This window comes from Cornus florida, unplaced genomic scaffold, assembly GCF_030987335.1.
Source record: "Cornus florida cultivar Cherokee Brave unplaced genomic scaffold, ASM3098733v1 CherokeeBrave_3.0.0_Hap2_Chr03, whole genome shotgun sequence".
In the NCBI taxonomy this organism is placed as follows: Eukaryota; Viridiplantae; Streptophyta; class Magnoliopsida; order Cornales; family Cornaceae; genus Cornus; species Cornus florida.
This window is the reverse complement of record NW_026775573.1, coordinates 47,494,250-47,566,338: the sequence shown is the minus strand read 5'-3', so window position 1 is coordinate 47,566,338 and position 72,089 is coordinate 47,494,250. Positions and strand designations below refer to the sequence as shown.

The 72,089-nt window shown below is 34.5% G+C and overlaps 2 protein-coding genes and 1 non-coding gene across 8 annotated transcripts; 1 reads left to right on the top strand and 2 right to left on the bottom strand.

The window, feature by feature from the left end:
• The first annotated feature begins 35,642 nt into the window (after positions 1–35,642).
• Positions 35,643–39,708, top strand: LOC132301570 (ankyrin repeat-containing protein At5g02620-like). Its single transcript, XM_059798812.1, has 3 exons — positions 35,643–36,225; positions 36,513–37,036; positions 38,962–39,708. Exons 1-3 carry the CDS (start codon positions 35,643–35,645, stop codon positions 39,706–39,708), a joined length of 1,854 nt encoding a protein of 617 aa, XP_059654795.1.
• Positions 39,709–44,500: 4,792 nt separating this feature from the next.
• LOC132300429 (kinetochore protein NUF2 homolog) lies at positions 44,501–63,663 on the bottom strand. 6 transcript variants are annotated; one of them, XR_009480424.1, is made up of 13 exons: positions 63,463–63,663; positions 63,154–63,372; positions 61,841–61,931; positions 61,572–61,751; positions 53,039–53,128; positions 50,458–50,565; positions 49,072–49,125; positions 47,483–47,597; positions 47,243–47,400; positions 47,053–47,148; positions 45,428–45,539; positions 45,218–45,309; positions 44,509–45,030 (listed from the first exon to the last, which is right to left on the bottom strand). XR_009480424.1 is itself a non-coding variant. In XM_059797479.1 (12 exons), exons 1-11 carry the CDS (start codon positions 63,621–63,623, stop codon positions 45,453–45,455), a joined length of 1,359 nt encoding a protein of 452 aa, XP_059653462.1. In that variant the 5' UTR covers positions 63,624–63,663; the 3' UTR covers positions 44,501–45,309; positions 45,428–45,452. The 6 variants fall into 6 exon arrangements, 3 of the variants coding, with proteins under 3 accessions (XP_059653462.1, XP_059653463.1, XP_059653464.1); XR_009480425.1 differs by having other exon boundaries at positions 45,218–45,302; XR_009480426.1 differs by having other exon boundaries at positions 44,510–45,030; positions 45,218–45,270.
• Positions 63,664–69,710: 6,047 nt separating this feature from the next.
• Positions 69,711–69,817, bottom strand: LOC132301897 (small nucleolar RNA R71). The gene has a single exon (XR_009480669.1). It is a non-coding gene; the product is annotated as a small nucleolar RNA R71 (small nucleolar RNA).
• Positions 69,818–72,089: the final 2,272 nt, after the last annotated feature.

Genomic DNA, 72,089 nt, shown 5'->3' with positions numbered 1-72,089 from the left:
TCATGATATGTGTTATCGCTCTGGCTGAACAACGATTTATCATATTTGGTATTATTTTCATCCCTGGCGAGAGGAGCTGGCCTCTTCTTGTTCACTCCTTCCTTCCGTTCACTCATGGTGTCTTCAGCGTTGATGTGTTTTTGTGCTCTATCAGCAACTCTATCATGCTGGTGGGAGGTTCTTTTGATAAGGAGAACAAGAATTTGGAGGTTTGGAGTCCTCCTATGAAAGTGGTCAAAGCTACCTTGTCGTCCACCTCTTCTACCTGTAATATCTCTGTGTTGAATCGGATGATGTATTCCCGAATCGACTCTTCCTTTTGTTGCTCCACGGTAAACAGGTAGGTAGCCGGCCTCCTATGCCTCTAACCTGCAATGAAGTGGCTCACAAACTGCTTACTCAGTTCTTCGAAGGTGTTAATGGTTCCTGGTTTCAGCTTGTTGAACCAAACTCTTACTGATCCCTTAAGTGTAGTGGGAAAAGCTCGGCACATGATTTCGTCTGGCACAGCGTGTAAATGCATAAGAGCTTGAAAAGTTTCCAGGTGATCGAGGGGATCTTTGGTCCCATCGAAGCTTTCGAACGAGGGCATCCTGAACTTGTTAGGTAATGGACATTTCATAACGGTGGGGCTGAACGATAAGTTGGTCCTTTGCACCAGGTCATCTATGGCGGCAGGATCTTTCCCTTTCATAGCCTGCATTACATCTTTCCATTCTCCCCTTGAGATCCTCGATCTGCAGGTCAAGATGGGAAACTTTCTTTGTCTTTTCCTTAAGATAGAAGGCTGTGCTTTCAAGAGGTCGGGAACTCCGTGGGAGAGATGGGTGGACCACCTCTCTATGTCGGGTTGCCACCTGGCTTTGTTCCACTTCAGTCACATTTTGAGGGGGATGATTATCCTGCTTTTCAAGATTCCCATTACCTCCATTTGGATTTGAGAGATTTTGTCGTGGCAAGTTTTGTTGAACCGGTGGAACAAGATGTTGCAGTAGCATTGTATTTTGCTGGATCAACTGGTCCATACCTTGACTCAAAGTTTGGACCTGCCGTTCCAACGCTGCAAGCCGTGTCTGGTCGTTTAGGGCGTCCAGGTTTTCACCCGACTCTACCCTTTGACCAAATCCCTGAGACGGTTTTCCTTCAGTAACCATACCGGACTACAAATGTATATACCTAACAGAATAATTAATTGATTCAAAGGAATCGTTCCCACAGACGGCAACTGTTGAGGGTGAAATTCACGCGGTCCAATACGATACCGTTTTCCTATAAGGAAGAGAAGAGAAGATCGATGAACCTTGATGGCATCGGTATGGTGCCGGCCAAGAGCTCTCCGACGGTTAAGTTAGTCACTGGAGGTTTAAAAAGAAGGCAGAAATTTAATAATCATTTTTCGTCGTACCTTATTACCGAGTTATCGTCCTATTTATCGTCTCTTCCCTTATTCTTGATAAGGGAATTTCATAATCCTCATCTCATGGAACTTATCCCATAAAAATCTTATCCTTGATAAGATTTGTCATCATCCCCGTGGAAATCTTATCTTACATAAGATTTGTCATCATTCTTATCCATGGAAATCGTTACCCCTAACTTACTTTATAAATCCATTACTTATTAGAAAATGAATAAGAATAGCACCACGTTCACCCTCTAGTGGTTTGGGCTCACCATCTTTGTTGGTGACGCTTAATAAATAAAGGGCAAATTTTTACGAAACCCTCAATACTATCACTTTTTGTATCAAATACCCCTAACTTACTTTATAAATCCCCAACACTATGAAAATTGATCACATTGCACCATGTATGTGACAAAAGGACGAAAATATCCTTCTGATATACCAAATCAATTTAAAAAGCTAAAATAAGTATTTTACCAATTACTAAAATACCCTTGGTGACAAAACAACTGCCTATTGAGTCATCGTCCATCCTCAATCAACGGGCCAAAGAACCTACAACTATACCTTCTACACCAAATGGCACTGCTTTCAACATACTCGACGTTGGATCAATCATTGTAGGTTTGTTTAGCGTCGCTTTGTAAAAGGAAGAGAAGATGGGGAAAAAGAGATGAGTTGGTTTTCTTTCTGTTGCTTTAATAACCCAGCAATAACATACTTACCAAAAAAAAAAAAATCCAAGCCAATTACTAAAATACCCTTGTTGACAAAACAACTGCCCCTTAAGTCGTCGTCCATCCTCAATCAACGGGCCAAAGAACCTGCTGATCGGTTGATCAACTAAACATCAACCTTCGCAATAGCACGAATCATTGTAAAATAGGGCTATTGGTCGGGTAAGTCGAACCACTGGGACTGCGCTAGTCTATGGCAACCTAAGTGTCTAGAATTGTTCTTAGAATGATAAGGGGTTTATAGAGGGTTTTGTTTGTTTGTCACTTAAACTTAGAACTTAGAATGCATAAAATAGTAATGTGCTAGGAAGTAAAGAGATATAATACAAGTAGAGAAGCCTGAGGAAATGAATCCGCTCCATCCCTAAACACATGCTAGATTAGAGCTAAATTGGGGAAACAACATAAATATGTGACCATGGAATGCTACAACCAAAATTGCTACATTCCTTCAAGAAATTCATGAAATCAATGGCAAGTATAACCTATCAAAGATGCACATGTTTGAACTACCTAAACTAGTGTGTAGCCTTGGACATGCTTACTAAGTTAGAGATTATCAAGCCTTTAATCACATGATAGGAGCACATGAAGTCAAGAGTCAAGAATAGTCCATCAAAGGAGGGTCCTAAGCTATGGAATATCAAGATTCTCATACAACATGCCAAGAAACCCATTTCACAATCTCATTTCCAATGTCACTATAGAAATGCAAGGCATACAATCATGAGAAAATATGATCTAAGACAAGATAATACATTCATCATAATCATTTATAAGAAACTAGGTTCATTACATCAAGTGTAACTCTAGATTGTGAAATAATCACATATATACATCATTTTCCCCAAAATAAACTAAGGCTAGAACATGCTTACTAGAGAGGGTTTCATCACCTCCCTAGAAGAGGGTTTAGTTACCCATGGTGGCCCTAGATTGAAGAAGAAGCTTGATCCTCATCTCCATTTTCGTGCACCCTCCTTGAAGCTTCAAGAACTCCTCCTTCTTGCTCTCTTCTCTCTCCTCTATCTTGTAAAAATGAAGCTTAATGTATTGTGTGGCTCTTATCCCTCTTATCTACCACCAAAAGGCCACCAACCAACATCTCCAACCACTTCATTAAAGAGGAAAACAAAATGAAGAAACCAAGGTGCAAGTGGGCTGAAATGAGCCATTTCCGAAGGGCATTCTGCCCAAAATTTGAGCACTCTAAGCAAGGCCTCGAGCACTCGAATTTAGTGTAAAAAGCTCCATGCTTCACTTGCTCCGCCCAGACCTACTTTGGTTAAACAGCCATAACTTTGCGCTCCAAACTCCGAATGATGAACCGTTTGAAGATTTAGAAATCTAATTCAGAGCTCTAAATATTTCATGTTTTGGTGGAGATCCAAATCTCAAGGATGGTTGGTCGAAAATGAAGATCAAGGCAGAATTTCATTGCTGCCAGGCAGTTCTGCGCACCTCTGGTAACAAGGCCATAACTCTCTGCTCCGAGCTCCGAATGACAAACCGTTTGAAGATTTAGAAAGCTAATTCAGAGCTCTAAATCTTTCATGTTATGAGGGAAGTCCAGTTCTCGAGTTTGGAAGGTCAAAATGGTGATCAAAGTCCAGGTTCTACTGCTGCCAGAATTCAGCATTGGCACCTTTTGTTGCTCAAGATTCCACAAGGCCTTATTCTTGTTCCATTTTGGCCAATGAACCTGAAATTGCATAAAAACATAGAAATGGAGATAATCTACATAAATTAACATACAACGGACTTTACTAATGCAATTTAGGGCGCTTGAATATACAATATTCGGCGCTTATCACCTGCAACTACTGTACCTTCTACACCAAACGGCACTACTTTCAACATACTCGACGTTGGATCAATCATTGTAGGTTTGTTTAGCGTCACTTTATAGAAGGAAGAGAAGATGGGGAAAAAGAGATGAGTTGGTTTTCTTTCTGTTGCTTTAATAACCCAGCAATAATATACTTACCAAAAAGGAAAAAAAAAAATCCAATAGGATGTTTGATTATCTTGTTTGGTGTAGGTTTTCAACTGTTTCAACCACCAGTTTTGCTTGCACTTTGAGGCTTTCCATCTAGGAACGGCACCTGTTTACATGGCCTTCCTGCGCTTTATAGGCAATGATGATGAGGCACAGAAATTCAGTTACAGCTTGGAAGTTGGTAGATTTGGCAGAAAGTTAACATGGCAAGGAGTTCCGAGGAGGATTCGTGACAGTTGTAAGACAGTTCGTGGTGGTCTAGATGGACTGGTTATTCCGAAAAACACGGCACTCTTCTTTTCTGATGGTGATAGGCAGGCACTGAAACTTACCGTGGCTGGTCGCGTATGGCAAGAACAGTTATGATGAAATAAAGATGTGTTGTAAAAAAAATTGGGAATCTATCTATTTTCATTTTTATTTTTAAACATGGTGGAAAATTATTATTCTCTTTTTCTTTTCTTTTTTTGTTCTTCTCTTTTTTGTAACCGAGTTTCGTTAGTTAATTTTCAAGGGAGGTTCACACCGCCGGTCAGATCACAGTTAGCCGGAGCCATTCAAGGCCGAGTCATCCATGGCCTAACCAACCGCCACCAACAGCCGAGCCCACCGCTGTTTCGCGCTCTCTGCTGTGAGCTGTCCTGTCATCTCTAATTGTCGCCGCCGGAAATCCTTTGATGTCGCTCTCTGCCGCCTCTCTGTCGGTGTTCTCAACTTCATCATCACACCATATACATGTAATACCCTAATATTTTAAAGGATTTATTAATTGGAATTAATTACTTTTATTTTATTTTTAAATAATTTATTTGATTCAATTTGAATTAATTGCGTTTATTTTAATTTTTTTAATTGATTTGTTTTATTGAGAGCTTAGATTAATTATTTTATTTTATTTATATTTCGTGAATTATTGATATGGTGATTGTTGTGTGTGTGTTTAATTATTGATTGAATTGTTGGCGTGTTGATTTTATTGGTATGATATGACTTGATTGTAATTTATTGTTTTGTTTATGTATTTAGTGTAATTAGTTTTTTTTAATTTAAGTGCTTATTTAATTATTTGGTTTATCTAAATTAATTAGATTTGGTCTTAAGGGAAGTTGGACCAAAAGATGTGGACTTGGGTTTGTATGAAGCCTTATTGGGTTAATTAATAAAGGCCCATGGTTATTTAATTATTTAAATGATTATTTTTGTATTAATTATAAATATATATATATATATAATTATATATAAATATAATTAATTAATAATTGTTATGGAAAGATATATATATACATATATATTTATTGATATATAGGTATATATGATTTAATTAACCAATGGGTTAATTATAAAAGGTATATATATATATATGTAATATAATATATGTTTATAGATATATATTATTTAAATATTATTATTTTATTTGAGAGTCCTAGTTGGAATAGGAATATGATTTGGATTTTAATGTGTATAAATATACACATAAGGCTTTAGGGTTAAAAGTTTACATGTTAGAAAAATAAGAGAGACAGAGAAAAGGAGAAGGTCAACAAAGAGGAGGCCGAATCTGAGAAGGAGGAAGTTGGGATTGGAAGAGACAATCAAAGCTTGAAGCGTCAATTTCTTTTTGAACCTTCATGCGAGTTTTCTCTAACTTTCCTCTTAGAACTCATAAGGATTTCACCTTGAGTATCAATGCTTTAATTAAATTTATTTATTTAAAAATTATGGTTAGATCGGAATAATTACAAAGTATAAACTATTATATTTGATTTTTAGATTATTGGATTTTAATTGATATATATATATATGTGTTATATGTATATTTTAATTGATTACTGGATTTGTGACCCAAGAGGGTTAATTAGGGTTTCTTTATTTTTTAGAATTGTTCTGTAATTTTCTGAAATTTTTTTGATATTTTTCTATATTTTTAGGAATTTATTAGGATTTATTTTCCTATTATTTGTTAGGAAAATAATTATATATATATATATATATATATATATATATATACTATTTATATATACTACGGCGTATGTGGAGCGGCGGCATAATAAGGAATTGATCCAACGCGGCGCGATGTAGGGTAATAGTGTTTATACGTTAATTAGGGCCATATAATTAATTAAACTTATGTGAATTGATATGGTGCATCACGGCGCATGAAACTTATGTGAATTATTTGATGTATCGCAGACCATAAGAAGATAGTGCACTCGCTGATCTGGACCTTAGATCTATTATAGTTAATAGAAAATAATCCAGTGTGGGCGTGTTTATTTGCGTACTGATTTGTGACCATTGGATGCGGTATAAAGGAAGTGATGGATTCAGTGTGGTGAGCTCACGGCAGCTGAAAGAACTTAGCCAATATCAGCACACAAGGAGGCTTGAATCCAGCGCGTGCAAGTGCATGGTAAGCGCGTGGGCGCGCATGGGAAACTACTGTTGGCCTATTTCAACACTTGAAATTGAAACAGTCATAACTTAGTCATCTTAAATCGAAATTGGGTCATTCTTGATCTCAAATTTAAGAATTTTTCGTCCTCTTTCCAATTGTACCAATTTCATTATCAGATTCTCATCATAGTGGGAGATATTTATGTTTTAGTGAGACGGTGTAGGAAAATTATTTACCGAGATGGAGTATTTATAGGAAACTATTTTTGACGATATTTAGTAGCATTTAATTTGCTACTAATATAGTAAATTAATAATTGGTTATGGAAGGATGATATATATATATATATATATATATATATATATATATATATATATATATATTTATTTATTTATTTATATATGGTCTATTTAATTTATGAGTTGTATGGATAGTTGTACATATATATATATATATAATTATTGATATATATGTATATATCAATAATTATTGATATATATGTATATGTGATTTTATGTGATTTTAAATAATTATATATATATATATATATATATAATTATTGATATATATGTATATATAATTTTAAATAATTAAGGATTATTAAGGAAGGATTATACACGTATATATTATATAATATATGTGTAAATATATGTAAATTAAGATCATTAGTGTTATTATTCTTACTTGATATATCCGGATGGACTGGTTATTAAATTAGTAATATGCTTATATTGCCTTATTTATGTGAATAAAATATATACATAGAAGGTATGGTTGATTTGCCAATGTATAAATAAATATACCTGTGGAAGCATGGTTTAATTGCCAATGTATAAATAAAAATACTTAAGGAGGCATGGTTGAGTTGCCAATATATAAATGAAAATATTTATAATGGCATGATTGATTTTGCCAAAGCGTAATTAAATTGTTATGTGTTAGATGATTAAAATATCATTTATGATTGTTGTATGTATAGATTATATTAGGATTAGATATTCTTAAATTAGAATAATCTAGTACTTACTGGTTAGTATATTATTTTATATTAATAAAATAATATTAGTGGAGACATTGATGATTTGTCAAAGTTTAGATTTTGGATATGTGATTTAAATAATTAAAATCATTATCGGGTTTTGGGATTAAATATAAGATTCCTTGTATTATAACTTATTGTTTAAATGATTAAGCTACTGACTAGGATGGGATTAAGGTTAAATGAGTTTCTTTTTAAAAGAAATGGTGGATTAGTCTTGGTATGATTATTATTTTAATCATTGTTTAATAGGTTTGGAAATTTATTAAATCTATTAATGGATGTGATTAGTGTAGTATATATAATTATTTATATATACGTATATCATGTTATATTAAAGTTAAAACTTTATTAGGTTTGGTTTTGATCAGAGATGATCTGCTTATTGGTTTTCAGAGACCTGGTAGAGAGAGAGCTTGCTCATACAGTTTAACCCACGATTTATTTTTCAGGTTATTAGAAGAAGTTCCAAGTCTAAAGGTTAAGGATCCGCAATTGAAGAACTTATCCATTCTTTCGATTTATTTAAAAGTAGGATATTATTATTATTTCATTTGATGTTAGTATTTAATAATGAACTTCTGGATAATGGATTTTGGTTAAAGGGTCCTTGAGTTACAGGATTCCCGAGTTATAAATTTTGGAGAATTATTAATGAAATTTTTATTTAATAGATTCCCTTTAGCGAGTTCTTTATTCTTTTTATTTCTTTTTGTACTCTGTGCTTGTTTAAATACTTTAATTGTTTTGATATTCTCTGATTTTGTGCACGGATTTGATCAACCCGTGTTTCGAAATTAGGGAATATCACAATACATCACGACATCCTCACCGCCGGTGCAGCCCTCTGATGTCGCTCTCACTACTACCCTCTGCCGCTACTCTCTGTGCATCGTCAACACCACCAAAGCCCATATACGCTACTACCTCCGCCAATTCTCTATCGATCTCAGCTCCTCTCCTTCACCTCTCTGGCCGACGAAGTCATCACATAACCTTTACTTTCTCTCTCTAAAACTATTCTCTCTATATATATATTGCTCTGTCCGCATCAACACACAAAACACGGTCGTTTTGTGCTTTGGTGACTTAAATGTCACCAAGGGTATTTTAGTAATTGGCAAAATACCTATTTTGGCTTTTTTTAATTGATTTGGTATATCAGAAGGGTAGTTTCGTCCTTTTATCACAGACATGGTGCAATGTGATCAATTTTCATAGTGTTGGGGGTTTTATAAAATAGGTTGGAGGTATTTAATACAAAAAGTGATAGTATTGGGGGTTCCGTGAAATTTGCCCATAAATAAAGAACCATACTCCTTTGGCAGTTAAGAGCAGTGTTGGCGAGAGGTAATGTTGATTTATTATTGGCGCGAAGATTAGGCAAGTTTGCGTTCTTGGCTACCATCAACTTGGCTGCCTCCACGTTGCCACTTGTTGCAACGTAGTGCAGAGCCGTCAGATCATCATCAGCAGGTAGAGCCAAATCTTCAGGTGACATGAGCTCCAACACTTTCTTCACAAAATGGTTTCCGCTCACAGATGTCACCGACCTGATTGCTACAATCAGTAGTGTTTCCGAGCATACTGTAATGATGGCCTTGACCGCTTCTGGTTCTTTTTTCAGAAACTTTTAGGCACTCTCCCAGTGACCTCTGATTGCAGCTGTGTACAATGGTATGTATTTCCTTACAATATTATTCTTCACTGCAGCAGCTTCTGTGTTTAGCACTGGATTGATGGAGTATATACATGAAAACTTAATTAGACCTCGCATTTAATATATTTATAAATATATTCATTCACATAAATATGAGGGTAAAATGCAAGAAACCCCTCCGGACTATTGGGGTTTTGCAACTAACCCCCCCGGAGTACAAAAAACCTCCCCTCAACTTTGATTTTGTTGCATATTACCCCATCTCGTCACTGGAAAAGAAAAATGACATATTTGCCCTTACTATTAAACGACACCGTTTGAAGCATTGTAATATTATGTCGCTGACGTGGCAACAAAAATCTTAACCGCCAATGAGAGTTCGACAGCACACCAAAGATATTTTGTAGGTTATCTCTTATACTGTATCACACCTATACCCCATTGCAGCTGAGTCATACGCCAAACATATACATAATATGTGTGTGTATATATATATATATATATATGTATTTACAGATCAATGTTCACCATTTGCAATAACACAGTTGCTTGTTTTACAAAGTCCAATTCTTCTTCGATCATGACTGTAACGAGCACCATACACCTACGGCAGCACCAGAGGAGGAAAGTTAGATTCCGACGGAAGTGGGGTGGTGACAGTGGATTTTTGGGGGTTTCAAGGTGAGTGATTTTAGTAGGAGTTGTTTAATTTTTGAAGACCATGGAGGATGATTGCGGAGCAATTTAGGGTCGCATATGTGGAATTCGATGAAAACGAGAAGTGGGTGATCATCCCGTTTCGGAACGGGGAGGTCGGTGGATAAGGCGAAGCTCGGCCGCTATGCAGTTCAGCCTTAACCAGCCCATCGTCGCGAGTCAACCATGGCCGAACCAGCCCATCACCGTTCAACCCACCTTGCTCGCCGGTCTTCTCTACCATCCGAGCTTGTCCCCTCTACCGTTACTCCATCTGAGCCGCCGCCGAGTCATCCACAACTGAGCCACCGCCGAACTAGCCCGCCGAGCTCACCGCTGCATTTTTTCCCCATCGTCGTTGCCGCCACTTCTTCCTTTTTTTGCACTGTGTGTGGAGTGAATAAAAGGAAGGCTGGTTTAGGGCTGTTTCGTGAATAAAAGGAAGGTTAGTGACGACGATGATGGACAAAATTTTAGAGAGACAATATCACTGCTCAAAACCATATTGATTGAAACACCAGATGATTGTGTTTCATGGCCGTCGCCACTGTGGTTATAGAACTGGGTTTGTGTTCTGCACTGAGCTTGTTAGTTGTTATCTCGTGTTTGCCACGTCAATAGGAATGGGCTTTGGGTCAACGGTTGGAAATTAGGGACATTATTGTCCTTTCATATTTCTATAGGTAATATGGTTATTTAAACTTAACAAACCAATTTTAACGGTTATATATCACCGGACATTGGACGGATGGGGTCATCTGCAATAATCTTGCATAGTCTAAGGGGTTTCTTGCATTTTTGGAAGTCCAGGGGGTTAGTTGCAGATTTCCCAATAGTCCAGAGGGTTTCTTGCATTTTACCCTAAATATGATTTAGAATAGTATTCTGATTAAGAATTAATATGATCCGCCACAGCAGAGTGTGCTTACCAGTTTTAGCGAGCAATGTGAACTCTAACATAGTCCACATATCTTTGGCAATTTCCAAGAGCACTACATGTGGAAAGATATCTTCACTTACCGTCTTTAAAATCCACGTTCGAAGCAGAGCGTCTGATCTTTCCCAAGCCCTGCGATTCGGGTTCTCAATCTCCATTGTTCCGTTGGGGGAACCATAACATGGTACTGTGATAAATTTAGGTGGTACGGCAACCTCACCAGTAATGAAACCAAGTAATCCTTCACTCTCGATCAGACCATGCATCAAAGTCTTCCACTTAAGGAAGTTCTTATCTCCAGAGAGTTTGAAAGAGAAAGTGTCTTTCAATTATCGCCGCTGGGAATGGGTACGTTTGGAAAGACGAACAGATTGAAGAAGCCATTAAAACTTGAAAGAAGCTAGCTGGGTTCAAGCTATAGGTATTAATGTTTTGGATATGTATTCTTTCTTATCTAAAAGTTACATATATACACATAACCCCACCGTTAAACAAGTGTTACATGCTATATATATATATATATATATATATATATATATATATATATATATATATATATATATATATAAAATGTTAGTAATATTTAGCTATGGTTATGACGAAGACTCAAGAGAGTGCCATCCCAACTATCTATCATTATCAAGTCTTTATATATATATTATATATATGTAAGATTATTTATTTAGTTGTGGCCCACATAATTTGGACATGTGACATATTACTTGGTGGCTAAGTAAATAGATATTAATTAATATTATTTATTTATGGTCAACTTATAATTACCTTTTTGGTAATTACTTATTGGAGAAGTGTTTTCCTTTCTTATTCCTTACTTTGATGGAAAGTAGAATTATGTTACTAAAAGAAAAACTGGTCCTCTCTCTGCCTTTATAAAAGTGCATATACTACATCAATTATGGACGATTAACGATACAACACGAGAAAGTTTTATGTGTGCAAAAGGCTAAGAGAGATAAACCAATTTCCACCTTTGCCTGTTGATCAGAGTTGCAGATTAGTTCGTGGTTAAAGGATCTAAACGTTGGATTTAATCTCAACAAGATTTGATATCATGAATCGAGGTATTTATATCTAACTATTTATTTATGCATTATAGATGTGTGAAAATCATGAAGTTCTAAGATATGGGATTCATGTAAATTTGTGATTGATGGTTTCATGAATTATTAAAGTTTACATGTGGTATCAGAGCTTAAGGTTTAGGAACTCATGATTTTCCTTTAAAGTTGCATAAATAAAAAATAAAAATAAATAATTGTATAATTTATTTTTTATGAAATCCGCACACACATATATATTTAATGATTATATAATCTATTCTAATTAGGCTCGTGGGAATAATTGTTTAAAATCTGATTAATCTCTTAGTGGGTTTGTTTTGATCAGTTTGTACAACAAACAATTTATTTACTTGCTACTTTGATTTTCGTGCATGATTGAATTGGATGGAAGGTAATTGATTCATGTACAGATATAATACGAGTGATGCATGCACATGTGACGAAATTTGCATTGATGATTGTTTTTTTTGTCTATATGAATATTTTAAATAAAGTAATTAAAAGTATAATTAATGATATAATTGAATATTAATATTCAACTTATATGTTTATTCTGTTTATACTTATACTGATTGCTTGGTATAGACATTAGCTTAATTAATTACATATTGATGTTACCCGAGAGGTCACTGAATCATATATGTCATGAGAAGTATTTTATTAAGTAATTAAAATAGTATGTGAGTTTAGACATTTGATTTTATTGGACATTCAAATAATTTATTGTTTTATATCTATACATACATACATATTGGAGAATCAATTTTAGATTGATTCAATTATGATCTTCAAGTCTGAAAATAAAAATAACATATTTTATTATGTATATAAAATAAAAGGATATTTTTTATTAAATTTTTGGACTATTAAGTTTATGGGATCAAACTTACCTAAATTTGGATCGATCAGTATGAGTATGTGTGTATAATATTAAATGGGTAAATTAATGATTAATTAGTTAATAACTAATTTAATATTCATATTATGTGAGGGTTAGTAGCTACCAAAGTGACCTAACCATAATGGTCGATGAATATTAATTTTATTAGTAAATATAACTTAATGATGAATTAATCTCTGTCTAATTTAATATTCATATTATGTGAAGATTGGTAGCTACCAAAGTGGTCCAATCATAATGATTGATGAATATTAATTTTTGTAGTAGACATAATTAATCATAAATTAGTTACTATCTAATTTAATATTCATATTATGTAAATGTTGGTAGCTACCAAAGTGGCCCAACCATAATGGTTGATGAATATTAATTTTAGTGGTAGACATAATTGCAATATTTCATGAATTATGATGCTTATGTTTTTTTTTTTTTTTTTTTTTGTGATATTCATGAATATTGGGTTTATTTAATTATGAGAAATAATTTCTCAAATGGAATTGATTTTCAAGTGATTAAATGAACATTAAAGGATTGTATGTATTTTTTAATTAGGTAGATATAGGATATCCAAAGGTAACTTATCTGTTTAATTAAATAATGCATCACCAATAAAAATACACATATAAATACATGTAAGCATCTTTATTAGTATTTTATAGTTGTCACCCAAAGGGGTACTATAGTTATACATTGTATTTATATTTTTAAGTTATACATACGTTTTGTTAACTCAAAGCATTATTTGTTGTGAGTATTTTATTTTATTATGTTTGTTTTATTGTATCCCTTAATTCACATGCTACATCTGTGCTGATTCTTAATAGGAATAAATTCTCATAATGGAATGAGTAAGTTGAATTCAAAATTTATGAGAGATTGAACATATTAAGCATTATGGGTATGCGAATAATTGTTCCCCATAGTGATAGTGCTAAGGAATATTTAACTAAAAGAATATTTTCGTATCATAGATAAATATGTAAAACAAAAATTATTGATTGATATCACTACTATGCATTTTTTTGTTGGTACTCGTACCATGTATGAACATAATTTTATGATGTATGAGTATGTTCTTAAGATAAGTAATGTTGCTACAAAATTGAGAACTTATGGATGATTATGGATGAGAATTTTCTTATTCAATTTATTCTCAATTTTTTGTCTACTCAGTATGGGTCATTTCGAATTAACACTATTAAGACAAGTGAAAAATTAATTAACTGACCATTATGTTAATTTAGGAAGAGACAAGACTTAAGTAGCAAGGTAATCATTATGTTCATCTGATGACTCAAGAAGTTAGTAAGGAATTTGGGAATAAACATGAAAATGCATTAAGTGAGCAAACCCCAAAATTAAAAGATTTAGGTAAATCTACTAAAAGAAAGAAATGTAATAATGTAAAAGTGTCATTCATGTATTGAACACTTTTAGAAAGATTGCATGAAATATAAAGAATGATTCAAAAAAGAATGGTAAGTTTTTGGCTTTTGTATATTTCGAATTACTTATTGAAATTCCTTCTAATACATGATAAGTTGATTTAAGTACTAATGTTTATGTTTTTGATAGATGCAAGAATTTCTTATGGCCTAAACCACAAATTCAAATGAGAATTTCTTTTTTATGAGAATTGGGAAAAAGTTTTGTTGAAACCATTGTGACATTATGCTTAATGTTAGACAGTGTATTTTATTTAAATTATTTTAAAACTTTTTATGTTTATTCAATTTCCCATAATTTGATTTTATTTCAAAACTTTATATTAATGGTTTTTCATTTAAATTTAATAATAATGTTTATTCAAGAAATTCTAATTTGTGAGTTATGGTATTATTGTTGATGATTTCTATAAATTCAAACTTAATAGTTTATTTATTAAAAACCTTTTGATCTTGCATCATAATATTAGAATTAAGCGTAACTCAATTAATAGAAAATTTATCTTTCTTGTGTCATAAAAGACTACGTCAATATCTAGTGAAAAATTAGGAAAATTAGTAAAGGATGTGATTCTTCTTAATCTAAACTTTACTAATTTTGGTGTGTGTGTGTAGATTATATTAAGGGTAAACAAACCAAACACACAAAGAAATGAGCACAATAAGTATATGGCTTCTTGAAATTATTTATATAGACATTTGTAGACCTTCTAATGTTCCATCTTTTAGAGGAGAAAAGTATTTTATCGCCTTTATAGTTGATTTTTCACGTTAAGGATATATCTATTTGTTGCATGAAAAATCTCAAGCAGTGGGTACTCTTGAAATACATAAATGAGGTTGAAAAATAATTAAATAGAAAAGTGAAAATCATAAGGTCATATAGAGGTGATAAATATTATGAAAAGTATGATGAAACGGGTTAATGCCCTAACCGTTTGCTAAACTCTTTAAATATATGGCATTTGTACTCAATACACTTTGCTATATATGACACAGCAAAAGCGTGTAACTGAAAGGCGTAATCGTACTCTTATGGATATGGTTAGGAGTATGTTAAGTAATTCCTCGTTACCCATAATGTTATGGATGTTAAGTAATTTAAATGATACAAGTTTTACTATCCTAAATATAGTACGATAATTATTGAAACCGGTAATGTCAGATTCATTGAGAATGGTGAAGTCAGTGGGAGTGATAAAAAATAAGAATGTGATCATTTAAGAAGTTAGGGTACAAATTTCTTAAATAAATAATTGTTCCTTCAGTTGTTGAACCGTATAACAACGAAGAATAATTGAATGATCAACAACTCTATAATGAGATTGTCACCAATGAATAGATTGTAGAAGAATCATAAGGAATAACATTAAGACGATCTCAAAGAGAAAGGAGATCTGTTATTCCGAATGACTATGTGATATATCTGTAAGAATTTGATTTTGATATATAGTAAGATATATACGGATCCGGTTACATATTCACAAGCCATTAACAATAATGATTTTACTAAATGGATTAGTGCCATGAATGAAAAGATTATAAAGAAACATTCTCTCCAGTATCTAAGAAGGAATCTTTTAAAATATCATGGCATCAGTAACTTATTATGATTTAGAGTTACATTAAATGAATGTGAATACAACTTTTATGAATGGGAGTTTATAAGAGAAAGTCCATATGGAACAATCTGAAGGCTTCAAATTAAAGGGTAAAGAATTTATGGTCTGTAAACTTAAAATGTCAATATGTGGATTTAAACAAGTTTTCTAACAATGGTATATTAAGTTTAATGATACCATTATTTCTTTTGGTTTTAAGGAAAACACTGTTAATCAATGTATATACTAAAAGGTCAGTAGGAGTAAGTTTGTATTTCTGATTCTATATATTAATGATATTTTATTTATTAGTAGTGATTTTAGTTTATTATATAAAACTAAAAGTTATTTTTAAAAACTTTGAAATGAAATATATGAATGAGGCATCCTATGTGATAGGAATAGAAATATTTCATAATAGATCACACTGATTTTTTTTTTTTAAAATTATCTCATAAAGCATATATTAAAAGTGTTCTGGAAAATTTGGTTGGAGGAACAATATTATGAAAACGTGCAAAGTAATTTATGATTACTTTGTCTATTATGAATTTTTTGATCTGTAGCATACTTTGAGGCTACAATTTATGGTTGCATAATTTATTTCAGGACTTGGAGTTATGGTTACTATTTTCAGATTGTTGAAAATTTATACTGCAATTGTTGATCTTCATGAATGAAAAATGATAGATATTCTAAAGTTGAAATACTTTATCATTAAAGAAGATATTTAGAAACAACGAATGTCTATTGAAATTATAAGCACAAAACTTATGATTGCAATCCATTAATGAATGGACTACCACCCAAGACATTTATGTAACATGTTGAAAGAATGGGTCTTGAATGTAGTCAATGATGATTATTTTTAATTGTGGATTGTTTAACAGTGTTTATATATATTTGACATTTTTGCGCTGATTAAATGTGTTTCTGATATTTCCTATTAATTAATGTATATGTACGTATTGCTTTAATAAATGGTAATAGGAATAGTCTTGGAAAAGACATTATTGTTAGATCATTATTGATACTTCTCATTTATAGTCTATGTTGAATAGATTACTAGTGTTGTGGTACATGGAAGGGACTGTGTTATTTAAAGACATATAACCGCCATAACTTGCATTGGTAGTTTATTTACCATGGTATTTATGATGACTAATTTAATGAGTTAATTTGATTTATGGTGCACATTAATGATTATTTTACTAAACCACTACAGAAATTATCATATGTGCCAAGTGGGAGAATGTAAGATTATTTATTTAATTGTGGCCCACATGATTTGGACATGTGACATATTACTTGGTGGCTAAATAAATAGATATTAATTAATATTATTTATTTATGGTCAACTTATAATTATTTTTTTGGTAATTACTTATTGGAGAAGTGTTTTCCTTTCTTATTCCTTAGTTTGATGGAAAGTAGAATTATGTTACTAAAAGGAAAACTGGTCCTCTCTTTGCCTTTATAAAAATGCATATACTCCATCAATTATGGACGATTAACGATACAACACAAGAAAGTTTTATGTGTGCAAAAGGCCAAGAGAGAGAAACCAGTTTCCACCTTTGCCTGTTGATCAGAGTTGCAGATTAGTTTGTGGTTAAAGGATCTAGACGTTGGATTTAATCTCAACAAGATTTGATATCATGAATCGAGGTATTTATATCTAACTATTTATTTATGCATTATAGATGTGTGAAAATCATGAAATTCTAAGATATGGGATTCATGTAAATTTATGATTGATGGTTTCACGAATTATAAAAGTTTACAATATACACACATATATAAGCTTCTGCAACTTGCCAACTACTATTATATATATGCAAAAGGAGAGACTCTCAACAAGCACTTGCTCTTGAATCCCGAGTCTTTGTTTATATATGTGTTTTTTTTTTTTATTACGTATGGATTACTTCATAGTCTTACGCATGAATAGCAACTTGCTTGCTGGCATCAACGCGCGCAAACAAACGTGGAAGACTTCGATTTGGTCGTAGTGGGAAATCTAAGAGAGCTTTAGAGATCATCAATTAAGGGGATGGTTCAAAATTGTTTTTTTATTTCTTGTCTAGTTTGCATATGCATTTAATCTTCATGTATACGCCACGCACGGTGTTCGATAATTTTATGGAAAAATTATTTACACAAATACACAGTATGACGTGTGTATTTTCAATGATAAAAACTATTCATAATAGAACAAATTCTTGTAGGATCAGACTATGTGAAGGATATTGAACTTTAAGGGCTGTGGTGAATTGTTAAGTATAAAATTATTCCTAATTTAATTTAAGAGAAAGATGATTTTGTTATTTTCTATTTCTAAATTGTAAATAAAACAAAAAATAAACTAAAATATTATGGGTTTAGATCAAAGTGAGAAGTATATATTTAGAGATTGACTTCACTGCTAGCCTTATAACATAATCAATTGCTTCAGTTATGGAAAAATTCAAACTTGTGTATATGCAAAAATCAAGTGACTACAAGTACATTTTAATTCAATTAAGAAGGCATATATGAATAAATACTAAGCCATAACTCATCTTCAGTTAGCACGAATTGCCTACCTAACTACTTTAATCTAAGGTGCAGTAAAACTCGTCCTCCTTATGCATGAATTACCAAAATATTCATTCATACATATTCAATTAATTACCATTGCATGATTTCAGAAGGAATTCTATATCAAACAGAAAGTTTGACAGAAAAGGAAACTATTATCTAAACTGTATCAGCTTGTGGAACCGGTAGCCAACTTTGGAACCAGTTCCCAAAGGACAGAAAGTTTCCTTCGACTCAAAGGATATTGAACCGGTAGCTAAAGTCAGTACCAGTTCCCACATGACAGAATTGAAGGGAAGGAGTATCAGTTTGGAAAAATTATGTTTTGAAAACTTTGAAGAAACACACCATGTATGTATTGTGTCCTAAGTAGGGAACAACTTCCTAAAGTGTTGTTCATACCTTTTTCGTAGATCATAATTTATCAAACTTGAACAACTTTCCAATTCCATAGCCAAACTCGATCTTGATTTGGTAACTTGAAAATTGCAACTCGATCGGAATTGTTTTGACATCGAATTAGCCAATTACAAAAATTATATCTCACAAATATATATATATATGTTGGCACAAAGGCCTTCTTCCATACTTTTGATAATAACAAACAAAGAAGAAACACATTTAACTTTTTCCCTTAAGTGTTGCAGTTACAGGAAAGCTTCAGGTATTTGAACAAATAAGTAAATAAAAAAGGATCATTCCTAGCAAACGAATCTTAAGGATATTCAAGTCATCATCAAAGGGGTAGCTTAGACTGGTGAGAGTTAGAAATTATGTAAAGCAATTAATTTGCAGTGGGTGATAAAAGCTTAAAATGGATTTTTCAAACAACATGCATTTTATTCATGAAAAATCATATTACTGGTGATCTAACTGGTTAAATCACACATGTAACCAATCAGATGAGCATCACAGTGAGCAAGGATTTTTGAAGTAGCAATCTAACCGATCAGATTAGCCATGTAACCGATCAGATGAGGCCATGTAATCGATCAGATGCCACCACATAACCGATCAGATGAAGAAAACAAAAAGGAGGTCATAAATCTACTCTCTTTCATCTAACCAGTTAGTTCACTGATCTAATCGATCAGATGAAATTATGTAATCGACTAGATGACATCATCTACTCGATTAGATGGATTTCACAGAGCAAAAAGGAAAATATTTCAGATCTAATATAACCGATTACATTCCTAATCTAACCGATCAGATGGTCCAAGTAATCGATTAGATATATGGTAAATGTAATCGATCGGATGAAGCTACAGATCTTATCTAACCGAGTATTTAGCTGATGTCACCGATTACTTTTGATTTCCATTCAGCGGTTTGGAAAGTTTATCTGCCTTTTCTGTCAAGATCTTTATAGGGCTATACATATATGTGATTTATATATGAAGAAAATATAGCTACAATAAAAATCCCTTTCGTGTGCTATTAGAAACAATTAAACCTTCATATACATTATCATTCTCATTGTTTCATATTACAAAAATCCTATTGAGCTTAGATCTACTGCGGTATCTTATTTTGCTATAGGATTGTGAGCTTTTGATATTCATATCACATCTTTGAGAGATTGTAATAAGCTTCGGTTTTATCCTATCAATTGTAAGGGATGACTAAACCCAGCAGAAGCAAAAGAAATGTCATGCCAAGAATTCCTCTCACTCACAAAATGGAAAGGATGCATCACATTGAGAAACAACTTCCAAGCTAATGAAGTTAGTACCATGGGTAAAGAATTCATTTCTCATTAATATGCTTTTATATGAAGAACTCAATCATGAAATTCTAAGCATGATGCTCTTGATATGCTACTTGTTGCTAATAGATGTAAAAATGTCTATGTTATAGATTTTAATATTTTGCATGAAAGTAGTGTGTTTTGGCATATGAATTATGAACAGGGGCGGAGTTAGGATTGCAAAGTAGAGAGGGCTAAAAATAATTAAACCCATGATTGCTTAGTGTGTCAATCATGCATCAGTTATTCAATTAAACCCAATAATCTACAACTTTCTAACACATTTATACTTTTAAACTCTAACGTATTTTTACAGTCAAGAATTTATTGAAGTTGCTTCATACGAGTATTAAAACAAACAATTACAAGAATGCATGACATATATGTTCCTTATCAATAAATTCACATTAGAAAGTAAAACATATATGCTCCGCTATAGTAAATTACCCAATTTAACAAGAAATTATCAAGTCATCAACAAAGCCCTTTATATATATATATATATATATACAAAAATAAAATTCAATATTTAACTGGATTAACAATAATAATCCATGATATCCATCTACTAATGCCTTAGTACCTTACACACGAAGAGTTTAGGTCTTCTTCGATAGACCAACAATGTGTTTTGATTTACTAGGTTGGGCTCTATTATATTTTATTATGGTTTATTTTGTGATTGGGCATGTCTATGGTTCGTAAGCTTGCTCATATTTAAGGTTTGACTTTTGTAAATTTTATAACTCTTTTTATTTATAGAAATATTATGGATTGGGCTGGGCTAATAGGAAGAGGAAGAGTAGTACACGGGCTTATAGGAACAATAGTACTAATTTTTTTTTCAATTGGACCTGGGCTATAGCCCAGGTTAGCCCATTACTAGTTCCTCCCTTGGTTATGAACATGCTCACACAAAATGATTCTCTATCTTTCAAATGATCTTTACATTAACTATGCCCAATCCTTGTGAAAGATTTACTTTTTGGAAGATATGCCATCAAAGGATAGCTGTGACGGCCCAAGTTTTGTAAATCCGGTGCGTCAGTGATGACCAAAAGATGACCCGATAACGAATCCAAAATGCGGAAGGGAAAGGTGAAACAACGGTCTCTAGAGATACAATGCGTCTCTAAGACACCAATGTGACCTTCAATGAGGTTATGGAACCCAAAGGAAAACAAATGCGGATATGTCGTTTCAAAAACGGACAAAAAGGAACCTAGGGGCAAAATGGTCATTTTGTAAAATAAAAAAAATGGATTCAAGTGCTATCGAGCACACCACTGGGAAAACAATGAAAAACTAGTGATAATGGACTCAAGAATTTCATTATCCGGATTTCGGACGAAGGAGAAACGATAAAACAAAGAAAAACGAGCAATAAAGCTAAAAGGGTAAACTAGTAATTATCCAGAAATATCTGGGTGCAACCGAGCACACTGTTAGATAGATAATGAAAAATTAATCAATTTAAAAAAAAAAAAAAAACTAACTTGATTTGTGATAGGGAAAAATATAAACCTACCCTACCCTCGATAAGATTGATTAGATTTCATTATCAAGGATAATGAAATCTGACGTGGTTCAAAAGGGTAAGAATAATCCTATCATAATTGGAGGAGGTCAAAAGGATTATTCATATCCTCGATAAATCTGGCAACAAATCTCCTATGATCTCGCACAAGCGGAAGATAAGATCAACCATCGACATCGGCAAAACCAATTGGATTCCAATCGACAGCCATAAATAGGGCAACAAGCCGTTAAAGAAGATACAAGAAAAAATCCCTAAACAGAATATACATAATTATTATGTGATACGATTACAAGTACTAACTTGATATTGGAGGGTCCTCGGCCGGCACCCCACCGGTACCATTCGAGGTGACGTCCCTTTGTTTTGCAGGTAAACGCCGTCGTTCCGAGTCGTGAGGATTTCCGCATCAACAGCTGGCGCCGTCTGTGGGAACGATTAGTTCTCTGAAGAAATAATAATCCCGACGCGACTTGGCTCGGACGGCAAAACGAAAGTTTCTGATCATGGAAACCTTCCCAAAGTCATTAGTTGACAACGGGTTTCCATGTTCTTATATAAGGACGGGACTCTACATCTTGATTACCCGTCTATCATACTGGGGGCAAAACAGTGGGTTACGTGATACCACCCTTCAAAATTTGGCACGTCGACCCAAGCAGTCCAATATGGTGTTTTCCATCTAGCAATGTTTGGTCCCTTCACTACTGAGGTTTGGTCATCTAAGACCAGACTCCATCTCATATCGGGCAGCAGCCAATAACCAAGGCCTGATCGTTGAAGACTAAGACCTGGTCCTTTTGCACCTACATAAATGGGTAGGTCTCCACCCATCAAGAAGATCACCACCAACAAGGGGGTCTCTACCTACTAGTAAAGCTTCTACTACTGAGGATGTCTCTAGCAACGAAGTTTCATTACTCCGTCCGTTCATACAATCAGGGTGGCCTTCAACACCCAAAAATGTATCGAGACCTTCAGGTCCAAGGAGGTCCGATGTCCCTCAAGATCCCATGTCCAATGAGGTCTGTATTCCCAAGCAGGTTCCTAAGTTAAGGGCGATCATTGGACCCAACGAGGTACTGACCACCAGACCATCATCTTTCAGCCGTTGGGTATCACGCCTCTATCCACCAGGCATCAAACCAGTCGCCGAACACTAAGCCTCCACCTACCAGACGACAGTCGTCACCTCTCTTCCCTTGCAGGAATGGCCTATCGACTTCAGATTATGCAGAATTTTGGATTGATAATCCATTACAGGTTAATTTTTAGTAATTACCCAATCCAATTTTTTTTAGACAACTGTAAATTGTTGCAGCACCAGACACCCCGTCCGTTGCATAAACGTCTATAGAATGGGTCATCACCCAAGATCCTAACATCGGGGGCAAAATAGTGATCATATGATATCAATCGTCGATCTACATATGATGACAAGGTTTAGAAGATTGATCGTACCTTGGTACATCGAGCTAGTCGGGTTTCTAGTGTACATCGAGCTAGTCGGGTTTCTAGTCTCTACACGACAGGAAGGGTACAACCCTTGGTTATTATAAATCAAGGCTTGGTTATCCAAAACCAAGGCCTAATCAACCAAGACTAAGAATTGATTGTCCAAAGTCTACAAAGGCTCGGTCATCCAAGATCAGTGCCCGGTTACCCCAAGTTTGGTCATCAGAGACTAAGACGAGGGCCTAAGATCAGGACTTCACCTACAAAGGTCAGGTCAAAAAACGATCCTCCCCCTCACGTGTTATACTTATGTGGTAATTAATTCCCTTCCTAAAGGGACAAGTTGAGTAAAGCTCGTAAAGTTTATTCCCTTGCTAAAGGGACGGGTTGAATGATTCCCGTAATCAAATATCCCGGTACTATAAGGGATAGTAAATAAGTGTCCTGTACTATAAGGACCCGGGCTGAATGAATCCCGTAATCAATATCCCCGTACTATAAGGGATAATAAATAAGTGTCATGTACTACAAGGACCCGGGCTGAATGAATCCCGTAATCAATATCCCCCGTACTATAAGGGATAGTAAATAAATGTCATGTACTGCAAGGACCGGGGCTGAATGAATCCCGTAATTAATATCCCCGTACTATAAGGGATAGTAAATAAAAATTCTTTACTAAAGGGGACGAGCTGCGTAAAGCTAATACAATTTAATTCCCTTATTAAAGTAGTGACGACCTGAGTAAAGCTCGTCCAATTTATTCCCTTACCAAGGGAAGAGTACCCAAGGGTACCAAAAAGAGTACCCCGGACAGATTACCCAAAGGTACTAAAAATAGTACCCGAGTGAAGAGTTTCCAGGGCCAAAAAAAAAAAAAAAAATCTTCTACTGTTCACAAGAACAATACCCGCGGGAATAGTACCCGCGGGGTACTATTCCAGGGTAGGAAAAAAAAATACATTCCCGAGTTACTATTCACATGAATAGTACCCCGCGGGTACTGTTCACAGGGATTGAAAAAAAAAAATCCTGAGTTACTATTTACATGAATAATACCCGCGGGAATAGTACCCCGTGGGTACTGTTCACAGGGGTTGATGAAAAAAATAAATAAATAAATAAATTTACATTCCCAAAGCTAGACGTGCAAGCTTGGAAATGGGGGACAACTGATAGGGAAAAATATAAACCTACCCTACCCTCGATAAGATTGATTAGATTTCATTATCAAGGATAATGAAATCTGACGTGATTCAACAGGGTAAGAATAATCCTATCATAATTGGAGGAGGTCAAAAGGATTATTCATATCCCCGACAAATCTGGCAACAAATCTCCTATGATCTCGCACAAGCGGAAGATAAGATCAACCATCGACATCGGCAAAACCAATTGGATTCCAATCGACAGCCATAAATAGGGCACCAAGCCATTAAAGAAGGTACGAGAAAAAATCCCTAAACAGAATATACATAATTATTATGTGATACGATTACAAGTACTAACTTGATCGTCGAAGGGTCCTCGGCCGGCACCCCACCGGTGCCATTCGAGGTGACGTCCCTTTGTTTTGTAGGTAAACGCCGTCGTTCCGAGTTGTGAGGATTTCTGCATCAACAATTTGGAGTCCGGATGAGGGAGAAAGGTCAAAAACAAAATCGACATCGCGGCAGCCCGACGAAGGCCGTGACAGCTACAGTGCCATCAACCCATTACTGCTGCAACTGAGAGTAAAAACGGGCATCTAAACGAAATTTTTTGAAAAATCTCAAAGAAGAAACCCCCCCTAAAATCAAGTTTTCTACCCGAACGCGGACGGAAACCAAAAAAATGTATTGTAAAATGTCCAAAATACCCTCAAGAAAATCAGATCTAAAGGTCAAAAATCGTTCCAAGCTACTACCCAAAGAAAGGAAATGGGGTTTCGGAAGGTTTTTAAATTGCCTAAATTGAAAATGCAATCTTAAAATACACCCACAAGACCCCCGAAAGTTTTGGATCGGTCGTCACGCTTTTCAAAAAAAAATTCGATGAATAGTACCAAGTATATTTGCACTAAAGTTGGCAAAAACCTAGCAGTAATGATTTTTCGGAAAAAAAAAAATCAATTTTTGAGGGCCAAGATGGCAGTTTCTAGAAAAACACAAAGAAGAAACCCCCCACAAAATTGAGTTTTCTATGTGAGTCTCGAGGTAAAATGAAAAAAATGCATTTTGAAATACCCAAAATTCCCCTAGAGTAGAATAGGGTAAAACTCCCTAAAAATGCTACTTAGAGTCTTTGTTTCATCAAGGATGGTTTTGTTTGCCAAAGTGATCATGCAAGCATATGTAATGTGATAAAATAGATGTGTTGCAATGGCATATGGCCTCATAGCATGTCATATGCAAAATAGAACCCTTCAATGCATTAATCCACATATCTTCCATAGGCAACAATGAAGTTCAAAGTTAGCATACATTTCACATAAGTGTCTTTGGCCCTTGGCCTCATTACAACCACATTCTAAGAGTATCAAAAGGTGCACTTAAGTGCACATTACATAACTTAGACAATAAGTATAAGTTTTATCAAAGTAAGCAAAAGTAGGACAAGATATGCTAACATATGCATATTCTATGTCATCAAAATATACTTCAAGAACTCGAGTGAGTCTAAGAATGTTGTGCATCCCACACTAAGGCTTCTTTACCTACAAAACACCCATTAACTTAGGAGTGAGTAAACAAGTTTACTCGTAGGGAATGCATGGGTTTATCTTTATACCAAGTTACAATCCAATACCATTTAATTCATGCTATCAAGTGACAATAGAACTTTCAACATAACACAATGAGATGTAATTTTACAAAGTTAACAACTTGGAATTTAAATGCAAAATCAAACCAAAGTGGATACTTGGACGTCACACCGGATCAAACCGACAATGTGGTTACTTTAGGGTTACTAAACCATGGGTAACCTCCCTATGTGCGCACTAGACTTGTAGAGAGACTTTCCCCCGTACTAGAACCATGCCCTAGCCATAATCATAACAACGACATCCCTAAGTTTCCAAAATCAACATTTTGTGCACATTGCATATATGTATCAACATAACATATATATATACAATGTAAAGCCATCAACATACACAAATCAATTTTGGAAACACAATACATGCCCTAAGTTCTCAACTAAAATGGCATGAAGAATATTGAATGATCATTATGCTATTTGCCACTAATTACAACAATATCATTCAACAACAAGAACATAACCTCACAAGTATGATATAAGTTTAAAATCATAATTTAAACAATTTAATAAAACAACTAAATTCCCTAGATTTCACTTCTCATCCAAACATGCTCAATTTAATATATGTTGTAGTACATGTCATGGTTATTATATAAATCACTTTAAAACTTGATTTAAGTCATGGGAGCACATAAAAAAAAAAATTAATTAAATTAATTCATTAATCCCTCTAGATTTTAAAACAATTCTAAATGACCTCAAATTAACATAAGTTATGAAGCAAGCCATGGTCATGTTGTTTATCAAGTCTAAAGTGAATTACATACAAGTCACAATTAATCATTTATTTCTCATTTTAATACAAGACAAACATATAACTTAGATATCACTATAGGAACAAATAAAATCACTTGGAAGATAAATGATAACACCCCCTACCTCAATAGAGAATTGAATCTCTATAATCCAAGCAACCAAGCTCAAATGGAAAACAAGTTGAGGGTTAATGAAGAGGGGAGTAAGAGGAAGCTTTTGTCTTCCAAGGTTTTATGTCTAAGGTGAGTGGAAGGAGGCCAAAATGAAGAAGAAAGCTATTAACCAAGCTTTTCTCCAATGGTGGCTAGGTTATAGTTCTTGAAGACAAGTGAAAATGAAAATGATAAAGTGTAAAATGGTGAGTGGAATGGTTAGAAATCCTCCACTCACTATGTGTTCTTACACTACCTCTCTCACACACAAAATGCAAGACTAAATGGTAAACCTACACTTGTCATGAATCTATGGTTCATTCCTAGGCTTAATCTCAAGCCTACACTTGTCACCATCCTATATAAACTTCCAAGACTTAATATTGAACCTACATTTGTCAACCATCCATGCCAACAAGTGTACCAATCCTAGGCCAACAAGTGAGTGAATCTTCACCCTCTACATGTCATTATCCAAGGCATCAAAGTGTTTCCATATAAATGTCAACAAGTGGACCAATGAGAGTGTGACACTTGTCACACTTTTTCGAAAATTGCAAACAAGTCCTTTTTGAAAATATCTTCCAAATTAAATTGTAAAATAGTCCCTAAGACGAAAAATAATTACTTTACTTAATTACCCAAAAACCCCTCAAGTTATGGATAATTACAAAAAGTCTTATTTTCATGACTTTTACAAAGAAAGTAAGCATTTAATATGTATTTCTACAAAAGTAAAAATGTAGATGTCATGGAATTTAAATATCATGAATGCATGCAAAACCGAAATCAAATCCGAGCACAACAAGTAAGGTTATGCAAGGAAAAATGAAAGAAACGGGAAAAAGACGAAATAAGGAAAAGACAAAATAGGAAAAAGACGAAAAAAGAAAATCGCCAAAAATGGAAAAGGAGGAAAAAAGGCCGGGTCATTACAATAGCATACATTTTCTCATGTAGACCATCAATGCTATTTCAGTTGAACTTTATCAAATCTATCAAAGTAACAATGTCTAAAACATCATCTATATGCTTGTGTGATCTTAAATGCTTTATCTATTTTGTTGTGTCCCTTCTATGCATATAGAAAATGAGGTTATTAATCTTGAAAATGTTTTGTTGGACTTTAGATAATGAAAAATCAAATAAGTCCTCACTTGAAAACCTCAAAAAATGAATCTTCTTGGAAGAGCCAAAAATGAAGAATGAGAATTTATAATGCCTTCCTAAGAATTAAAGAATTGTCCACTACCATCCAATTGATCAATCATTGGTGAACATTCTCTATGTGCTTATTATTGGAACTATTTTTTTTTTTTTTTTTTTGTGGTAGCTATGATATTAACTAGGCTAGACTATTCCCAAGGGTTAATCCAAAAAAAAAAAAAAATTGAATATATGACTTTGTGCACATATAACTTGAATTAAAGCAATAAGAATGCTACATATTTTTGTATGAAATGATTTTTATCAAATGTATGACTTATTGACTTCATATCTAACAAGTCTTTTGAGGAAAAATCACCCGGAATTGAAATGTATAAAATTTTGAACTATATGTTTAAAATTATCTTTCGCCTTATGTGATTAAAATAAGCTCCTATAGCTCTCTTTGAAAGGCATAGTGATTTTCTCAAGATTGATGATTTTTGACTAAATTGATATATATATATGTGTTTTCAAAACCATTCATGAAAATATGTTGATTGATCATATATACTATCATTGGATCAACATTTATGATTTGGGCAAAGAAGCTTACCTTTAGCATGCAAAATAAATTAAAATTAGCATGATGAGTAAACATGATTTCTTCTAGAGTTTAAACTCCTCAATTGTCATGAACTTAAATTTTATATATCTATTTGACTCTTTAGTCTTAGAAATATGACGTTCAAATGATACTATGTTCTAACTTAGATGACTAATTGATATCACAAGTGCTATACTATTGTGATATATCCATTTTTAACACTTTAGAACTTCATGTGATGTTTTAACATCACTTCTTAAAGAATGCATCTAGAAGAGATAGTTAGCTCATTCACATGAAAATTCATGTAGCCAATCTCTCACCATATCTCTTAAAGAAGATATTTTGGTATCAAGACCTTAATCTATACATTGTTGCTTTTTGCAATTTAGAACTTCATGAGATACCTTGACATCACATTTTGACAAATATGTGCAAAGAGAAATATTGAGCTCATTCACATGTACAATCATGCACCAATCATTTCTAATCATACTTGTCCAAGAAAATATGTTTTTGCATTATTGAAAATTCATTGCACATGACTAGGTGCAATGCCACCACTTCCATTTATGCCTTGTATGTCTCTTGCCTTGTAAGATTTTGATCATTCAATCATATGCTTATAAAAAGAAGGTCTTTGGCATTAATGGCTCATTTCATGTATCATTGTTTTATTGCATTATCTAGCATATCCACAATACTTGATATATGATATAAATGGAAGCATACTCATAGGGGTAGATTATTGATAATCTCTTGAGAAGGAATATTGCATGATTTGCTAAGCCTAATTGACTGACTTTGGAAATTGTCAAACATGCTACAAAATGACTTGGTCATCATATTCATATTCATGATTTTGATGATATTTCCCTCTTTCTTGAGAATATCAAATGTGATGAAATATATTAGGGTTGAAGTTGTCTTGAGTCTTAAGATTTGCCTCTAAAAGGTTGTTTGCCTTTAGGCTTATTCTAGTTTATGCTTCATTTTTGTTTCATGTTTAATTATATATACTTTTGTATATGCCATGAACCTTAATGATGTATTGAACTCATGATTTCATTGCTTCACTATACTAAATGCTAAATGCTTAATGAAGTTGTTTAGACCTCCCACCTTTTTGAGATGCCAAAGGGGGAGAGATATGTGATGTGTTAAATGATCTTAAATGCATGTTTATGTATAAAATAATTTATGATATATCAAGCATATTGTTTTATAACATTATGTTCAATGAATTCACTTTGATAGGGGGAGCATTTTTCAAATGCTACTCCATTTGCTTATGAACACATCAATGTTTTGTCATCATCAAAAAGGGGGAGATTGTTGAACTTAAGGATTTCATTCAAGGACAATCTAGTTACTTTGATGATAACAAACCATTAATGGTGTTTAAGGACTAATGTTTACATTGAGTGTTATATAGATTATTCATATTCAAAGAATGACCTCAATGAAGCTATAAAGATCATTCCAAGTATTCCATTATTCAAGATCACATCAATGACAGAAATGGATACAAAGAAGAGTTGAAGTTGCAAAGAAAGATAGCTTAGACTACAATGAGTAAGAAAACAACTCAAAGGAAGGAAGAAAACAAGAATACCTTAAAGCCTAAAGATCATGGACAAAGCCTGAAGAAAGGGGTAGATAGTATGGTGAATGGTTAGGATTCAATGTCAAAGTATTTATGAATCCATTTGAAGCTCATCTCTATAGGACCATGCATATCATATCATCATTCATATGCTCCTATATCCATTAGCAATAAACTATGCACTTTATTCATATATAATTGTCATATGGAGTCTTTGCTAAAGAGTGAGTTAGTTCAAACTTGCATAAGCTTTGAAAGAACTCAACACTTGAGCTAAAATGCTAGGACCATGCACATCAATTACATCATTCACTTTGGTCTATAGAAAGTAGAGTCTAAGGCTTAGAACTTAATTACTCATCTCTAAAGCCTTAGTAAAGGACATTAGGACCCTAGTATGCACTTGATGAAAAACTGTCTTTCTGGCCAAATATGAAAAATAGCTAAGTGTGAAAAATGAATTTTTGAAATAATGATTATTTCAAAATAATTTTTCCCGATAATAACTCTTTATACTTCAAATAGCCTAAACTGATTTTATGGGATTTTTTCATCAATTCTACATTGGTCTTCACAAAGATTCATTTTTACGAAAACTGTCAGAAATCCAAATTTGTACTAAAACTAAATTTCTACATTTTGATTTAGTTGGATTTCAATTTTCTAATATTTTTTATTGAATCCAAATGGGGGGTACTTCCTTATTTACATTGTAAACTTAAAGTAAATGGACATTTACTTAAATATTTTCAATGGAAATAAGCTGTGTGCAGATGTCCTGTACTGAAAGTCCTTGCATAAGCTGTCTGTCAAAACTGTTAATACACATGTCGACTGGTTTGATACACATGTCGACCGATATCTAGGCAGTGGCAAAAATCCAAGCTGAAGCTCACACATGTTGACCGGTATCTAGGCAGTCGCAAATGTCCAAATGGAGCTCAGTAGATGTCGACTGGTTTGCAAGAGATGTCGACTGGTTTGCAAAATACATCAACCGGTTTAGCCACATGTCGATCGGTTTGGTCGCAGATCTGCAGATTTCAAACTGCAACGGCTATTTTCTTCTCGACCCTCATGCATTCCACTCCCAACAGCTATATTAAGCTTGGAAACTCTATAAATAGAGTGGGGAATGTCTTAATAACTAAGAGACATCATTTGAAAGACTTCACATTGCATTAAAGAGAGCTTTTGTTCTCAGATCTTCTCTTCATCTCTCTCATTCACTCTTATTCTATCTTGAGAGATTTAATTAAGCACTCAAAGGGCTTTTGCTCTTACTTTAATCTTCATAGAGTTTTTGCTCTATTATACACTTAAGAGATTATAAGAGCTTATATTCTTCACATATTTCATTTTCTCTTATTAATTTCATTTATAAAGTTTGAGCTTCACTTATATTCATATATACTCTAGTTAAGAGTTAAAGTTTGTACATTAATCTTTAAGAGATATTTCTTGTGAGCTTGCATTTGTATATCTATCTTGAGAGAGATTCAATCTTGTATTTCAATTACAAATTTTTCTACAAAATTGTAAGGGTTGGTGTGACCCAAAAGAAGCCTAAGAGAAGGGTGTTCTCCTAACAAGGAAAAGAAACAAGGTCTTGCTTCATGTAAAAGTTTGCTCTCCACCCGTAAGAAGAAGCCATAGTGGATTGAGAAGTCTCAAGAGGGATCTTGAGCCGAGGAGTAGGAGTTTCCGAACCTCGCTAAAATCGCCGAGTCAATGTTTGCAATTTCTCTTCTCTTATCTCTTTTATAATTGTGCTATTTAATTGCTAATTTCATATCTTTATAGTTGCACAATTGTGTTAAGTACTTTACTTGAAATTGCTTTTCTATATTGCGAAAATTATCTATTATTTGTAATTGGCTCCATTCACCCCCCTCTAGAGTCAATTCTTGGGCAACATAAATATATCAAGAAATACAAGTAATAAAATAAATGTAGTCTAAATGACTCTTGATCTATAAATATAAGTCTTAGTATCTAACCATATATATACGGTGTTCTTAATCTTCTCTTTCTCTATTTCACCTTTCTATTTTATATCTTATATTTTCGTATCATAAGGTTAACAAAAACATATAATAGGTACAGTTCATGATAAATATATTACGTTTATTATGTTGGTTTACAATAATCCTAGCTCACCGATAAATATAAACGAAGTCCCATATAAGGATAGAAGATGACGTTTGGATAAGTGAGGGGAGCACATTACCAATTGCATGACGTAACCTTTAGATAGTTGCTTTTTGATATTAAAAAAAGCAGCAAGTGCACGACTGGACCGGCTGTTTCTGGCCGGTTCTATCCAGTAGCGCCCAACTCTTCTGTCATTATATTATTATTATATATTTGATAATAAAAAATTTAAGGTTAACTCGTATCTCCTAGCCTGGACAAAACAAGTTGCATGAATCTCTTGCGACTTTCTTTCATCCCCATCTTTTTACACATCTGTCATTCTATTCCAGTATACAGAGACGAGCCAATAAAAAAAATTTGAGACAGGACAATTTTAAAATTTTTTAAAAATTATACATACAAAAATAATATTTTTTAAAGTATAGGTGACCAATTTTAAAACTTTAAAAAAATATACATACAAAATAAATTTTTTTAAAGTTGACGGGGGAATTTTAAAAGCCAAGACTACTTCTGGGCCCACTTAATATGACTTTCATTACAAATGCAGTCACGTAGTTATGCTTAAAATAAGTTACAACAACCACATTGAAGCCTCTCAGGTTGTTGCAATGTCAACAAGTCTTTCTTAAAACGTTTTCACGACGGTATCTTGATTGATGAACTCAAACACTAATTTCACGGATCTATTCATGTGCTGCATTATTTATTTTCAAGCTATTACACACACATATATATTAAATTGGGATTCCTCATAAGCTTAGTCAAAAAAAGCTAATTAATTTTTTTAATATTAGAAACACATGAATATGTTAAAGTAGTTAATAGCAAGCCCAGGGGATAAAATACCTTACATTAAAGTCTTTCTATTACGGTTCATGTAACCATAAGCAAGTAAGATGCAACCTTTTAAATAGATACGGAGAGGCAAAATTACCAGACTTTACATATTTTGCCAAGGAAAAAAAAAAAAAGTTAAAAAATATTAATAATTAAAAAAATAAATCCAAGGTAGATTCAGAGGGTAATTTTTTTACCAGATAAATAATTTTTTTCATTAGCAACAAGTTATAAGAATAATTTTTAGAGTTTCAAAGTCAAATAATTCCGACTAATTTAAATGTCATTAATATCCATGATGCCATGATCACATCAACAGTAACTTACATAAATTTAATTGAACCGACTCTATCCATGATGCCATGATCACATCAACAGTAACTTACATAAATTTAATTGAACCGACTCTCTATCATTACTATTGTAACAATAATATTTGTTAAAAATATTTAACTATTTATGATAAAATAATCCACAACACATGCTATACCATTTATTTTATCCATAGATTTTCATAGGAAATACTCTTTATATTACTTTTAAGGTCCGCTTGGTTAGACGAAATTTTTTGATGGAAAGTGAAAGTGAAAGAAAAGAAATCAAAGTTTCTATCATGCATTTGGTTAACATGAATTTTTTTGAAAAAAAATTGTAAAAAAATATTATTTGGTTGAAAACAAAAATAATAATAATAATAATAATTCTACTTACCGAAAATATCCTTATAATTTTAAATAATAAATAATTTTGTGTTAGATAAATATTATTTATACTTAATTATTTATTTTAGCAAGGAAATAGTGAAATATGGAATAGAATAGCATGTAATATAATGATACAATTTTTTGCATTCTCCTCTATGTTTATATTTATTAACCTGTCCCTTAAATCCTGGATCTTTTATTTTTGAGGATGAGAAAATAATAAACTTTTGGTAAAGTGGAGTTCTAAGTATTCGTTTTCTCCTTATGTTAGATTTATTTTTATTATTTATTTGTAAATGATGTAATTATATACTATATATATAATTATATTTACTTACTACTTTCTGACTTTCTCAGAGGCACTGAGAATGAGAAAATTAAAAGTCATTGACAAATTATCCCAGCACAAACTTAATTTTCACCTGCTATTAACAAATATTTGTTTATATATATAATAACTCTTAGTTATTATTAATTATAGAAAAAAAATATCTAACGAATTTCAGACCCTCAGAAAATAATAATAATATTAATAATAATAATTCAATAATGAAAGAAAAAAAATTTAATTAATTTTGGATGCACATACAAATAATTAAATTAGTAAGTAATATATGATTCTATAAATAAGCAATTTACCTAAGAAAAAAACTCAATGAAGAGAGACAACATTCATGGATATAATAGAAAAATAATATATGAAGTGCACAACTTTTAAGAAAAAGTGAGTTTTCAGTGTGTTTAATGTGCTAAAAATTTTGGAAAATTTTTTTCTTTCACTTTTCCTTTAACCAAACTAATTTTTTTTCTCTTTTCTTTTCCTTTCTGATCACTTGACACTAACCTAACGACCCTTAAAGAAAAATTAATAAAAAAATCATCATATGATGGAACTTTGAAGTAAGAAAAGCCTATCTTTAAAAGCTTACAATTAATTAACAAAAGGACTGATAATGGTATAATTAAGTAATTTACTTAAATACCTTAGCAGGGGCAGTTCTGTGAAGGGCTCAGTGGGGGCATCCGCCGTCACTGAAATTTTTTATTATAGTATTTTGCATCCCTAAATTTATATGTTTTTGCAATTATACTCAAAAAATTTTGAAATTGCCCCACTGAATTTATGAAAAAACTCATGTATATAAATTCCCCCATATGAATTCCTAGATCCATCGTAATCCTAGCATTGTGGGGGAATTTTTTAAGCATCTATCTAACCTTTCAAGAATCTATTTCTTACGTTAGATTAAGATTCCTTGTGGCCTTTTAAATCTGGTTGCATTAAGAATATAACTCAGCTTCCCCTCAAGTCGTTGCAATTTGAACCAAGTCTTGATGAGATCTTAACCTTCATTTTCACGGATCTATTCATGTGCTCCAGCTATTTAATTTCTAGCATTTTTTATGATGTACGGCTTTATTTTTTGTGGACCTAGCTACTTCAAAGTGTCCCTTTTTCAGTTGGTTGTATAAAATGCTTCTATTCAACAAGTTGTTTTTTTAATTAATTTTTTTATGTGTTTTTTAGGTTGTGTTCTTTAAAATTCAACAAGTTGTAACAACGACGGTGCCCAAAGTCAACTGGGCAACTCAATAAATGGACAGAACTTCAGCTGAAAACTGAGGCCAAGCAGAAACCGGTCGCATATCACTATGGATCCAATCTTATACAATGCAGCCAAAGAGGGAAATGTTGATGTCCTGAAGCAAAAAGTTGTTCAACTTGAAGTCCAAGTGACCCCCAACAAAAACACAGTCCTCCACATCGCAGCTCAGTTCGGCCAAGCACAATGTGTGAAAGAGATCTTGAAGTGCGGCCGGTCACTGCTTTGTTCTGTGAATATCAAAGATGAGACTTCACTTCACATTTCAGCAAGGGAAGGACACACGGCCACAGTACAAGCACTCATTGATTTTGCGAAATCATTAGAAGAGGACCCTGAAAGCGAGAGTGGAGCCACTAAGGAGATGCTTAGGATGAGGAATGTGGAGAATGAGACGGCCTTGTACGAGGCGGTGCGAAATAATAAATTTGATGTGGTTGCCATTTTGATTAGAGAAGACCTCAAGTTCTTACATCCACCCAACAATGTCAAGGAAACTCCACTTTACTTGGCTGCCGAAAAAGGTTATCGATCTATTGTGTTCAAAATTTTGGAAAGTATCACCCCACAAGCTTGCATTGGTCCAAATGGACGAACAGCTTTACATGCGGCTACAATTTCTTATGACAAAGGTAGTTACTATAACTAAATATTTTTTTCATCTGTTTTGCTAGTTTAGAGGTAGGAAAATAAAAAAATAGATCCTCAAATGTGTGAGATTAACACAGTTTAGTTTTGTGCCGGGAGTCCCAGTTTTTAATTTGCAGTGGTTATATTTTGTCATGAAAGTATAGAAAATAAATATAAATAAAATTAATTAAAAATCTGAATTATTATGTTTTAGTAAGGATCAAGCAATTTCTGAAGTGTTTTAGTTTTACTAGCTAGTATGGGTTGCTAACATAATGAACTTTTTCAGAATGCATAGAACGTTTACACCGCTCGAAGCCATCACTAATCAAGGAAGCTGATGTATATGGATGGAGTCCACTTCACTATGCTGCATGGAATGGCAATGTCGTAGCGGTTAAACAACTGCTTGATCTGGATAAGTCCGTGGCATACGTTGTTGCAGAGAAGGATGACAATAGGACCGCTCTTCATATAGCAGCTAGTCAAGGTCATATAAATGTCATGAAAGAACTATTATCGTGCCATCCAGATTGCTACGAAATGACCAATATTAAAGGCCATAATATCCTTCACATTGCAGTGGTACATGAGCAGAAGGTGGTAATCAGATATATCTTAGCAAATTCCTTCTCCAACAGCCTCATAAATCAGAAAGACAATGATGGAAACACACCTCTTCATTTACTTTGTGCTAAATCCGATTATCACAAGTACCGTCTCAAAGATGACCCTAGAGTGGATAGAATGGCCTTCAACAAGAAAAATTTGACTGCACTAGAAGCAGTATATGGTGACACGTATCCAGACCAGGTAAGGATGGTACCTAGTCAATAATATGAAAAAAAATTCATTACATGAATACATGCTAAATATGATACCTTGCCTAATTGCTTAGATATTAGGAATTATATTTTCTAAAAGCAAGCTGCATGTGCAGCCTGTAGGAGGTCCCTGTAGGTAAACAGTTTATGGATGTTTTGTTCATTTTTTTTGTTGTGCAATTGGATTAGAAATGCAGTTTAGTGGTTAAAGTAAATTTGTTCTATATATATATATATATATATATATAGCTTTGTTAGGATATGTGTGCCCTAGCATAGCAAATTCTAATTTTGGATTGTAGAAGTCATGGTTTCTTGTCTGGATATTATTATTAAAGCATTATACAATTGGTGAATGGAATGTATTATTTTTCGATTCTTTATGGAATTGATGGTGTCCGCTTGATTACAAAATATATTTATATATGTATGTAATGGCAATTAATACTATGATATAAATTAGTAATCATAAATGGTTTAAAGTCGGTAATTATGGATGGACATTTAATTAGTTAAGACTTAAACCGAGTCCACGATAGATTGAGATATATTGCGAGAGCTGTCGTATGCAATTGCTCTCTATCACAGTCATGGCTTTTGACTCTCAAGCATGAGAGAAGTATAGACTCTTTTATTAATTAATAATTACTTTGATTTGCTCGGCGGATACCTCGGGATCCTTAGATCGACACTTTGGGTAGTTATGTAATTAATAATTAGAGGTCTATATTCTCAATATTTGCATCAGTGCTATTTGTATTTATTTTGTTTTGATTATGGTTGATCACAAATTAAATTCGAAGGCCTTCGTATGTTTTAGACAAATGTTTTATATATATATTTATTTAATAAATTATTATTATTTTTTGTCAAATAAATATTTTATTGTGATCGAGCCGGAAATAATCAAAGGTAACAAAATAATTATATTAATTATGTTGTCGGATTGATGGCTTTAATTATCCGATAAATAATTAAGCATAGAGGGGTCAAAGTGCAACATTGACTTAGAGGTTATTTACTATTTAATTGGAGTGCAATTAATTTCTTTTAGTGGAGTAGAAATTAATTTATGAATTAATTGAATTGGGTCCATGGTTTAATGGACCGGACCAATTATTAATTTATAAGAGCCAAGAAAATAGTAAGCCCAAAAGGATTCTCACCAATAGCCCAAGTTGATATTGGAGTCATGTTAGGATTGAGAAAGTTGAATTAGAGATGGAGAATGATTTATTGTTTCCTTATTCTTATTTTATTTTGCCTATATATACATGAGTTCATGTATATTTTAGGTGTGACTTGGAGAACAAGAAAAAGGAATACACTTTCTCTCTCTAGATTTTAGGGTTTTGTTTCTCTTCTAAAGGAGGCTACCACCAGCCTAGATTCCAAGGTCATTCATCAAGGCATATTGGTGATTCCCAAAGGGAAGATAATAATCAAAAAGAAGGAGAAAGGATCTTGCTAAAGGGATCTACAATAAGTGAGAACATTCACTTTAGAGGAAAGTTCAAAAGGTTTACTCAGACCTTTGATGTGAGTATTCAATCTGTTTATTGAATTATGCATCATCTTTTATCTATCTTTGCATAAAACTTGTCTCCATGTAATGAATCAAGATCTATGATTGCAAATCCCTCAAAAAGTTTTAAAAATTTGCACGTTTCCCAACAAGCTTGTCACAAGAGGACACTCGCACAAAAGTTCATGTCATAGTTGTTAAATCGTAAGTGTTGTGGCAATACATCGATCTTGATATATTATAAGGTGTGAATTTACAGGTGAAAGTGCCTTGTATTAAGTTGTATTAATATTGTAGTTGCTCAAATTTTCATTACATGGATGGTTGGGAAATTTTAGCAATAGAATCAGCACTGCTGTTTTCAAATTGAACAAAGAAGAAAATCGCAGGTACCAGAGGTGGGTTGCAGAAACAAATTCAAATTGGGCAACGGAAACGAAGGCCCTAGTGCTCCATTGAAAAGGTTTATTAGCAAAATTTCGGACAACAATTTGATAGTAGCTACACTTATAGCGACGGTAGCCTTTGCAGCTGGTTTCACCCTACCAGGTGGCTACGATGGCAACGATGGGGCAAATCAAGGTATGGCAGTTTTAATAAAACAAGTAGCTTTCAAAGTATTTGTTGTGGCGGATACCATTGCTATGATCTTGTCCATTAAAGCTGTAATTACACACATATCTGCCTCCACTTATGAAGATGAAGATAAGCGTGGTAATGGCTATGGCAACGCACTTGCAACCATTATATGTGCAATTGGAGCAATGGTGGTCGCGTTCATGACCGGCCTTTATGTTGTGTTGGGGGATTCATTGGTGCTCGCTATCAGTGTAATCGTCATTTGTTGCCTCTTTCTTGTAAATGCTTTAAGTTGGTTCATGGAAGCATACCTTGCAGTAGCTGTTGAGTTTAAAAATGACCTAAGGAGGTTTACACGCAACGCTGTTGACTTTACACACAACACTATAGACTTCTTCCTTTGGGGAGGGCGCCAAGCTATCATCTTATTTGTTATGGGAGTGTGCATGGTTATAGGCTTTGCAATAGCCGTTGCGTTCTTTGGCGGCTTGGGATATCTTTTTTATCTGGCAATTTTATTTAAATTTAACCATAGAGAATTTCATTGGGATAGTTAGTGACAGAGAAAAGAAAGCTTAGTGAAAGAAAAACATGGGATAAGTGAAAATTTCTGAAGGAATGATCTGTTGTCAGAGAAGTATATATATATGAAGGAATTGAAGAATGAAGAAGTCTCTACTGTACTTGCTTTTTAGTATCAAATTTGTTTTCAGCAGTTATTGTAGCCCGTAATTTCTCAGATCTCACTACTCCCCAACTTGTACCCAGTTTTCATTAATAAATTTTCAGGTTTGCAAAATCGATTGTTTCTGTTTTTCCTTTAAATTTCTTCAGTGTTTAAAACTCGTTAATCCAAGGCAGAAGACATGAATAAGAGTGAGTTATCCAATTTTCTATTATTATTATTATTTTTTAAAAGATTAAGCAAATATATAAATATGAACAAAGGTACAGTAGGCCCACATAGGGAGCCCAGTCAGCTTACATTATTCATTATCCACCAGATCGAGAAACTCAGGTATCTGATTAGGGCTCAAATTGTTTCTCGTTGTACTCTTGTTTTGTTCTTAAAACATTTATATATCTCCATCTAAATTACCGAATATATATATATATATATATATATATATATATATATATATATCTCCAATCTTGATGTAATGTGATTTATATGAGCACATGAAAAATTAATAAAGAAAGAAAAAAACAGAACAAAATTTCCCAATTTTGATTCTAAAATCTAGGATACATATATAATCAGCCAATGATTCAAACATTTTTTTTTCTTCATTTTATTACCTTTTAAACAAATGAAATGTCAATATGAGCCCAATATATTTTACTTTAAAAAGGAAAGAAGAATATTACTCCCTCCGTCCTATAAAAATGTCACTTTTAGGAAATCGTGACTCTCACAAATTGAACTGTCACGGTTCTCCAAAAGAACCACTTTTTTTATACCTTCTTTTTTTTTCGTGAATAAAAATTATTGTATCAACATAGAAGCAAAAGAAACTAACATTTTCTAGCTCTTTGCAAGAGGTTTTTGTAATTTTTGTATTATTTCAATCATGTCTCATGATATTTTTATCTCTTGCAATGAAACTGCAGTTGTTTTTTCCTTTCAGCTAGTCATAAAGACAACATTTATGTCCAAGAGAATCAAAATAAAATATAACATCCAAGGAAATAAACTATGAATAACAACACGAAGGTTTGCAATGGAGATTGCATAAGTTAGAAATGAAAATACAATCATAAAATTAATTAAATTTTCAAATATAATTGAAATTTGAATAATGAAGCAACAATTAGTACAATAATTAAAATGGTCCATTGGTGTATCATCCTTAAAGAATGAATAAAAATTGAAATTGGAAGGTTGCCTCTTCAAATTCTATACTTCCTCCGATCCATATTAGATGTTCATTTTGGGGAGTAGAACTTTTTAAGGGACATGTAATTATTGCATTGCCCCCCTCAAAAATTACAAAACTACCCTTTCAAGTTTAAATATATATATATATATCTATAATCAAGTTTGAATTTTTTTTAAATTTTAAGGGTCTTTTATGAAAAGATGTGAAATATATTGTTTAAATTTGGTAAGTGGACAAGTATTTTGGGACAACCCAAAAATGAAAGATGGACCGTTATTATGGGACGGAGAGAGTATTAAATACTATTTTTTCAATTTCATATTTTTTTTTATTTAAAAAAAATTGAAATCACAATAGACTAAATAAACTACGTCAATATAAAACAAGAAAAGAAAATACTAAAAAAAAGTCGAATTTGGTTTGGTCCACCCATTAAGGGATATATAATATATAGACCACACAGCCTTCTTATTGGGAGATTTGTTGATTTAATTTGATCATAAATGATGACTTGCATTATCTTTAAACAATGAACAAAAATTGAAACTTTAAAAAATGAGCAAAATTTGAAATTGAAAATTGGTCCTTTAGCTTCTATATTAAATATTCTCTTCATATTTAAAGTGAATTTAAATTTTAAATTAATTACTCTCTTTTAATATCATATTTTTTATTTAAAAAAAATAAAAAATGGTAAGAACTTCTTTACACTTTTAGAATAGTGTAGATGTAGATAGATAGATATAAATTATCTACACAAATCAATAGATATAGATATAGGTTATTTGGGGTACACAAAGAACAGGTAAAACCGAACCGGTGCTTCCTAATAGTTCCAGTTCCGGTTTTAATTTTTAAGAACAATTGGGAATAATTCTGGTTCCAGACTGGAACTGAAATCGTATAATAATTATAAATATTATATTTTTAATTATATAATTACTAATAAATATATCTTTTGATGCATATAAAAGAAATATATATAATAATGAAACCAGAACAGGTTCGATTCCGATTCCTAAGAACTGTTGGGACCAGAACCATGTGCACATACATTATGGTATGGTATGTTATGTTTGGTTACTTACATAGCTTTCCTCATCATGAGTAAAAGCAACTCCATTTGTGCTGCTTAGAGCGATTTTGGGCCAAATATTGGAGACCAGTTACTCCATTGGCCTATCTGTTTGTGGGCCACAATTTTTGGGTCTCCAAACAGGTCGAAGGCGATTAAAGGCCCACTTCTGTGGGTCAGCTTCTGTTTTCTTTTATTTTTTTTAATTCAGGACCAGAACATTGTTCCTAAAAACATGTTTAGTTGAAATAAAAGCTAAAAATCAGTTTTTTTGGCTTATTTTGGTCTCTCTTTTTTTCCTTTTTTTTTCCTCAAAATAATTGAACCAAAGAACTATTAAGGCACTATTTGGCTGACACAAACAGTGCCTTAAAAGTTTTTTTGGGCAAAAAAAAGTTTTAAAAAATTGAAAAAAAGTGATTTTATTTCCTTTTCAAATTTTTCAATGTTTCCTATTAACATTATAGCCGTTTTAGGAATTGTTTGACTGACCCAAACAGTGCCTTAACTGCTATATTGACCAACCAAACAATTCTTTTTATTTATTTTCCTTAACAAATTGAAATTTATTTTAAAATATGATTTTTTTTTTAAAAAAAAAAAATGCATGTGTCTTTGTTTTCACTATAAATTAATAAATCAAATGAGATTAGATATTGTATTGTTTACAAGATTTTATACATATTGGCTAAATAATTTAATCAACAAACAATTTAATTATTTATTTCAAAATAAAACATTACACAATAAATATTCCATTACATAAACTTCATAACAATTTAAAAATAAATAATGCAACATAAATTAAACACTTTCTTTATCAAAGCGGTTCCACAAATTTTCAATTAAATTTTTCCTCAACCACATATTTGTCTCTTTGTTGTGAATTTGGACTTGGCGAGAGTAGATATGTGCCGCTAAGACTGATAGATTTTGAATTAAAATGGAAATCGAGATTGTCTCCTCCGGTGGCGGAGTCCATCTTCCAACATTGGCATGGCGCTCATCTTCAATGATCATGTTGTGAAGGATGATGCACGTTTTCATTATAAAGCACAAGTCCCCTTTATCCCAAAAACGCACTGATCCTTGTGTTATTGCCCACTTGCTCTGCAAGACCCCAAAAGCTCATTCCACATCTTTCCTACAGACCTCTTATGTCTGAGCAAAAAGTTTTTTTTTTTTTTTTTGCTGGAGTTGGGTGCGGAATGGTCTGCATCAAAGTTACTCACTTAGGATATATACCATCAGATAGGTAATACCCCATTCTATGGTAATAACCATTCACAACGAAATTAATCGGAGGAATTTGACCAGTAACGATACTGTTGAATACCAGAGAATGATCCAGCACATAAATATCATTATATTAACCTGGCATTCCAAAGAATGCATGCCAGATCTATAAATCTTTTGAGGCAACTGCCTCCAATATAAGCGTAGGCGTATGAGAGCGTCTTTTGTGTGTGCCATGCCATACCACCGAACAATTCTTCCACTCCCAATGCATACAGTCAATAAAACCAAGCATACCCAGGAATCCTCTCTCCTCCCCTTCTCGAAGTAGTAGTGCTTTGTCGGCTTCGTTGGGTGGGCGCATGTACTATTCCCTATACACACCAATAACAGCCTTACAAAATGTCATCAGGGTTTCAATGGCAATGCTCTCGCCGATTTTAATATACTCGTCACAATGATCGGTTGTTGCATCCTTTTTTTGGTGATGTAGTCATCATAAGCTTTAACATCATTCAAGATATGAAGAAATAGTTCTATCGTCTGTGAAAGTACTCCAGTGGATATGTGCAATTCTCGTCAAAGTAGTCTTTCATTAGTTGACAGTGGCTTCCCTCTTGATAACGATGAATGTACCGCCTCTTACGTGGTTTAAAAACTTGCTCTATTATCTTTGGATTCATTGAATTCAAAATCGAACGAAATGCTTCTTGATTATGTTGAATCATTGCGTTAATAGGATTATCTGATGAAAAGTTAGAACCTGACAAAGGAAAAAATCATGACGAAGAAGCCATTGGAATTTTGAGATTGAAAAAGATGTAAATTGACATTTTGCTAAAATAAATTTAGATGAATGTAATGATGAAGAGATGAACAAATAATTGTTTATATAAGATGAAAAATATAGCCGTTATAAATATAACAATTAGGAAAAAGTTAAAAAATAAAATTTATTAAAATTTTTAAAAATATTAATATTTTTGAAGAGCGAAAATATACTATTAAAATATATGCGATAACTAAAATTTGAAGATTCTAAAACGCTAACGTGGCTATAGAAAATGATGATGTAGCAAATTCGAAAAGCCTAAATTTGGAGAACCCATTGCTTTAATGTTTTATTTATCATGGTTTTTGGAGAATTAATTATAAAGAAGTGATACGTCTTCCGACCTTAATTGCCGACTCATTTTACAAATACAACGTAGTTGGAAATGAGTCGAAAAGAAAGAAATGTTTACGGGATTTTGTTTTAAAAGTTTCAACGTGATCCAACCACATTGTATTCGGATAATGAGTCGATAAGTGAAGTCAGAAGACCAATCATTTCTCTTAATTATAATATCATTTATATGCTATAGGTCATTGAATAGTTGTTAATGTACACCTAGTTCTACACGAGCTTTTAAGAACTTTGCCACGTGGAATTTAGGGGCGTTACAATAAGATAACAAATAATAGCTCTACAAAAGTCCTGCCTAAGATATTTTTCTGCATGCATTCATGTAAATCGAAGGAATTTTGGACACCCTGTCAAGTGTATGTTGGGAAAACACCCACTGAACCAGCCAAAACTCCGTCGAGCTTGCTTACAAAAGAAGGCCATATCCGCCATTGTTGACCTTGCTTAGCTGCTACGGCTCCACGCAGTGGCACGAGTGGGCTAATCAGTGACTTCCATCATACTGCAAGAACACGGGTACAAGAAAGCAATCACCAAGCAGGATAGTTTTTTTAGATGATTTAGGAACTCGACTATCAGTCTCTAGAATTTAATGCTGGTTGAGTCAAGCATCGAACCAAGTTTCAACTCCTTAACAGATAAGCATATACAGAAATGGACAATAGATAAACATAAAGAGAGAAGTGCACCTCTCTTGCAATCTCCTCGCATTTACGATCTAGTTCTTGACATTTAGCTGCTCCTGATTCTTTTACCACATTAATCTTGGCATTTCTAAATTCTAAAATATATCAATTATGAATTTTTTTTTTAAAAGATACTATATAACAGGACAAAGATAAGTTGATTCTTAAAAAATAAAAAAAAAAGATAAGTACAAATTTTCTCTTCTTTTTTACCTGTGTGATAGACTCTTTTGCTTCCTCACACAAAAGGAAGAGGAGTGAGAATCTGATGTGGCCAGACCACGTCAAGTTCGGTGATTAATTTGGAATATACCTTTCGGTTCCCCTACTCACAATTTAAATACACAATGTGAGTCACAATTCTTAAAGACAACGTTTAATTTAGGACAAAGGAAGTATATCTAAACATAATTTTTCATAATAAAAATACAATCCCAAAGGAACTCTTAAATTAATCGCCTAAAGCTCCTATCACCCCGTTACCAAGATACATAAACCATGCAAAGATTTTCTGTTCTCACTTTTGCTGAACTAATTTGCGAAACCAATCATCAGTGTTCAAAGACTCTTAACCTCAATAAAGGGATTTGAGATCCTCCCTGTTCGTTTATTGACATTATTAGGGGTACACAAGGAACGCGTAGAACTGAAACCGTGTGCACCTTAATCATTATGGTATGGTATGTTTGGTTACTTAGTTTTCCTCATCATGGTTAATGTTTCATTTATCATGGGTTTTTGGAGAATTAATTATATCATTTACTCACTATGCCATTGAAGAATTGTTAATGTACACCTATTTCTACACGAGCTTTTAAGAACTTTGCCACGTGGAATTTAGGAGAGTTACAATAAGACAACAAATAATAGCTCTACAAAAGTCCCGCCTAATATATTTTTCTACATACATTCATGTAAATCAAAGGAATTTTGGACACCCTGTTAAGTGTATGTTGGGATATTAGGTCATGCTTCAAAACACAAGATCTCAATCAATGTGGTACCCACTGAACCAGCCAAAACTCCGCCGAGCTTGCTTACAAAAGGCCATATCCGCCATTGTTGACCTTGCTTAGCTGCTCCGGCTCCACACAGTGGCACGAGTGGGCTAATCAGTGACTTCCATCATACTGTAAGAACAGAGGGGTACAAGAAAGCAATCAACAAGCAGGATAGTTTATGCAGTTAACCATTAACACACTAACTGAAGTTTAGGTAAGTCAGCTCCTACCACGACCGAGTCCTGGCTCCATTTCAAATCCCTGACACCAAATTCCCAACAGAGCTCGAGTAGCGATGAAACTACAACAGTCAGTAATAGAATAAAAAATTCTCAGCTCCGAAATCGCCATCAATGAAGGAAACAAACATCAATGATTAAAAACATAGTAAATGTTTCTCAAGTGATTCAGCACAAAGCAAAAAATTTGTGCACAATAGGTTCATAGCTTGGCTTTGCATAAATCCCAGTCCTGACCAAACAGTGAAAAACAGGTCCATTCAAAGATCAGAACAATGTTATGAATATATATATATATATATATATATATATATATATTGGCAAGAAACTAGTCTTACAGTCACGCCCATTTGCCCCTATGGGAAACATTGTTATATAAGATGCTTGCATTTTTGACATAAATGTTAAAAGCTTGTAGATTTCCCACTGATACAAATGAAAAAGAAAATGCAGCTTTTTTTAGATGATTTAGGAACTCTGACCATCAGTCTCTAGAATTTAATGCTGGTTGAGTCAAGCATCGAACCAAGTTTCAACTCCTTAACAGATAAGCATATACAGGAATGAACAATAGATAAACATAAAGAGAGAAGTGCACCTCTCTTGCAATCTCCTCGCATTTACGTTCTAGTTCTTGACATTTAGCTGCTCCTGATTCTTTTACCACATTAATCTTCGCAGTTATAGCATCTGCCTGGCATGTTTAAGAAACAAGAACACTCATACACTGTACTACTTCAGAACAAAATAATTCGGTTCTGCTGAAGAGTAGAAATATACAACATTACCTCTGCAACAGCTGCTTCAACCTTCATTTTCTCTGATTCCATGTCACGCCTCTTAAACTCCACTTCAAACTTCACATTATTCAATTCTTTTGTAGCCTCCTCGCACTTGAGATCTCTTTCTTTTCCCACCTGCTTTCTTAATTCATCCAACTGATCCACTGGAGAAGAAAACTTTTCCTACTTAAAAAACTATTTTAATTACAGTGACAATAACTAGATGTACATAGAATAAAAAGTTACCTTTCCTTTGCCATTCAACCAGTTTCACCTCAAGCGACTTATCTAACACTGCTTCATCACTCAGCTTAACCTTCAGAACCTTAACATCTTTTTCAATTGACTTGACAGAATTTACCTGTTAGAAGTGCCAATATCACCAATACATCTAATGCAATTAGACTACTCGTATTTCCGGGACAAAAGGGAAAACCTTAGCAGACATCAAACCCAACTAAGGGATCTCCAAACATTTATAATATAAATGTTAAAATAATTCAGAAAGTTCTATTCTTTAAAACAAGAGACAAAATATTACATACTTTTGTATTTTGAAAATATAAAACTAGAATTGTTCACAGTTTCATTTTAGTCAACAACCTTCAAAATATATCTAGTAATTCTTAAATTTTAAACTTTTTGATAGCCAAAAATTAGAGATGGTAAGCACTAACACAACCGACAAACACAACTCAAACCTAACAAGGGGTTAAAGGTTCTGCGTCAACCTTGTGTAGCTTCAAATCATGAATGGGCCAACAATATTAACACTAATAATAAACTGATCATGTTAGGGTTTCAGACCACAACCCTTTTGAAATGTTCAATAATGAGCAGTGTGACTACCACAAACAAACAAACAAAAAAAAAACAAAAAAAAAAAAAAAAAAAAAGGATTTAACACATCTGACTGAGGACATTTTCGTAAACTAATTTTTGTGTTCAAGATTATTTTGTAAAAGACAAATGAGAAACCCTAATGTACTGAAGCTCAGTAAACGCTAGCCACCACAACTCATAAATCTCAAAACTCTGCCAAGGCTCAAGCTCATATCTCAACTTTTCAAGTGTAATTAGATCAGATTCTCCCACTGCAAGACTATATATTCTCTGTGACTCTGTGTAGACTTCAAGGATTACACTCTCTCTACTCTATGCCGTCACCCTCAAAGGCATGATTTTTCCATCACTATAAATAAAAAATAAGTTTGATCTCAATTTTGGGGCGTTCTCTCTCTACACTATGTTTGGATTCTTATGGATTGTTTGATATATTAAACACTAATTGGTTACGTTATTCATGTAATGCAAACAGTTTAATGAGCAGATAGTGTTAAAAATTGAAGACATTGGCATATTTAATGAGCAGCTCTGTCCAACAATTAATCGAGTGCCCCAAACTTGACATGTGCATATGACAACAAGATAGCTGAATTGACAGTCCTAACAAAAATCAAATGAAAAAAAGACATAATTTTAGGGTAATCGAGCATTTAAAACTCACCAGATGGGGGGGAAAAAAGCTGTTTGGGAAAGGAGGGAATTATAAGGCCTTTGGGCCCCAAAAAGAAAACCTGGGTCCGCCAATGATTAATAATGGAACAAAAGGAAGTTGGTGTAACTGATTTAAGTAAATGTTTTAAAGATCTTGCATGAAAAAGGGTAAAAGATCACATAGTTGACAAATTTATTTAAACAATTCAACAAGAGCATCATGACAATAAAGACTTTGCATCATGGTTCTCCGCCCAACACAGTGAATGACATATAAAGCTTTCAAACAAATTCATGCAAACACAAAAAACCAAGATCTGGCCATGATATAAACAAACCTGTTCTTGTATAGCCTGCATCTGAGCAAACTGCTTGGACATTTTCTTATAAGCCTGAGAAAGAGAAGTGCAAAAGGCTATTATCAATTATCCTTTCAACTAGAAATGTGGATGATATCTAAATACGTATTAATATGCCATTCAAGCAAGATTCTTTAAATTTAATTTCTCTTATGTCCAATGATCTTATGCTACTTAGTTGCCATAAACCATAGAGCAGTAAGTGATCACTGATACAATTGCTTCTGAATGCATTTCATTGTTTAGCCACTATATTTTAGGAAATGTCATTTTTATTATTATTTTTTAATTAGAAGTCAATTTGTAGATTGAAAAGCAGCATAAGCTCTAGAATATATACCATCACACACACCAACACACAAATAAAATAAAAAATTTTAAAAAAAAAACAAAAAAACAAAGGGCCACAGCATAACAACACTCAATATTGCCATTGTTTTGCTTGAGGAGGCATGTCACTAAAGAATGACTTGAATCTTTTGAAACATTTGATAGACATGCTAATTATGCCACTTTCAATAAATGATGGCCAAGGTATTATTGTTCTCCTCCGGGAGCAGTACTGATTTTGATGAATGATGAGTCAACCCTCAATGAATTACTATATAATGCAACTTTACAAATGTAACACTTTGAACAAAAAATTTATAATCGTACACCAACTGATAAGTTCACCTTGAAACCATTATAAGATGTTAGCGAACTGACTTTCACTTCCTGCCCCACCCCGCCACCACCCAAAATCACATATCCAAACAGCATTAATCATAAAATCATATGGTTATTTTGCGAACATGATTCATGCAATCCCACACTAACCGCAAAATAATGTATATGCTCTTTCTTTAACGTGGTGCATGCATCTGTGTGTGTGAGGAGGTGGGGGGTGGGGAACTAGTTTTCTACTGAGTTACTTGCACGTAATCAGATAAGTTATATATCTAAACAAAACACAATCTCTAACTAAAATTCAATTAACATAAGAATGGACTGAGTTTCCTAAGTTAAACTTGGTCAATTTACTAAATTAAGGAATAGGAACAAATTTATGGGAGTTAATGGGAATTGATGGGACTATGGCAATTGCAGGTGAAAACCATATGCTAAGTTAGAAAAATATAAAAATTAGTAAGCTAAACTTTAATCATCAATCCTCAAGAAAACAAACAAAAGAAAACTTCTCACTGTATGAAAATTAAGGCATTCAAACACCTTTTGAACAAGCAAAGTTACACTAAGATATGTGTTATCAGTTGCATACATAAAATAAATAAATAGAAAATAATAATAATGGGCTAATTCTTTCTAACAATTCAGTGAGACATGCCACATAAATGGTTACAAGAATAGTTTATAACAGAATACCTTGGTATAAACCTCAACAGTAGCTGTCTTCTCCTGAAAAGTTTGCATAGCTGCCTTTTCAGTATTCTTTGCCTCATCTCGAACTGTTTTCTTCTCCTCTAATGCCCTCTGTTTTCAAAAGAAACATGCACACACACACACACACACAAGATTAGAGAGAATAAAGATATAAGAATTAATTGAAGTCAGAAAATAATGGAAACAACCGCATAGAGAATAAAAAATAAAGAGAAAAGGAAACTATTGCATGAATGTCGCTCACGTAACAGAAAATTCTCTAGCCAATGTCATAAAATATATATATATATATATACACATTGAATTTATTCAAATATGGCCTAACAAAGAGATATTTTTTTTTTTTTTTTTTGGAAGTTAAAGCAATTACGCACACACCCTACCTCCACCGAGGTTCGAACCCCCGACCTCCCTTTAGAAAGGAAGGGGTGATAGCGCTAGGCCATTTGGTCCTTTGGTGCCTAACAAAGAGATGATTGGAGAAAGTTCCATAACCCCAAATAGTCTGAAACTAAGGCTCGTTAAGTCTACTTGAGGGAACCAACTCAACAAAACTAATTTTTTCCTAACTATTAAGGTAATTTCATATGAACTTGTTTTACTATTCTGTTCTGTGTAAGACCGTAATATTAGCCAATTCACGCAGAGTCAAATCTTTCTCAACCTATGTTAATAGCCTTCTCCTCCTACCAACAATACCCTTAATATGGATTACGTCACACTTCTTCACTAATGCATTTAATGGTCTTCCTTTTATGGAGTTAAACCATGTGATTTGATTTTCTCTCATTCATTTACCAAGAGGTGCTACTTCTGCCATATCATATACGATTCATTTTTATTTTATCCTTTTCTTGCCTTAGCACCCACCCATATCAACTTCTACATTTTGACTACACTCATTTAATTGCTATACATAACATTTAAATATATATTGTTGAATCAAAGGAGGATAACAATGAAACAAGCGTCATATCACTGTTCCTTAAAAAGACCAGTCATATGCAATCAGGAATAAAAATCATCGCTCCTTGAATGGAAGTAAAAATATTCCTCCATGTAAGCTAACTGGCACTTATCAATTTGGCAAATACAGAGGAAACAATTATAAATATATTTTTACAAATGATAGTCATGTGTCATGAAAGCATTTACCATCTAGATCATTGGCCAAGAAAAGAAAGAATAAAAATAAGAGAAGCAAAAAAAAAAATCCACAATAATACATAGATAGTGTTGAAAATGAACATCAAACCCCAAAAAATTAAAGTGAAAGACCATCAACTAAAAGATTCTAGAGCATTTTGGTTTATAAACAATTTGCACTCACTTTAAGATGTAAATATGTAATTTAGAAATACCAGGCTAATGTTCAATATTTCAACACAAAAACCAGCATTGGAACGCATGCTACTGCTTATATACTAAACATGAATTAGGCATAATCCTAGAAATTAAAAAAATAAATAAATATGGAAGAAGAAGAGAGAGAGAGACTATGAGGGACTGACCATAAATTCCCAGTAAAGAAAGAATCGGTGTAATAATTGGCAAATGACAAGGAAAGTCATATTTTAACTATTTTATAGCCATGTTAGAGACACGATACTTGCATGCCAAACACCTAAATGGAAACACCAATTTCCACTTAATTTGCTTCAAGGTCAACATGTGAGAAACCTCGTGTTTAACCCAACAACATATTCCTATGCCCCTTGGGAAATCCAATGTCTTACATATACTATTTAACATTTTCTCTTGTACATTGCAGAGCATGATCTGAATCAATTAATGTGGCTGCTAACTGGATTAATTTCTACTTACCACAATTAATGTCCATCTTCTTGCCTTTTTGTTTTCCTCAGTTTCTATATATTTAAAATTATATTATTTACACCTCCACTCCTTGGGAAAATCTGTTTCATATTTGCGGTCAAAAGGATTTTGGTTTTATTTCTGCTCCTTTCCATCAGATCACTTGAGATAAATTACATAACGGTTCCCCTCTCAACAGACAAGATTACAGTCTCCATGTTTAGAATTGAAAAGGTCGGAAAATCGGAGGTGAGACAAAGACCACAGTCATGTTTACAAGCTTATATGCATAACCAATTGGGGTTGATTAATGTTTTGTTCACGTTTTCAATTCCCAGTGGTACCAGTAAAAGTATCAGCATGATTCGATTTGAATCCATGATTAGATATGGGGGGAAAAGTTAGCTTCTATAACAACTAGATACGAGTTACTTGAACTAACCAGTATATTTGCTAAAACAGGGCACAAATTATCCTTAGATGCCTCTTAATCTTGCTTCTAGATTTACTGTGGCCTGATTAATATATTGAGGACTACCATTGTAGTTACGTAACACTACGCTTTCTATATTGTTTTTTCTATGCAAACTGAACTTTTAAAAAAAGGCCTTTTACTTGTAACTAACTGCATCTAACATGGCTATCAAAGCTTCACTAATGACTAAACTATATATTTAAATATAATTGGCAACATTGTAGCACATAATGGTGAATTAATGTTGTCACTTAATGAGATAAAAATAGGTACCTGTAGCTTTTCAGGTGATTGAACAATCTTGGAGCGTAAATTGGCATTATCTTGGACACTTTGTACCAAGGCAAATTCTGCACTAGAAATCTGGAGAGGAAACACCACAAGCAGTAAATGTTGAATCAAGTATGGACAAACATATCTAAATAACCGGTCTGCATCAGAAACCTTAAAAAAAAAAAAAAAAAAAAAAAAAAAAAAAAAAAAAAAAAAAAACCTTTTACTTAAAAATAGGGCATCAGAGATACTTGCAACATAACATTATGGACTACAGAAACAAGAAAGGAGCCAAATTCTACATAAAGGAGGTGAAGGTACCAAGAATAAATATAAAAGACGTTTTAAGAATAATTGTAACAGGGCTGTCAACATAATCAACATGTTAACCACTGATATGATGACAGTACAACTGTGTTGTTCCTAAAAGACTTCAAATATTACTTATGTGGCAAAGTTCTTAACATGGTTATGGACCTATGATAGAACACCAATAATCATATTAGAGAAAGATGACTCTGTACAATGAGGAAATTAGAAAAGGTATGCACTCCTATCTTGAAGCACAACTCTATTTTTTAAAAATTATTGAATTCTAAAACAATTTGTTAGTTGGGTAAAAGATGCTACAAGGACAGACACTTCTCTGAAGATGTTGTGCTCATGTCAGACACATGTCATGATATTCTTAGACATGTCTAGTAAGCTTCCCAGGTCCCAAAACATGATTCTTTTGCAGAAACACAACTTATAATACGCAAAGTCTGAGACTACTAAAAACAAGATAGACAGCCTCAAAATGACCAACATTTCCCTGCTGTTATAAAATCTAACATAGGACACATGACTGTATAGGTCAAGCACGCAATCAACAGTTCTGAATATAAGCCAAAATAGACACAAATACAGTCAAAGAATAATGGCACATATAATATAATAATATAAGACAAAATAGACACAAATAGAGTAAGAGAATAATCGTACATATAATATAATCTCTTCTTTTTTTTCTTTTTTCTTTTTTTTTCTTTTTTTTGATAAGTAGAAATGTATTAGAAAGCGTTCAAAAGAGGAACGCATCCCTAGAGCTGTACAAGAATCAAGAACAAAAGGAAAAAAAGGGAAGACCTATGGACCCAAAGATCCCCAAAAGTCCATGATCTCGTCAACCGAAGAACGATCTCTCCCCATACCCCAACTAAAAAGAAAGCAAATAATAGAGTACTTTAAAAGCCCAATGTGTAACTCCTCCCCAACAAAGGATCTTCTATTACGTTCTTTCCAAAGGCACCACCAAATGCAAAGAGAAGTCGCCCTCCAGAAATCGCGAACACGAGCCCCCACCCTCTGCCCCCTCCAAATATCAATAAGACCCCGAGAGTTCCAAGGCATAACCCACTGGACGCAAAAAAGACCCAACATAAGGCTCCAATAGTCATGGGCCACTGGGTAGTGCAAGAGAAGGTGGTCCACAGACTCTCCATCGGTCAAACACAGACAACATCGATTAACAATGATATGTCTTCTCTTCCTTAAGTTGTCCAGAGTCAAGATCTTACCCCAAGCAGCAGTCCAAACAAAGAAAGCCACCCTAAGAGGAGCTTTCGAAAGCCAAACCGTTTTCCATGGGTAAGAAGAGGCCTGAAAACCAGAAAGACAGAAAAAGAAAGACCGGACCTGAAAAGTCCCTTGCGAAGAAGGCACCCAAGTCAAGAGATCCGCCCCAATACCATCCACCTCCTGTCGATACAAAAGATCTAACAAGCCAATAACATCATCCAGCTCCCAATCCTAAAAGGCTCGCTGGAACTGAACATCCCAAGACAACCTAACGCTATCAAGGCGATAGCAGTCGGCAACCAAAGCATGACTATCCACAGTAATCCGACCTTCCCGAACTCTATATCTAATATGCTTAGAAAACTCATCCCAACCCTTCCCAATGGAATGCCACATGACCATGCCGATAGCAGATCTAGCCGATCTAGCAGACCAATCCCCTCTCTCCTCCCCAAACGGACAAGCAACGATCCTCCTCCATAATCTATGCCTTTCACTGCCGAACCTCCAAAGCCACTTGCCAAGAAGAGCCCTGTTGAAAGGGGCCAGTCTCCGAATCCCAAGGCCTCCCGACTTAAAGGCCTGCAAACCTGCTCCCACCGAACAAGATGATATTTGAACTCCTCCCCCCTATCGCCCCAAAGAAAATTACGTTGAATCATCTCAAGTCTCCTAACAACAAAAGAGGGAATCTGGAAAAGAGAGAGAAAATAAGTTGGAAGACTGGACAAAACACTTTTTACCAATGTAACTTTTCGTCCCTTCAAGAGATATTACTTCTTCCACCCAACCAATCTTCTCTCGAAACACTCAATAACCGGGTCCCAACTTCCTGCCCTCCTTGAGGAGACGCCCAAAGGTAGCCCAAATAAGAAATTGGGAAGGAACTCGTCCTACAACCAAGGACAGCTGCAAGAGAAGCCAACTCCTGAACCTCCCCCACAGGGACAAGCACACTCTTACCCACGTTGATTCTCAAACCAGATACAGCCTGAAAACAAACCAGAACACATCTCGAATATCTTAATTAGGACACCTCTGCCTCACAAAAAACCAAAGTGTCATCCGCAAACAGCAAATGAGAAATCTCCTATTGATGGACTGCCTCTGGACCAATCTTGAAGCCTCGTATAAGACCTAAGGTCACAACCCTCCTCATCAGCCTGCTAAGAGCCTCCATAACAATAATAAACAAGAAAGGGGATAGGGGGTCCCCTTGCCTCAAGCCACGAGAACTGCCAAAAAACCCCGATGGGGAACCATTAAAATTTTTAATGAGAACTATATATTTGTCTTAGATAATACTCCGTCAATATATGTACACAATTATTTGAAAATGATATCATGTCCTATATTAACATAAGAATTTTCCTGAATTCATCATGTTCTCCATAGTGCAAAGAGCAAGAAAATCATCAACAGAACTAAAGCTGAGGAACGTTTAGGTCTAAGAAAATTGGTGGACATTCAAGTAGCTTCTAAGTGTGTTCCTGCCTGGGATTTTTGTGACAACTCGGATTTTTTAGGTTTTTAATTTATTTTATTATTATTTTTTTGGTTGTCATAATTAATTATTTGATTATGGTTGGAGATTTACCCAATTAAGCCATTTAATGGGGTTGGATTTGGTTTGGTTACATTTATATATATATGGTGTATCAGTTGCAAGAGCCGAAAATAAGGAAAATAAGATATATATGTGATAATGGTGATAATGTTTTCATGGGGCCCACTGGAGATTTTAATGGGTTATTGACTTGGTGCATTGTGTAAATATATATATATATAGTGTATCAGAGGAGGGAGATGCACTAGGTGAAATTGTAGAGAGAAAGATAGATTATAATGGTAATGTGATAGCGGGTCCCACAAGATTTTTGGATGGGTTTGAATTGATAATGTATTATTTGTATATGAAAAGAAAAAGAAAGATAAGGATGAGAAAGATATGTAATGGTTGATTTGCATTTTGTATATATATATATATATTTGTTCGCATCTGATGGAAGCAAAAAGGGAGCAGCCGAATTGGGGGGGGGGGGAATGAATTGGTGATGGTTCATTATTGCAGGTCCCACTTGATTTTATGATAGGTTTGGTTGTTTTTGTTTCATGTATATATATATATATATATATATATATATATACATGAAATATATGTATACCTGCTGCCGAAAAAGTAAAGAGAAATGGAAAGATATGATGGTGCGGGGCCCACGAGACTTTTTGGGCATATTTTCTTTGACTTTGGGTTTTTGCACTTGATGAATGTAAAGAGAGATATTTGTGTGGTAAGATTTGTTCTGTTAGTGGATTTTTTTTTGCCATTATATTGTGTGTATGTACCTTTATATATATATAAGTTAAAGATATTTATCTAGAAAGCTGTGGGACCCACCTTCTTTTTATCATTTAGATGACCCTTAAGTCATCTGCAGATCTCAATTTCTCTCCTCTCTGTTACGTTCTCTCTCCCTCTCCGTCTATATTTTTTTCTTTTGCCATTCAAAGCTTGATTTCTCCCAAACCGTTAAGATTTAGACTTTGCCACTTAAGGCAAAGTTGAAGAGCTCGTCATGGGTTTTATATTAATCGGAAGCAATTTTTAATTTGGAGCACTTGGGATTTCGAATTTCTTGGGCTGAATTGGGGTTTTCTTCAACTAGTGAGGTAGGGGTCTCTAATACTCAAATTCTTATTCCTTTGTGAGTTTTTCTATTTTAATTGTTGTCAAGCATGATTAAATTGAATTGATTGTTCCTTAGATGATTTAATTGAGTATATGAACCATGTAATTATGTGTATTTGTTGATTTACTTGGAAAGTATGCATAATGTGTTAATTTTCTATGCCTATGATACTTAATAATTTATTAGAAATTTTATATGGAAGTATGTTAATTGTGTGACAATAATTCTCTCCATTTCCATAATATTAAAAAGATACGTGATATGCATACAAGCATTGGGCATGAAAGAAAAGGGGAAGTGTTTTGAAATGAAATTAAAAAGGGGATTTTGGGGAGAAATTTGAGAAAATAGTTTTGAGAAAACCCGGTCGCCGCAGAGTCACCAAAGAGCCACTGTGTTAATATAGCCTAGAGGGAACTAGGGAAATTGCCCCAGTGTGGTTGAGCTATATGGGTCCAAAATGAAGCTGCGGGGGTACCCCGAGGGTCAAGGATAGTAGCCAATCCTTCTCTCGTGTCGCTGCGGAATCACCAAAGGACGGGTTATATTAACAGTTTGTGAAGTGATGGATGTTTTCTAAAATGGGAAGTGACATGCATGACATTGCATTCATGGCACGGCATTCTTTTGTTTTGGACTTGAAAGTGTATATTGTATTTTTTTTCCTGACTTTGTATGACCACGTTCCCTATTGTCCTATTCATTGTTTGGATTCACAGGGCTACAAGAGGTGGGTCTTAGGTACTACCTACTGAGCAATTTGCTCACCCCATTACAATTAACATTTTTCAGGACACGGATGGCAAGTGGCGGACGACGCTCCTCCACAGGGTTCGATGGGTTAGTAGACCGTTTTAACATACTTTGTAGCTATAATCTTATTTTATTATTATTATTTATTTATTTATTTTTTATATAAACCCAGAATGACACGTATAATATGTATTGACGAAGGAAAGAATGGTGTTGTCCCTAGTTGACCTCGGGTTCGGTTAATGACCCGGCTAACGGTTCGGACCTACGGGTTCGAGTCGTTACAATTTTTTGATAAGCAAAGATAGATTGTGGGTGTCCTGGTTTAATCAGAAATATGCCTCAAATGTCAGTTATTGGAATGTTGTTCCTAGAAACTCCTATTCTGTTATTTGGAAATCTATTGTTGTTGTCAGGGACATTATGCTGCAGAACGCAACTTTCAGAATTGGGAATGTCCAGTCTTTTTTTGTCTTCCTTGACCCATGGTGTGATGGTCAGATTGTTGCTCAAAAATTTGGTCATGGGCTGATCAGGAGGTTACATTTTCCCAGAAATGCTACTCTGGATTGTTTGATGGTTAATGGGGATTGGAATTGGCTGCTTTTACAGGAAAATGTTTTACACCAGTTCAAAGAATATGTTACTAATGTGTCTATTCATGCCAGTGAGGACAAGCTTCTGTGGGATGGTGGTCGGGTCTCTTTTGGCACTGTCATAAACTTGCTTCTGAGGAGGTGGAAAGGTGTAACATGTGTTGGGGTAAGGCTAGGCCTAGATGGTCTGTTACTACTGTTTTTGTGATGCTTGACAGACTTCCTTCCATGGTTAACTTACAGAGGACTAGAGGAGAAAAGTAAATTTGGCTGCTAGATGTTCTCTCTGTCACAAAGAAGTTGATAATCGAGACCATTTGTTTATGTCATGTCATTTTGCTCAGGCTTTGTGGCCTTGGTTTGGTAGAGTTCTCAAGTGATATAGATCAGTTTGCTGGGGTGGCTAGTACATGGGATCTATTTTGTTGGTTCAGTGATCATTATAATGTCTCTACATCTTTAAAGAGTCTGTTTGCAGCTGTTCTTTGGGGGATATTTCAGGAAAGGAATGCTAGGCTTCATGGCTCATCTCCTAAAGCTCCTGAGATGGTGGCTAGGCGGCTGCTGCTGGAAGTGTTAGATGTCCAGAATGCTTCTATCCATGATCTTTTTTAGCACATTTTCTACATTTTTTGTTTTGTATGGGAAATGGGCTTTCTCTAATGTCTGATTGCTGTTTCCTATCTCTTTTCATATTCTGAGGGTATGCCCTCTGTGCACCAGTACTTTATTTTTCAATCTTTTAATACAGTCCCAATTATGAAGAAAAAAAAAATCAACAGCAATAGAAAATTCCAATGATTACTAATTTTTTATTTGGGTGAAGTGCAGTAAACACCCCTATGGCATACATATAGTGCATATAACCCCTTACTGTTTTCTATACACCCCTCTGTTTCATTTTAGATGAGAAATAGGGGCTGATGTCATGCATAACAGGAAAAAAAAAAAATGTAAAAAGACTAAAATGGACAAACAAAACAGTGTTGTTTTGGCTTGCCCTCTCTTTCACTCGTCTTCCTTCACCTCTGCACATCCCAACAAAACCCTAACACCATGACTCCATCACTATTACCACCATCCCAAAACCTCACTTCAAGGGAATTTTAAAACACAGATCACCAGGCTTGAGCTCTTCGGCCTTAATGTACTTCTGATCAGCCATTAAAAGAGGATAAACCAGACCAATGAACCAATCCCCTGAGAGATAAATGGGATTTTTTTATGATGAAAACAACCCCTAAAAGCAGGTGTTTGGATTGATTTTGAACTGCTCCTGAATCAGTTTTCCTTTTTTTGCTTCCCCAATTTGGATTTGGGTTCTTTTGTAATTCTGTTTCTAGATTGCAGTTATACCTAAATGTCTTTGTATACGTGGAGAGGTTTGTGTTTATAGCGACGCGTTCAGAGATGGACTGTATAATGTGGTAGTTGATGAAGTTAGGAGACGTTAGAGAGAGAGTAGTGTCACGGTCACTTGAGGATGACCCTTAATTATGTCTCGTAAACGTTGAAGGGGCAATCTTGAATTTTTATTTAAATATATGGGTGAGTGTAATACATGGGAGAGCTGTAGGAGTAGAGAGAGAGAGCTGTAGGAGTAGAGAGAGACAGTATAAAGAGACGTGGGAGTAGGGACTAGGAACTAGGGAGAGACGGTGTAGAGAGAGAGAAAGAGCTGTGGGAGCACAGAGAGAGACCGTAGAGAGAGTAGATATAAATATACATATAATATCATTTTCGGAAGAGAGAAATGGCTTTTTTAGATTTTTAGTTGTTAAATATGTCATGTACAACGCACATGACTGTTTAATGGCCAACTCCTAATGGCACACTGTCGGTAAGCCCTTGTTTGCAACATTTTAAAATACAATATGGATTTATATACACAATATAAACCATAAGGGTTAAATGTGGACCATGAGGGTGATTTTTGTACTTTCCCCTTTTTGTGAAAAGAATTAACAAAACACGTGTGTGCATGTATGTAAATGAGAACAAATAATCAATACCATGATTTAACCCATATCACCAGACCAGGCATGAAATGCACGAAATAATACACTAACTAAAAAAAAGACAAAGCTGAGAGCTCAAGCTCAGAGTAAGAGTGCATTAATCATAGATTTACTTGTACAAAAGTTTGAATAAAATCAACCAAATTTATGTATTTATCCTACTAAAATGCATATACAACAGGTAAAAAAAAAAAAAAAAACATATCCTCTACTGACAAATGTCCTACTTTTAAGAATGTGTCATGCCAGTGCGTCTGCATTGTGCTGTGTCTATATCCGATATATAGTTCCATACATGTTTTATGTAAAAAGGTAAAACAAAAAAGGATGTCTATGTTCACAAAGCCCACCCCATCCACACAAAGAATTACGGAATATGATAGCTAACCCAGTACCTAGACAAACCAAAAGATTACCATAGCCATATCAGACCAAGAGTGTAATTTTCATAGTCAGTGCCACTTGGGTGATAACGGTGGGCAGATTTATCATATTCTGCTAATATTCTAGTCAAATAACATATTTGGACGCCTCAGTAAATCATAACTAAAGTCTTATGCATTATGGATCCAAACATTTAAAAATTTCAATCATTAAATTGCTTTGTGCTCCAATCAATCTTTGTAGTCATTGCCTCCATAACCTCCTCGACCACAAATCATTTTCCTCAAACATCAGATAGTGGACAGTTACATCAATTAAACTTATCAAAATTTAAGCATATTTGCTTTCCATTCTTACTGCATCAAAGGCAAAACCAAAGATTCTGATCCATTTATTAACTATTACTCTCAAAACCCTCACCAATTGCAAATACTTTACCTCAAACATTAGACTAGACAACTACATCAATTAACTTAACAAATTTAGGCATATTTGTTTTCCCATGATTACTGAGTTAAGGCAAAAGCCAAACCTTCTCGTCCATTTCTTTAGCCCTTTCCTTCATTTTTCTTATTGAAGCCTTCAAAGACATTTGGTGATTGTTAAGACCTGGAATGGTCTGACGCAGCTCTTTAACTTTAGCATCTACTTCTTGAACAAGCGGCATTTCCATTTCTCTTGATTCATCAAACACTGCAATCTCTGCATTCAACTGTAATGTAGATGAACAGATAACTTCAAATAAATACCTGACAAGTAAAAGCTAATATGAAATTAAGCAAATCATATTCTTAGAGATACCTGTGAAATTCTGGCCTCCAACTCTAGCCGTTGGTCATCAAGAAGGTTCAGCTCGTCCACAATTGGTCTCAAAATATTCATTTTTGAATCCCTACGATATTGACACAAACAATTAACAACAAAGTAAACCCAATGTCTAGATGTTCATCTTACAATAAAAGTAAATTTCAATTTGTTTCATTTCTGTCTAAACATGTAATAACAAATTTAGAGTCAAACCAGATGTTTGTCTAAATTAAACATTTCATGGAAAATGAATTAATTTATAAGTCTTAAATATAAGATTTTCCACAATCCAATCATTGTAAATGAGGTCACAATACACCATTGATTTTATTCTGATAAGAAAATAGCAAAAATATTTTCCATTCAATAAGAATTTGATACTCTAAACTATCTTGCACGATCGCATGTTAATTTTTCCATTTTCAGCAATAAAATTCACTATAGATGGTCAATTAGTTCCCTTAGCCCTTAAGGTTGCACGTATGCCACAATGAATACATTCAAATTACATGGGACACTAGAGAATATCAAAATAGCATCATCACTCTAACTTTAACTATTCTTATATTTCTTCAGTTGCTGAATGCTGTTTCAGGAATCAAAGAGAATTCCATATATCAGACAACGATAGTCGATAACCGAAAAAAAAATTTCCACATAATTTTCATTTTTTCATTTTCAAGAATGCAGTTCCTGGAAATGATAAGCCCTACAACAAAACTCTAATTTGAAAAGCCATAAAGATAGGACAACCCAAGTTCTATCAACTTTACATTTGGCGAGCATGCCATGTAAAGACACCCCTTGGTAAATATATTATGGGATTTCCAGTTCGCTATAGACGACAATGATAGGTCATGCCATGTTCTATATCACACAACACCTGATCCAACAATGATCCCAGAATATATTTTTTAAGGTGTGTAAGTAAATTGGAAAGAAGTTATCTGATCATGTCATACTTGATCCATAGATATATAAATGCCTGAATGCATATTACATACATACACAATAATAAATATACCCAGAAATAAGGAATATCCAAGCACACTAATAATTCCATTGACACACTTTTCTTCACTCTCCTTACACTCATTCAATGTATAGCTTCCGCTACTTGGAAAAGCAAAGAATGCTCTAAATCACACAACGTCATTCCCATACCAAGTACCAACACACTCAAAGCAACCAGTACAACAAGAGCATAAACACGAAAACTTATCAACACCCATCAAATTAACAATAATTTTAAACAACAAACAATGCTTAGTGTATCATTTTCCCAACCAAACAGAGCTTAAACGAACCTGTCGATACAGAAATTGAGTAAGGCACTAAGGAACAACTCTGTTCTGTCTCCGACGGGCTTTATCAGATCATTGAGGGTGAATGTCCTAGGGCACTCAAGAGCCTCCATAATCTCCTTTATTTTGCTCAACAAATTGAAGGTCCTGACCGAGTCGACATGCATGTCCGGGTTCTCCAGCTGTTCCAAGGCGGCAAAATCGACTTGCCCGTGATCTTCCCTGAAATTAGACAAAACCCTAGTGAGAATTTGTTGGGAAAACCCTAGAAATGGGCAAAATAAATTGAATTGGGGCTTTTTAGGGAAGTACGGGAGAGAATCAATATGTAGTAAGAGTCTTGTGTAGAGGTTAGTAATGAAATCTGGGTTGGGATGGATAAGATCGGCTTCAGAAATGGTTGCAATCTGCGCATCGGCGAGAAATCCGATGATTTCGCCCCTTCGGAGCCTTGGGTATTCGAACTTGGACATCGCTGTTCACTCAAAGCAGATGAAGTGTCTGAGACTGTAAGTTTGTGCGTGTAATTTACTACATAAATATATATATAATCATTTCCCGCCCCAAATGATGGGTCAAAATTTAAGGGTAAATTACACCAATACTCCACGAGATTAGGTCATATTTTCAGTAGATGAAAATTTTGGTTTTAATTTTCAGTTACACTCGAATCATGCGAATTGACTCTTTTACCCTTAATTTTTTAATACAAAAAATATATAATCTTAAATGACAAAACACCCCTATCCCTACCCCACGCCGCCGCCACCGCCACCACCACCACCACCACCACCGTCCTCCTGACCATAACCACTACCATTTCCTACTCCACATCCACCATTACATACCCTCTTCGGTTCCCCAAGCAGTCATGTCTTCTTGCTGGCACTTTCTTTTTCCTCAAGTTCCAAGAATCCAAGTAGCTCTGAAGCTGTAAATGTGGACAAGCTTTCCCAATCATTATAGTCGATCGACACCTCATCCCTTCACTTCTTCAATTCAGCCCGTTCCAGCCCTTGCCCAAGAAGATCAATGTCAAAGGGTTTAATGGAAGCATTAGTCAATTGCTGTCGAAACTGAAACTTCAACATCCGCCGTGGCATCACAAATTGAAGCCCTTATTTTCGAATATAAGCAGTCATCTTTATCATCTATATTATGCGGAAGTAGCTATGAACAGGTTTATCGAGTAAAAGATCGAGTTTCAGTAAACCATCACCCCACTACACTAGTAAAGGGCAAGTCAGCATCTTGACTAGATTGGGAAGCAAAGGTGGGGGCATAGATTATAGGCTTACAGCCGTGGTGTCGTAATCGGCAGCGAATATTCGCGTCTCGTGCTCCGACGAGAGGGCCGGACCCAGCCCTTGTAAGCTCTCCAACATTGAGCTGTTGATCACCACCGTCGGCGCCGGAACCCTCAACCGTGACTTTCTGGCGTACATAAGCCTTGACGACATCGTAATCGGCGGCGAAAATTCGCGTCTCGTGATCCTAGTAAAGCCCCAAGTAGTGAAACCCAGTTCATCTCTAGCGACGAACGTCAAAACTGAATTGACCCAGTTCCGGCGAGCTCCTAGTGTCGGTGAAACCAAACACAATTCCGGCGAGCTCTAAGTAGCAAAACCTGATAAGCGCCGAATATTGCATATTCAAGCGCCCTTAATTGCATTATTTAAGTCCATTGTTTGTTTAATTATGTAGATTACCTTCATATGCACGTTTTTGTATATTTTCAGGTTCATTGGCCAAAAAGAAGCAAGAAGGATGCTTTGTGGAGTTTTGAACATCAAAGGTCACAATGCTGAATTTCTGGCAGTAGTGGAACCTGGACTTTGCTCGCCATTTTGACCTTGAAAACTCGAGATCTGGACTTCTATTATAAAATGGCATATTTAGAGCTCTGAATTCGATTTCTAAATCTTCAAAACGGTTTGTCATTTGGAGCTCGGAGCAGAGAGTTATGGCCTTGTTACCAGAGGTGCGCAGAATTGCCTGGCAGCAATGAAATTCTGCCTTGATCTTCATTTTCGACCAACCATCCTTGAGAATTGGATCTCCACCAAAACATGAAGTATTTAAAGCTCTGAATTAGATTTCTAAATCTTCAAACGGTTCATCATTCGGAGTTCGGAGCGCAAAGTTATGGCTGTTTAACCAAAGTAGGTCTGGGCGGAGCAAGTGAAGCATGGAACTTTTTACACTAAATTCGAGTGCTCGAGGCCTTGCTTCGAGTGCTCGAATTTTGGGAAGAATGCCCTTCGGAAATGGCTCATTTTAGCCCACTTGCACCTTGGTTTCTTCATTTTGTTTTCCTCTTTAATGAAGTGGTTGGAGATGTTGGTTGGTAACCTCTTGGAGTGGATAAGATATCTAATAAAGGGAAGCAAGGCCACACATATCATGAGCTACATTTTGCAAGATAGAGGAGAGAGAGGAGAGCAAGAAAAGAAGGTGTTCTTCAAGCTCCAAAGAGGGTGCACGAAAATGGAGATGAGGATGATGCTTCTTCCTTCTTCTAGCTTACCAATGGGCAACTAAACCTCATCTAGGGAGGTGATGAAACCCCTTCCTTATAAGCATGTGTTAGTATAGTTTATTTTTGGGGATTACAATGTATTTTTGATAGTCTTTCCATGATCAAGAGCCTCATTTTTGTTGTAATGAATGTTGAATGTTTATAAATGATTATTGTGAGTTATTCATCTTGTCTTGGATGGTTACTTTTCTCAATCATATTGCTTGCACTTCCATGGTGACAATGGAAGTTAGATCATGGAATGGTTTTAATGGCATAGAGTTGGAGAACCTAGATAGTTCATGGCTTAGGGTTTCCTTTTGATGGTCTATACTTGATTCTTAGCTTTATGTGCATTCACCATTTAAATTAGGGCTTGATAATCCTTGACTTAGTAAGCATGTTCTAAGCTACATTTTAGTTTAGGTAGTTGATCATGTGAACCTTTGATGGTTTATTCTTGCCTTTCTATTTAAATGAACTTCTTGAGGATATTATAGCAACCTAGTATTGTTATGTATCATGACTATCATATATGTTGTTTTTTCCCTTAAATTAATCTTAACCTAGTATGTGTATAGGGATGGAGGTGGATTCATTTCCCTAGCCTTCTTTACTTGTACTTCACTCCCTTGAATTCTTGCAATTTATTGTTTTATGCACTTTTAATTTCCTAACTTAAGTGACATCCAACAAAACCTCTATAAACCCTTCATCATTCTAAGAATGATTCTAGATATTTAGGTTGTATTAGACTAGCGCAGTCCCAGTGGTTCGACTTACCCGACCAATAGCCCTATTTTATAATGATTCGTGCTATTGCGAAGGTTGATGTATAGTTGATCAACCGATCAATTTTTGGCGCCGTTGCCGGGGACTGCAAACGGTTTAGCGACCAAAGTTCTAGGGTTAATTTTAGTTTGATTGTGAATATTGTGTCTTGTGAATATTTCTTGTGTGTTTTGACCATCTCAATGTTTTAAGTGTTGTAAGATTCTAGGGACTCGAAGCTCGCCGAGGGAATGCTAGCAAATTGTAAGTCTAGAGGACCCCAGGTAAGTCTCGTGACTTCTAGTTTCGAGTTGTGAATATTATGCATGTGTTAAATTTAGTTTTAGTTTAGTTGTGAAGCCCTTGTTGAGGCTCTTATCCTGTTTTAATTTCGTGTTCAAGCATCGGTCCTTGTCGTGTGATAAGTGCTTAAATGTTGCACATTTCAGCACCTAAGCTAAGGTATTTCAGTCTTTGCATCTATCTTAATTTAATGTTTTAGTCCTAATTTATGTTTATGTGTATTTCAGGGCAATAAAGTTAAAATGAGCTAAGAACGGTCCAATTAAGCCTTTTTGGAGTTAAGCAAAGATTTTCAGACAATGGCACAAAGCGGTCAATTTCGGGCCTTTGATGATGTTCCCAAAGATGGAGAAGCAAACCAAATAGCCCGGGGCAAAAATAGAGTTGAATAAGGCGTAAAGGAATTTGTCAACTCTGGGGGGATCGATCCCCCAGGACTTAGCAACATTACAGCTTTTATTTAATTTTTGGGCTCATTTTGGGAACTGTTGGGCTTTAATGAGATTGTTACTTAAGGCCCAGTGAGCCATTAGATTAGGGTTAGTTTTAGTTTTTATTTAGGTAAAGATTATTAGAGAAAAAAAAAAGAGAAGTTTTATTTTATTATTTATTTTTCTGTATCGTAGTATCGTATTTTCTCTCTGGAAAAACACGCGAAAAAAGGGAAAAAGCAAGAACAGGCTAGGGTTTGGAAGAAAAGTTCAGAGAAGATGAAGCAGATGATGGGGATTGTCCTGTCTTCGACTCCATCGACCATGAGTGGCTGATTCTTCTACTTAGGGTTGGATAAACCCTAAGCATGTAACCTATTCTCTCTCTCTTTTCATACTTTTTGGGGATTAATTTATGTAATTAGTGTATAGTCTTGAATATTATGAATTAAATTCTTCCAATTGATTATCTGTATTAATTTCATATTGTCTGATGTGTGGTTGATTGATAAACAAATTTTACACATGAATTCTTTGTTAATTGATTCTTGTGATGGCTATGCATGGTATTGCTTAGTTGTAATTGTGTTTCAAATTGATGAAAAATGCTTCCATTTGATGGATGGTACTTTAGGTTAATTTGTTGTCTAATTAGTTTTAAATTCATGTTTAATTAGTTTAATTTAAGTTTAATTAATTTAATTGCAATTCAATTATTAGGTAAGTAGACCATCCATACTTATGTTTAAATTCCATACTTTTTGTCACAATTGCATTATCTTCTAGATTAATGTGTGTTAAATTTGAAACTTGGATTGATAAATCATGCTTTGAATGGGTGAATTGCACTACACTTAGTTTAATTGTCATTAGGTAGTTGATTCATGCTTGAAATTGATGGTTTACACTTTTCATTGCACTTGTTAGCCACATATAGATTACATAGTATTATTTCCCCAATTAGTTGAAAGTGAGTGAGTTAGGGAATGTGCTTAGTGGTGAATCTTACACCCTAAGTCTCTTTCCAATCTCTTAAACTCTATTTCTTTATTGCAATCATTTAGTTTAAAATTAGTTTTAATCACAAACAAAACCCTTTTGGCAATCACATAAGCACTAAAGTAGAATTCAATTCTGGAAAACCTATAATTGTTTAGATCTCTTGGGACGATCCCTGCTCACTTCATACTTCATAGTATAAGTGTTTAGTGGTTTTATAAATTTTAAAATATGGTGCCCACTTGACATTATTTCTAAACCTAAAGTGTTGTGCATTATTTTGTACACACGCTCGATCGCACCATAGTTTTGGCGCCGTTGCCGGGGATCTAACGGTTTTGAAGAATTGAATTAAACATTAGTTCTTTGTTGATTGTCTACTTTTAAGTCATTTTAATTTTTAATTTTTTTTTTATTATTTGATTTGTCAATTAGGTACTTGAAGCAAAGTGGAGCAAACGCTGGACTTAGAAGCAATTAAAAAAATTTGAAGTTGCTTAAGGACCATCTGTAAGTTCTCTTTAATTTTAGTACTTTAATTGTATACCAATTTGCATGCTGTGGACAGCCCAAGTGGAGGCTTAAATTGAATTGTTTTATTTTTAAGTCCAAGCATACCTTCTTGTAGAAGGCATCGGCCCGTGTGGAGGCATTTATTTGTTTTAAGTGCATTGATATTATTGAGGAGTTTGGGAACATCGTATATGGAGGTTGAAATTTTGAAATGTTGGTGTGTTGACTTGTTCTAGTGCATGCATGGTCGTAGATCACTTAATCGTCCTCTTGCTCCTGTAAATCAAAATCTCGAAATTTTTCTTCGGCGTTTAAGAAGTAGTACTAGGGATAGTCATCTTAATCTTTTAAATTTTGATCTTCCATCACCTTTAATGGAAGATCCAATTGAAGATCCCATTGTAGATCTTGGTCATGTGGATCATAATGGTGTGCACCACCCACCACAAGTTCATATTGTGGATCCTCAAGGTGTGCATCCACCCTTGGGAATGCCACAACCAGTTAATCATGTGGTGCAACAACCTAATCTAGGGATGCCAAGGCCAAATGTTGTTCCCCCAATTGGTGAGCAACAACAACAATATGTTCAAATTGCATACCCTCAACAAGGTCAAATGGCATATCATTAACAAGGTCAAATGCCATATCCTCCTCTCAATCCTCCAATGGTCCTTAGGGATCGTTACACTCCAAATCAATATAATGCACCTACTTGCATTCAATTGCCAAATTTTCGTGCTCATCATTATGAGATTAAGGCTTCCACCATTAACATGTGCCCCCTTTTCTATGGGTTGAGCAATGAAGAGCCTTATAAACATTTAGATGAGTTCTTGGAAGTTTGTTCCACCGTGAAAATCACGGATGTTCCGGAAGAAGTCCTAAAAATGAAGCTTTTCCCTTTCACTCTTCGGGATAAAGCTAAATATTGGTTCAACAACTTGTGGCCAAATACAATCACCTCTTGGGCACAATTGCAACAAGAGTTCTTAAAAAAGTATTACCCCGCAAGTCGAACTGATGCCATGAGAACTTCCATTCGTGAATTTAAACAACAAGAAGGAGAACCCCTTCATGAAGCATGGGAACGTTTGAATGACTTGCTACGGAAGTGTCCACATCATGACATTCCTAAGTGGCAATTAGTTCAATGTTTCTTTTCAAGTTTATCCGATGCCAATAAGGGCATTGTTGATGCTTCTTGTGGCGGAAGCTACATTGAAAGAAATGAAGATGAAATTTGGCAACTTTTCGAAAAAATGAGTGAAAACTCAATGCATAGATCTTCATCTTCTAGGGGTAGTCACCTAGCATATATGGGAGGAAAGAAAGCTATAAATCAAATAGACTCTTCCATGGAAATTGCTGCTGAGGTCAAAAATCTTACTCAAAGGTTTGATACATTCCTTTTGAATCAAGGTCCGGCAACTCAATCATATCCTCACCATTCCAATGAAATGTGCATGACTTGTTCTAGTTACACTCACCATACTTCAAATTGCCCTCTTGGACAAATTATACCAAGTGAGTCTCAAGAACAAGCAAATGCAGCTTTCATTCATCAAGGGAACAACCCTTATTCCAATACTTACAATCTGGGGTGGAAAAATCATCCAAACTTTGCATGGAGAAATCAAGGAGACGGTGCAAACCCTCCTCAAACTCAAGGTTACCAAGCAAAGTATGTTCCCCCACATCTCCAAAATCAAAATCAAAATTCTCAAGGTTACCGTCCTTCATTTTATCCTCAAAATGTGAATCAATATTCTCATCCACAAGCATCAAATCCTCAGTCCTACTCTCATCCTCAAGCATCAAATTCTCAATCTTACTCTAATCCAAATCAAGCGCCTCCTAAGAGTTCCGCATTTGAGGACAAAGTCTTGCAAGCTTTAGGTAATCTTCAAAAAGATAATCAACTGTTTCATTCTCACTCTCAATCAATTGCAAAGCTTGAAGCTCAAATTGGGCAATTAGCTAATTCTTTAAATGTGAGAGAGAAAGGTAAGTTGCCTAGTCAAACTGAGACCAATCCTAAAGGGCAATTTATGGCGCAAGCAAGTCCTTCATCAGAATTTTCTGGAAATGAGCAAGTTCAAACAATTACTACCTTGAGGAGTGGTAGGAAAGTGGATAATAAGGTAGAGGTACCTAAGGAGGATAATGAATTGGCACAACCAAGTGGTTGCATCCATCCCATTCCAAATTCTATTCCAATTTCCTTGGATGCTAGTGGTTCCAAAAAAGGACATTCCATCATCTTCATCATCATCTCCCCAATTAGAGAAGCCTTATAAGCCAAAAGCTCCATTTCCTCAAGCTTTGAGAGAGACTTCATCATTTGGGAGACAAGAAGGAAAAATTCATGATATGATGGAAGTGTTTAAACAAGTGAAAATCAATCTTCCTCTTCTAGATGCAATTAGGCAAATTCCACCATATGCAAAGTTCTTGAAGGACTTGTGCACACAAAAGAGGAAGAGCAAGGGAAGGGACCTTAAGAAAGTGCTTTTAACAGAACAAGTGAGTTCCATCATTCTTTCTAACACTCCTCCTAAGTTCAAGGATCCGGGTGCTCCGACTATTTCTTGTGTTATTGGAAACCAAGAGGTTCGTAGAGCTCTCATTGATTTAGGTGCAAGTATCAATCTCATTCCATACTCTGTTTACTTGCAGTTAGGGTTAGGGGACTTGAAGCCAACATCGGTAGTAATCCAACTAGCCGATAGATCAATTAAGAAACCAAGGGGAATTGTTGAGGATATTCTAATTAAGGTTGATAAATTTTATTTCCCGGTTGACTTTGTGGTACTAGATACTGAGCCAGTCCCTAATCTCACCAATCACATTCCAGTCATCCTAGGAAGGCCATTCCTTGCCACTGCCAATGCCACCATTAATTGTAGATCTGGCATTATGGATATCTCATTTGGCAACATGATGGTTAAGCTTAATGTATTCAATGCGAGTCAACATCCCACAGATAAGACGAGTGTTTCCTAGTGGATGTCTTGGATGAAACCATAGAGGAGACTCTTCCCTCTGTTCTATCTAAGGACCCTCCTGAGGCGTGCCTTTGTGAAATGTTTGAAAGTTGTGGTTCTGACACAGAAGGATCCATAAGTGAGGTGAATGCTTTGATGGACTCTGTGGCCACTTTGGATTACCCACCTTGGAAAAGCAAGAAAGAACCTCTTCCTTCACTCTCTAGTACTCCACCAGTTCCATCTCTCATCTCTCCTCCTATTCTTGAGCTTAAGCCTCTTCCATCAAATCTGAAATACGCATTCTTAGGCCCAAAAGAGACTCTTCCGGTCATCATTGCTTCCAATCTTGAAAATGACCAAGAGAATGATCTTTTGGAAGTGCTTAAAGCTAACAAAGAAGCCATTGGATGGAGT

Coding starts and splice junctions, on each gene's coding strand:
- LOC132300429 (XM_059797479.1), bottom strand. CDS start 63,623: ATGTCCAAGTTCGAATACCCAAGGCTCCGAAGGGGCGAAATCATCGGA. Junction 49,126..50,457: donor CTGTTGAGGTTTATACCAAG/GTATTCTGTTAT, acceptor TCTCTTTCTCAG/GCTTATAAGAAAATGTCCAA. Junction 45,540..47,052: donor GCGAGGAGATTGCAAGAGAG/GTGCACTTCTCT, acceptor AATTGTGAGTAG/GGGAACCGAAAGGTATATTC.
- LOC132301570 (XM_059798812.1), top strand. CDS start 35,643: ATGGATCCAATCTTATACAATGCAGCCAAAGAGGGAAATGTTGATGTC. Junction 36,226..36,512: donor TACAATTTCTTATGACAAAG/GTAGTTACTATA, acceptor GAACTTTTTCAG/AATGCATAGAACGTTTACAC. Junction 37,037..38,961: donor GTGACACGTATCCAGACCAG/GTAAGGATGGTA, acceptor AGAAAATCGCAG/GTACCAGAGGTGGGTTGCAG.